The sequence below is a fragment of the Phyllostomus hastatus genome, unplaced genomic scaffold (genome assembly GCF_019186645.2).
Source record: "Phyllostomus hastatus isolate PE091 unplaced genomic scaffold, TTU_PhHast_1.1 phas_contig_159, whole genome shotgun sequence".
Classification (NCBI taxonomy): domain Eukaryota; kingdom Metazoa; phylum Chordata; class Mammalia; order Chiroptera; family Phyllostomidae; genus Phyllostomus; species Phyllostomus hastatus.
Window position 1 is genome coordinate 4,119,282 of NW_025333640.1, and position 67,761 is coordinate 4,187,042.

The 67,761-nt window shown below is 57.2% G+C and overlaps 4 protein-coding genes across 4 annotated transcripts in view; 3 read left to right on the forward strand and 1 right to left on the reverse strand.

Annotated features, from left to right (window-relative positions):
* Positions 1-1,183: 1,183 nt before the first annotated feature.
* KLF16 (Kruppel like factor 16) lies at positions 1,184-11,490 on the forward strand. The gene is made up of 2 exons (XM_045831844.1): positions 1,184-2,120; positions 9,256-11,490. Exons 1-2 carry the CDS (start codon positions 1,664-1,666, stop codon positions 9,555-9,557), a joined length of 759 nt encoding a protein of 252 aa, XP_045687800.1. The 5' UTR covers positions 1,184-1,663; the 3' UTR covers positions 9,558-11,490.
* A 2,607-nt stretch (positions 11,491-14,097) lies between these two features.
* On the forward strand, positions 14,098-35,441 carry REXO1 (RNA exonuclease 1 homolog). The gene is made up of 16 exons (XM_045831408.1): positions 14,098-14,595; positions 24,149-25,902; positions 26,968-27,072; positions 27,850-28,060; positions 29,868-30,022; positions 30,371-30,502; positions 30,619-30,742; positions 31,452-31,565; positions 31,705-31,842; positions 31,987-32,100; positions 32,755-32,828; positions 33,053-33,163; positions 33,703-33,818; positions 33,969-34,107; positions 34,262-34,382; positions 34,480-35,441. The coding sequence occupies exons 1-16, from the start codon at positions 14,211-14,213 to the stop codon at positions 34,566-34,568; spliced, it is 3,882 nt and encodes a 1,293-aa protein (XP_045687364.1). The 5' UTR covers positions 14,098-14,210; the 3' UTR covers positions 34,569-35,441.
* Positions 35,442-36,419: 978 nt separating this feature from the next.
* On the forward strand, positions 36,420-58,827 carry ATP8B3 (ATPase phospholipid transporting 8B3). Its single transcript, XM_045831364.1, has 30 exons — positions 36,420-36,462; positions 37,146-37,268; positions 38,504-38,633; positions 39,352-39,410; positions 39,895-39,986; positions 40,465-40,578; positions 41,665-41,763; positions 42,135-42,196; positions 42,751-42,823; positions 42,979-43,049; positions 43,509-43,591; positions 44,862-45,020; positions 45,359-45,447; positions 46,245-46,435; positions 46,526-46,734; positions 47,795-47,823; positions 47,906-48,062; positions 48,518-48,706; positions 48,784-48,899; positions 50,637-50,801; positions 50,910-51,021; positions 51,893-51,968; positions 52,184-52,295; positions 52,577-52,961; positions 53,046-53,269; positions 55,387-55,470; positions 56,495-56,728; positions 56,923-57,061; positions 57,254-57,381; positions 58,504-58,827. The coding sequence occupies exons 1-30, from the start codon at positions 36,420-36,422 to the stop codon at positions 58,825-58,827; spliced, it is 4,071 nt and encodes a 1,356-aa protein (XP_045687320.1).
* A 5,308-nt stretch (positions 58,828-64,135) lies between these two features.
* Positions 64,136-67,761, reverse strand: part of ONECUT3 (one cut homeobox 3) — a 17,918-nt gene continuing 14,292 nt past the window's right edge. Inside the window, exon 2 of the mRNA XM_045831757.1 lies at positions 64,136-64,425. Within this exon, the coding sequence (XP_045687713.1) occupies positions 64,136-64,425 (290 nt within the window). The remainder of the gene's footprint in view (positions 64,426-67,761) is intronic.

Here is a 67,761-nt window from a genome sequence, read left to right on the forward strand (position 1 = left end):
GTGAACTTGATAGTAGCTGTCCAGAGTGGGCCTCAGAGCCTCTGCTAGGAGAGAGTGGGTTTGCCTGTCACAGGGAGCCCACTGGGCTACCATTTTTATCACAAACTGGCACCAACAAGGAGGTATGGCAGTGGTGGGGGGAGGAGACCCCTGGGGACAGGGGCCCAGCTGAGTCAGGTCAGCCAGAGTTGCAGGTGGAGAGGGTAAGATTAGAGTTCTGGGGTGTGGCTGGGGTCAGGGTCATGGCCCTTGTTCACAGCAAGTCAGGGCCCGCATTAGTGACTGGAACCCCAGGCAGAGAGGCCGAAAAGGCCCCATGGAGGCCACTCAGGTTCCCTAGAGGCCGCTTAGGCTACAGCACGGTCCCTACCACCAGTATAGGAAAGGGAGGGGGCGTGGCCACCCACTTCCGCGGACCTCCCACTTTGGGCCAGCGGACCCCGGCCATTTGCGTCCCTTGCTATTAAAGAACTTGGCCTGAACAAGGATCCCTGCCCAATGGCGGGGAGCGATGTCCTCCACCCGCGTGTACAGGCAGGGCAGGGATGCCCTGCCTCTCCAAAATACTCCGACCCCAGCCCTTTGAGATTCCATGGGCTCCAGTTCCCAATCCTGCTATTCTCGCCCTCCCCTAACGCAGACCGGCCCTCTCCAGCCTTAGCGAGGTGAACATAAGTGACTCCCAAATGCGACGCAAAAAGAGGAACGAACACAGGCTCGTTCGACCTGGCGGTGCGGGACGCCCCCTAACCCCCAGTGCCTAAGTCGGGGAGGCCCCAGAAGCCTCCGGGAACGGCGATGGGGACTACCAAGAAGGAGGGCAAGGGAACGCAGATGCACGCAGTCAAGCAGGGCAGGCCCAGGAGGAGCAGAAGGGAAAGGGTCGCGCACGTGGCCGGGGGGCGGGGCCGGCCGTCTCCGTACCCCCACCCAGCCACGTGGGGCGTGGAGCACTCCTCCATCGCGAACGGGGGCGCGCCGAAGCCCGGGTGGAAGCGTCCGGGGGAAGGGGCGGGCTCCCGCCGGCCGCGCGCCGGGCCGTGGGATGGGCGCGCCCGTGAGGGGGCGGGGAGCGCGCCGAGAAAGGAGGGGAGCGCCGGGAGGAGGTGGGGGCCGTCGGGGGAGGGAGGGGCATGCCAGGAGGGGCGGGACGCGCTCCTGGGGGAGGGTTTTTACAGCGGAGAGGTGCTCTGAGGAGAGGACTCGGGGCAATGTGACAGGGGAAGAGACCCGCCAGAAGGGTCAGGCTCCAGGACTGGCGCCCCGCGTGGGTAACGAGAGCTCAGAGCAGGAAGCCAGGCGTGCTTCGAGGCAGGAGTAGGCGCGCCCGGGAGGCGGCTCCTAGGGCCCGGGCCCCGCCTCCGGCAGTAGCGTGCGGCAGGCAGGGCAGTGGAGGACAGTGGAGGGAGCTCCGGGCCAGAGGCGTGGCCGCGGCGCCCCGAGGGGGCGTCCTCCGGGCGGGGCGGGACGTGGCCGCCTCCGCGGGCTCCGGTGCGTCAGGGCGCGTCAGGCGGGGCGGGGCGGGACGAGCGCGGGCGGCGGCGGCGGCGGCGCGCGCTCGCCTCCTCCTCCTCCTCCTCCCGCACTTGAGCAGCCGCCGCCGGCCGGACGGGCGCTGCTCCTGCCGCCTCCGCTTGGTCTGCGTTGCGCGCCCTTTTCCGGCATGTCGGCAGCGGTAGCGTGCGTGGATTACTTCGCAGCCGACGTGCTCATGGCCATCTCCTCCGGCGCCGTAGTGCACCGAGGGCGGCCGGGCCCCGAGGGCGCGGGCCCCGCCACCGGCCTGGATGTGCGCGCGCCACGCCGCGAGGCCGCCCCGCCCGGGCCCCCGGGGCCGCATCCGCCGCCCCCCCGGGCCACCCCCGGCCCGAGTCCAGGAGCCGCCGCCGCGCCCCACCTGCTAGCTGCCAGCATCCTGGCCGACCTGCGTGGCGGCCCCGCTGCGGCCCCGGGGGTCGCCTCTTCCACCTCCTCCTCCTCGGCCGCCTCGTCCCCGTCCTCCGGCCGCGCCCCCGGTGCCGCGCCTGCCGCCTCCAAGAGCCACCGCTGTCCTTTCCCGGGCTGCGCCAAAGCGTACTACAAATCCTCTCACCTCAAATCGCACCTGCGAACGCACACAGGTGAGTCTGGGCCGCTCGGGGAAGGCCTCTCGCGCCCCCGCCCCTGCCGGGACCCCGAAACTGCGTGGCGCGTCGGGGGCGGGGAGGGGGGCGCGCCCGAGCCGTCGCCGCGCTAGCCGGGGAAGGGCGGGGCCTCGGTGGGTGGGGCGCGTGCAGGGGGCGTGGTGGCCACGCGGTCTGTCGATGTGCGGATGGCGGGCGCAGAGGCAGCGGCTGGGGCTCACTGGGCGTGCGGCCCCGCTGAGTTGGGGAGCCGGCCGGGTCTCCCAGGAAGCCCTTTCCCTGGTGAATTTTTTCTCTTATTTTCTGTTGCGTTCTGTTTTGGGTGGTGTGCACCAGGACTGGAAAACCCAGCTGTGAGATTTTCATTCCTATCCTTCCCATGCCTCAGTTTCTTAGCCGTAGACAGGGAGGAGGAACTGCCTCGGCGTCTTTGGGATGGCCGCGTGGATTCTCCCCAGAGGGCGGTCTGGTACGCAGCCAGGATTGGGGGCGGTTGATAAAGTGGAGAGCGGGGCTGGGAGTGAGGGTTGGGGCGTGAGTCTGAGAAGGAGTGAGAGGGGTACTCCTTGAGGGAATCAGGTGCTCCCCTGTTTCTAGCGTGTTGGTTGTCCCCCGTCCTGCAGAACTTGGAAGGGGAACAGGGTGCAGAAGTAGGGTTTTGGGACAGTGACCTCTCACACACCGGTGGGGTGGGACGGGGCAGCTATTGGAGGCTGGAGGAATGGGGCTACTAGTCAGTCTCACTCTGCTTTTACTCCATCTCCCTCTCCGCCGCTGTGGGTCCCATCTACTGTCCATAGGTTCCCACGCTCTGAATGCTCTCCTTGCTGCGAGTATGGGCTGGGGATGGGGTTGCAGGTCTTGGCTCTGTGGACATGCTCCCATGGCAGGAACACATGGACAGGGTTCAGGAAAGCAGGTTAATCCCAATAGTGTGTCAGCAACACGTAGCGGGCAGCCTCAGGCCAGTGCCCAGACCTCAAATGCCACACAGATGATGGCAGCCACCCTACCCACTCCACACTCCTTCTACCTCTCCTTCAGTCCCTGTCTGTTTTCCTCAAGGGGCGAAGACTCTGCCCACCTGTGTACATGCTGGCCAGGACTTGGGGCAAGGTCTACATTTTCTCACAAGGAGCCACCATCTTTCTCTGTTTGGTCACGGGGTAGTATTTGATCTTCAAGACAGTGGGGCCCTAGTGTCTCAGGTTTGATTCCTAGTCAGGGTACATGCCTGGGTTGCAGGCCATGATCCCCAGCAACTGCACATTGATGTTTCTCTCTCTCTCTTTCCCTCCCTTCCCTCTCTAAAAATAAGTAAATAAAATCTTTAAAAAAAAGACAGTGGGGCCCTTGTGTTGAGAGGGACATTTGAGGGTTCACGAAGATAGACAGGTGCCTCTCTGGGCAGTGAGTTGGTGTCTAGTTCAGCGGCTCATTTGGGGTGAGTCTGCCTGTCTCAACAGAGTGGTGGGGAGGGCTGAGGAGGGAGTCGAGACAGGAGGGACAGAGGGACTTACTGGTCAGTGTGCCCTTCTGCCTGTCCCACCTCCTGCCTGAGGCGTGTGCTCTCTGAGAGGCTTTGGGACACCCTCCCCCAGCCTGCTCCCCGGCAGTACCCTGACACGATTGGGTCTTTCCCCCAGATTCTGTCAGACCTTTGGATGGGGTGAAGCAGGTTGCCAGGCCACCTTCCACCCTGGCTCCCAAGGGACACTTCTTCAGGGTGTCCTGGGAGCCTTCAAAACCTCTGTAGGCCCTTGGACAGTGGCGGCCATCCCAAGTCTGTGGGGGAGGAAGGACTTGCTGGGACCAGTATGTCAGTATTGACTTCCCCATTTTTAATAAAGATTTTATTTCTTTATTTTCAGAGAGAAGGGAAGGGGGGAGGAAGTAAGGGAGAGAAACATCAATGAGTGAGTGAGACATTGTCTGCCTCTCACATGCTCCCAATGGGGACCTGGCCTGCAACCCAGGCATGTGACCAGGTATCAAACTAGCCACCTTTTGGTTTGCAGGCTGGTGCTCAGTACATTTAGCCACATCAGCCAGGGCACTGTCCCCATTTTTAATGAGATGCTGAGGCCCGGTAGGCCGAGTCAGGGTGTCATAGGGATGGGTGCAGATGGTGGGGAGGGCTCGGTGCCATCCGTGCTGCGTCCTGTGCCCTGTGGGAGCTGTGGCTCTGGATGTCCTGTCTTGAAGCTTCCTTTATAACCATAGTGCAAGGCACCTAGTGCGGCGCAGCTCCTGGATGCACTTGGCAGGCAGCACTGGTTCTGTTTCCCAAGGCTTTGGACACTTGCGTGCCTAACGACTGCTTGTTCAGTGTCTCCCTATTCCCAGCACCTCCGAGCCTCCAAACCCTGCCTGGAGTCTGTGTGAGGACCTTTTTTTTTTTTTTTCCCCCTGGAGGAGGGGGCAGCTGCTGTTAAGCTCATTTTGGGGTTGGGGAATCCATGCTCATCTTGGGTGTCCCAAGGCTAGGGACAGAGCATAATTAGAGGTAGTTGTCTGCTGAGCAGTCTGTCCCCCCAAGGGCCCTTGGGAGAGAGTCCTGCCCCCGCCCTCTTCTGTCTGAGGCCTGTTCTCTCAGTAAAGGCGATGCCAGTTGCGGTCTAGCCGTGTTGTACAGATGAGCAGGGTGAGGCACTGGACTGAGCTTGATGTCCCCATTATCCCTGCTGCATTTGCTGCCGGGTGGGGAGGCCAGGAGAGTCCCTGGGGTCTTTTCACAAGGCCACCCAGCCGCACAGGATGTCAGAAGGGCTGTTCTATGGGCTTCTGTGCCCTGCCTGCAGTCCCTGGCCCAGTGCGGAGCTCTCCTGCGTGGGGCGGGCAAGGACTTTGGAAGCTGTGGAGATGTTGACGCCGTTGCCGTGGATACACAGGGAGATGGGGCGGGGGCGGGAGGAGAGGCTGGCTGTCTACTTGCTCTCCCAGCCTCCCTCATCTCCCTTCAGTTCCCCTGCCTGCGCCCCCAGTGCCCAGCAAGCACGCAGTCAGCCATGTGTGCCTTGAGGGGGGGGGTGTTTAGTTCCCCGAGCCCCCACCCACTCTGTGCCGGGACCTCTCCCCAGTTGTGACAGCTGTAGATGTCCTCAGGCGGTCTCCTAGTGTCCCATGGGGTGTTGCAGGATCACTTCCAGTTGAGACCCTGTTTCACTCTAAAACCCTGTCTACTTAAGTCTGAGAAACAGTAGCTGAGCACCTACTGTGAGCAAGGCAGCCTGGGGATCCCAGTCCTGTCCCCTGGGACCACGGAACTGTGGGGGAGTTGATAGAAGAAAGGGGCTTCCTGGAAGAAGAGGGCTCAGTAGAGCTGTGAAGCCCAGGGGTTGGGAGGGGCAGGGAGGGGTGGGTCCCAGGAGAGGGGCAGCACCCTGGCTGCGGGGGGGGGGGGGCAGGGGCCCAGGGCTGTGGGTTTTGAGGAGGTGGTGGTTTGAGGGAGCAGAACAGCCTAAGGGCTCCATTTAATCCCAAGGGCAGAGTAGGGGGAAGGTGGAGAGCCCTGGGCTTTGCAGGGGGAAATCCATTTATGGAGAAGGGATTAGAGGTTGAAGAGGCAAGCCACTGTGTGGGAGGGGAGGGGAGGGGCCAATATAGAAATGGGAGGGGAGGGGAGGCCTGTGGGGGGAGGGCAAGAAGAGGGTAGGGCCTCAGTTTTTTAATACAACAGCCTGAGGAGTACAGGGTGGTCGTGATGATTATAGTTTGCTGAAGAGCCCCCAGGAGAAGAGGCAGATGGGGAAACTGAGGCCCAGAGGGCAGCATGGTCCCCAGACAGAGCTGGGAGCTCCCTTAAGGTTAGGTGGGCCTCAGGATACTGGTGGCTTGTCTGGGAGAGGGGCGGGGGACATTGCTAGTCCTTAAGGGGGCCTGGGTACCCAGGAACTTCCTCCCCACCTAGCTCCTCCTCCATTGGGCAGGGGTGCAGAGAGCAGCTGGAACTGGCTACAGGTGCCTGTGTCCCAGCCAGGGGTCGAGAGGGGGGTGGGCCTCCCGACATTGCAGGGGATGATAACCACCCACCACCCAGGCTCCCTGATAAAGGTGCCCAGATGGCCCAGCAATGGGTGAACGATACGGGGGTGAGGAGCTGGCTTCTGAGGGAGGGAGGGGGCTAGGTGGGCTGCCTTCCCCCAGTGATGTTTCCAGAACAACAGGTCTCTGGAACACATTCTATGGAGGGCCTGTGGGAGAGTGCCCCCTCACCTCAGGCACCGAGAGCCCCCCTCCATGCCAGAGATGCCACTCTGAGTAAGAAATGAGTTGAGGCAGGAGGGTCCTCCAGGAGGGAAGAGGGACAAGGGAGGGACTGCGGAAGGCCATCCTTTAAAATAAATGGGTGGAGTCAAAGCTCCTACCTGGGGGTTTGGGTGAATGAGATGAGGGGCAAACCTGTTAGCCACTGCCCGAGCCGAGCCTAGCCACAAGCTGGAGCTTAAGTTTTCTGGCCTGTAGACTCCTTCCAGAGATGCATTCAGTTTGCCAGGTTGGGGGGGGGGGGTGCGTTATCACACCCGGGAGGTACAGAGCACAAAGATAGAAAAGCCATGAAAGGGATGGGGGAGGGGGGCACCAGGAGGGAGAGACCACTCTGAGGGGTGGTGCAGAGCCTGCATGGCACCATGTTGGCTCCTGGCTTTCCCTCGTTCCTCGGGTCTCAGCCCGTCAGGGTCAAGTCCACCCACCAAATGCTCTCCAGCACCCTTTCCAGCCAGGTGGCCATACCTGGGACCCTCACCGGCCCAGAGCTTCTGAATATTGCACCTTTCTCTGCCAGTGGACTGTGAGAGGGTGGCAGGGCCTGGCATCTTGCAGGTATTTGGCCATCGCTGTGGGGGCTGGAAGCCGCCCCTACCCTGTGGGGGCCAAACCACGTGAGCAGGGCTGGCTGGGGCTGCAGGAGTCCCCACACCAATGAGCTAGCCAATGAGCTACGTGCAGCAGCTGTGTTCCCAGCGACTGTGCCTATCCTGCCCTGGCAAGCACTGTCACAGCTCATGCAACCTGCTCATTGCAAAGTGGAACTGGGGGGCGGAGGGGGGAAGGTGTGGACCGGCCCCACCACCCTGAATGGGGAAGTGAGCCAACTACCGGCTGCAAAGGCAGTGGGATGCTCCCTCCCCCTTCTGCTCTCCCGCCTGTGCCTGGCAAGATGGCGATACAACTGCGTGTCCCTTGGAGGGGTGTCACTGCCCCAGTAACTGGAGTCCCCTTCCCCACATAGCTCTACTGAATAGTCACGGTTGAAGTGAGGTTGGGACCCCTTCTGGGACTCTTTCAAGCCCCCGATTCTGGACAGGATGTCCCCGCTGCAACCCTTCCCCCAGCTGGTGCTAACCCTGCCTTCTGGATTGTTTAGGGGAGGCATGGGGCGTAAAGGGAACAGCTCCAGGGATTTGGGGCTGCCTGTGGTCTTGGGGACAGTTGCTGTCCCCCCAGCAGCACAGTTGTGGCCCGTGACTCCCGAGGGAAGGTGGCATCGTACTCTTCCCTAGACATCTGGGCTCACACCCTTCTAGGGACAGTCTGACAGGTACCCCAAAAGAAACCTTCTGGGGGGGGGTCTGTTTGGTTTCTGATCTTCTGTCCTGCCAGAGGTGTCCATGTGTGGCCAGAAGGAAGGGATGGGGGAGGGGAGGCTTCAGTCCAGCTCTTGTCTGGGCCAGGGTGATGGCTGAGTCCCTGTGGGGTCCACTCGTGCCCCCACCCCAGCCTTTCTTCCCAGGGCAGGCCCGGGCTACCCTGAGAATCCTGGCCCTGCTCTCTCCATGGCTGGAGGTCTGTCTGTGGTCCCTCCTGCTGTCTCCTGGTTACCTCTGTATTGCTCACATGGTTTCTGCTTTGGGGGTCTTACATGACCCCTGGCTGAGGATCCCTTTCTGTCTGTCTCCCCGACCACCTGCCCCCACCAATGGAAGGGCTCCAGAGTGGGCCTTTCAGTGTATTTAACCCATGAGGGAACACTCTGAGGGGGAGCCTGTGGCCCCCTTGACCCAGTCCAGCTGTCTCATGTCCTACTCGGGGCCCCATCCAGTGTCAGGAGGGGTGTCACACACCTGCGTGAGTGCACCGCCTGGTGTCCCCGTTCTATCAGCAAATGCTTCAAAACCTCTGGGCATCTGGCGGAACAACACCCTGGTATTCCGGGGTCCCAGATGCCCGGTGCGGACTACAGGGCGCAAGCTCCAGGTGACCACCCCCTTGGTCTGTGGTGTGGTGGGGGTCCGGGCTGGACAGCGTCAGGGTGGTGGGGCAGAGACCCCAGACAGGGTGGGGGTCGGGGTAGGAAGGCGGCCAGCCAGGGCAGGATGGGTGAGGCCGGCCTGGGCTGTGGGTGTGGTCTGCAGAGGAAGTTGCAGGGTGCCTACCGCTAGCCTCTGCGCCCCGCCCCTTCCCAGTCGGGCTGGCCTACCTGTGGGGATGCCTTGTCTGAATATGCAGGTACAGTTGGTGGCCCAGGCGGCTCTTTCTTATGTCTGTCTGCCTGTGGAGGTGCCATGAGGGTCAGTGGAAAGGTCAAGCATGGGAAACTGCCTAGATTGTGTCCCCCACTCTGCACCCTGGGTGGTCATTTCCAAAAGGAAAGGTTTTAACTGGGAGCCTAACACCTCAGAGACCCAGGAAATGCCCCAAAGGAGGGGTGAAAAGGAGTGGTGGGGGGGAGGGTGAGACCGCTGGACCAGTTTGCATGAGGAGAATCCCCTCCAAAAACCCAGCTTGCATCTGAGCCTGCACATGTGTGACAAATACACAAGGAGACCCTCATCACCATGGTGCCATCCTGGGGGGCACAGGGTGGGGGTGGGGGTGGTAGAACCCAGCCTCTGTAGGTTCTACTTTTAACCAAGGGAAAGTGCTCACAGCTGTGTAATTACTACAAGTTCCCAGGAAATCAAGGGCGAGAATATTCATTAGGGATTTGTGAAATGAGCAGGGGTCCTTTTTTTATTTTCCGTATTTACACGTTTTAAATTCACACCCAGAATTCAGCCTCTAGAACTAGGGGTGGGGGCGAGAGAATTGACCAGGATGCTTTGGGATCTGATGTGAAGGCCCCCTCTCCCTGTCCCCTCACCCCACCCCACTGACCGCTGTCGCTGTGCCCCCTGCCTCCTCCCTCCAGGTGAGCGCCCCTTTGCCTGTGACTGGCCAGGCTGTGACAAGAAGTTCGCACGGTCCGACGAGCTGGCCCGCCACCACCGGACGCACACGGGGGAGAAGCGCTTCCCCTGTCCGCTCTGCTCCAAGCGCTTCACCCGCAGTGACCACCTCACCAAGCACGCGCGCCGCCACCCAGGCTTCCGCCCGGAACTGCTCCGGCGTCCGGGCACCCGCAGCACCTCGCCCAGCGACTCTCTGCCCTGCAGCCTGGCTGGCAGCCCCGCACCCAGCCCAGCACCCAGCCCAGCCCCTGCTGGCCTGTAGGGCCTGTCCAGCCCACCCGGAGCTCACCCCACCCAGAACACCAGCAACATGCCTGTTGTCCAGGCCCCCTTCCAGTGTCCCCTCAAGGGCCCTAAGATGCCTCTACTCCCCTCAAGAAAGCAAGGTGGGGGGCCTGAGACTGGACTGGGGGCAGCTGGACCTTGGAGATGGCTCCCCGGGATGGGTGGCTGGGGCCCATGTCTGTAAATAGCCATGACCTATAACTCTTCCCATCTGCTAAATTGGGACCCTAGGTGGGTGGCTGGCAGGTGCTCTCCTTTCCCCTTCACCACTTCCCTGGTTTGGGGGATGTGTGGGGTGGGCCAGGAAAGGCGCCCCCTGCCCAGTGTTCGGAATCGGCCGCAGGCCCTTCCTCCAGGTTGGGAAGAAGTGTGCAAAGAGCCATAGAGGAACCAGGCGTGACAGAGGGCCCACCTGTCCCTACCCGCCCGCCTGGGGCCCCTCACCCCACAGAAAGCCATTGGAGTTGTTCAGGGAAATAGGGTGCGGCCTGGCCGTCCCCCACTCGGGTATTCGATCTCAGGTGTCCACAGGTTCAGCCCTCCTGCTCACAGGAGGGGCCCCCCCAGCTCCCCAGCCCTGAGAGGCAGGGGATAGGGGGAGGGTCTGGGTTTTGCTTCTGAGATGGGGGAGGGCAGGAGAGGAACAGGGTTCTTCCAAAGAGCAGTTTGCCTCACTTTGGGGGGGCAGGTAAGGGGGATAGAGTGAATGCTGGCTTATTTATTTTCTTGTCTCTGCTGGCTGGGGGCTGTCCTGTGCCCCTGGGTGGGTGTGTGAATGTGTGAGTAAGACAGTTCTTCGGGGAAGCTGCTGTCACAGCTGCGTCCTGCTCCTGCAGGAGCAGGACCCCTGATTTTGGCCTTCCGAAGCATCATGTGACAATCAGTCCCTCCTCTTCCTCTCCTCCCCTGCAGATGGAGGCGGGAGCCCTGGCTCTATTCTGCCTCTGCTGCGTGTCCCCCTGGGCTGCAAGGCCTGTACCAGTCAGTGATCAAGGTCCTGACTGCAAGGACAGGAGGCGGGAGGACTAGCCCCAGACTCCCTAGGAATAGGACTCTCTGGGAATAGCTCATTTTTGTTTGTTTGTTTTTTACTGGGTAGAGTATTTTTTCAGGTGCCCTTCTTCTCGATCTGGCCCGAGGGTGGTCTGCCATCCTCAGGAGATAAGGTGTGAGGGGAGGGTCCTTGTGATCTGAACTTAAGATGGAGAGGGGTGGATGCCATGTCCTCTGGTATAGTTGGCTGGATTTCATCTTGGACAGAGGCACTGAGGACCCCACCCTGCTAGAGTGGGAAGATACCCAGGCGCTCTGCCCCCAGACCCTAAAAGGGCTTGTCCCCCCCACCATTGGCTGCAGGAGGTTTGTGGCATCTGCATTTGTTCCAGAGCCGCCTTGTGTCCCAACTAGGGGCCGGGGGTTTGGATGGCACTGTTGTGAACCCAGACCCAGCCTGGCAGGATCCAGGGACGGGTGCCTGGGGTCCTGGGAGGGAGGGGGGTGGTAAGTCCTTTTGGGGCTGAGTCTATCTTCAGGTCTGGCCTACGGGTAGACCCTTGCAAGGCTGGCCCATCTACCCTTAATCCTTCCTCTCCCAGAGATGGTGAAATGCCTTAGCCTGTGAGAGCAGTGGGGCATGGGCCCTGTTAACCATTGTGTCTGTGTGGATGTCCCCTCAGTTGTCCTCGGCCTGGCAGGTGCCTGTCCACAGGACTGTGGATCCCAGGGGCCTAGAGAGACCCACACCCCCCTCCTTCAAGGGGCCAGTGGTAGCTGTGGCCTTTGAAGGTTGGGGGCAGGGGAGGGAGAATAGCGTCCCTAGGGACTCGTGCTTTCTTGGGTGGCGCCCCTCTCCCCTTCTCTGCCCCACTTCATCCTTGTATTTAATTAAACAAGCCCTTTTTTAAACCCAACTAAGTGCTCGTGTGGTTTTTCCCACTGCCAGCTTCCCACCAGCTGGTGGGCTCTGCCTCACCAGTGTGGTCCCAAGACTACCTGCCTTCTGTAGAAACTGAGGCAGAGGGCTAGTGAAATCAGAGATGTGGTAGGGGTCTCGGCAAGTCCACAGTGGCTGGGACACAACGCCCTGCAGGAGCATATGCTGCCTTCCAGTGTCACCCATGCCTTGCTCAGCTGTGATGATCAGCCCTCCTTCCTGCCCCATTACCAGCTTAACAGGTATGGTGCTGGGGTGGTGCTGGGGGAGCCCAAGCCCCTTGGGCCATTTGTGGGAGTGCCCCCTTTTGTGTCCCAACAGGCTCTTATACGCTACTGTATGTTCCCAATTGGGAAGGCAGCTAGTGGGGGGGAGGGGCCCCTTAAGGAGGGAGGATTAGGGAGTGTTGAGAAGCTGGCTCAAGCTTTGAATTGCCTTTCTAGAAAAATGGCATCTAGATTCCAGTGGTCTCCAAAGCCATGAAAGCTGGTGGGGCTGCTGGTAAGCCAGTGCAGACCCTCTAGGGTCTTTTCCTGCATCCAGGAAGTCCATGGCCCCGCCATCTGGTGGTCGCTTGCTTCCGCCCAACTTCCATCAGGGTCCTGTCCCTGCGGCTGTCAAAAGCCACTCCCATCCTGCGCACGGGCTCTCACCTTTACTTGAAGACGGCCTCCCTCGCACCCTCTCGCTCCTGCTCCACCCATGTTCCCTTTCTGTAGGAGTCTGCTCTGCCGCAAGACCAGAGACATCACTCCTTAGGGCCCTGTTCCCCTCTGGCAGGCTTTCCTGTTGCTTTGCAGCAGAGTTCCTGGAATGTGGGGTCCACGTGCGCAGCCCCTTCCTCAGTCTCTCCTGGACTCACTCCCACCTGCCCCAGAAACAGCTCGAAGATGTCCCCTCCTGCCTCCTGGATGCTCTTTGGCACATGGACCTTTGACTTCCCTCAGCTTAGGTCTCCCTGTGTACAGATGGCATCCTCAATCCCTCGCTAGCCCAGACCTCCCCTTGAGCCCCAGGATCCAGTGTTTCCAGCCCATCAGCAGGCTGCTCTTTGGCACCGCCCCTTTAGTCACTGGCAGCTGTGTCTTTTCCAGGTGTGCAGGCCAGAGTCCTTGGGGTTACCCTTGATCGTGACTCTGTCTCACACATCCAGTCCGTCTGGAAAATTTCCATGAAGCTGTACCTTCAAAACCTGGCCGCAGCCCCCATCATTGTCCACATAGAGCAGCTTAGCCCCCTCCATCCTAGTCCCCAGCTCCCACCCTCACCCCCATAGTTGTCCTCCCCACGGCATCCACCAGAGGACCAATGTGAGCACCTGAATCAGGTCTTGCCCTTGCCCTTCCCCAGACAGTTCACTCAGCAGCCAATATAAGGTGCCTGTGTGCACCTGAGTCAGATCCTGTCCCTCTGCCCACAGCTCTCCAGGGTTCTCACCTCCTCCTGGATAAAAGTCTAAGTTCTTGGGGCCCACAAGGCCTTGCAGGACCTCACTGCCCGCCTCCCCCTGCAATTTCCTCCCTGCCATCCCCTCCCTCTTTTCCCCTTGTTCACTGTGCTTTAGCCACACAGGCCTCCACACTGTTCCTCCAACACACCAGGAACAGATCTGCCCCAGGGCCTTGGCATGGGCTGCGCCTTCCACCTGGAATGCTCGTTCCCTAGATGTCTGCTTGGCTCCTCTTTTCAGAACTCAAATCCCACGTTCCCCATTGGACTGTGTGGATAACTCCTTTTCCCAGTCCTACTTTATTCTACTCCCCCCACCCCAGAACTTTGTTTTATTATGCTATCTCATTTACTTATTTCCTAAATTTCCTATTGTCTGTCTGTCTCTCCATCTGGAACGTCACCTCCATCAAGGTGGTGGTATTGCTTTGTTTACTGAAGTTTCTAGCAGGGAATAGATACTCGATAAATATTTGTGGAAGGAATGGCCAAGGCCAGTGAGCATGAATGAAGCACTTACTAGTGTGAGCTAAGGAATGACCTCATTGCACCTCATTAGTTCTCCCTAAGTTCTGAACATGGGCAACAAATTTACAACATTTTAAAAACTAGTACTGAAACAAAATGGCACTCAGTTAAATATACTTACATATGTGTTCATAGCAGCACAATTCACAATAGACAAAAGGTGGAAACAACCCAAATATCTGTCATCTGATGAATGGATAAACAAAATATGGCTCAGCATAGCATCTAGGCCAGCTGACAGCAGGTGCTCAGTGTTTGGTGGACAAATGAGTAAATGAGAACAGGACTCCTCCTGTGTATCTGGGGATCTGACTGCTGACACGAGTCCAGGTGGGAGAAATTAAGCACTGACTGAGAGCCAACTGTATATCAGGGTGGAGGTTAAGTTTTAGCTTGGGTGGAGTTAACTCAGGCATTGGTGTTGCCGGGTTCAGGTAGAGGGCTCATTTTGTCCAGCAGAGGGCGCTCTAGGGGGAACATGCTAATAAAGGCAAATTAAACGCAAATGAGCTATAGCTGGACCCTGAAGGGCTTTTTTTTTTTTTTTTTTTTGGGTCAGGCGCGCCGTGGACAGCTTAGACGCTGCAGGGGCCTTGGGCTTAAGATGGCGCCACTGCCGCTGCGGAAGGATGGGCGGTGGCGCCGGCGAGTCTCCCGAAGGCCTCAGGCAGGACAGTCTGCACACTCCACTCCATCTCTCTCGGCTGCCTGTCCAGGCCCATGGACTTGCGACTCGCCTCGATCTGGCGAGATCAGGTGTTTCTAGTCGGGCGCGCTGTGGACAGCCGCTCCCCGGGGCCTTGCGGCGGCGTCCCGGGGGCCTCTTGGGGCCTCGGAGCAAGATGGCGGCGTCGGGGTCTGAGAAGCGCGGGCGGCGGCGACCGCGGTGCCCGTGAGGGACCGGGAGCCTGGGCGGCTCCCGGCCGGGGCCTCGCCGCGGGACGGACCATGCTACGCTCCACAGGCTTCTTCCGGGCCATCGATTGCCCCTATTGGTCTGGGGCGCCCGGGGGTCCTTGCCGGCGGCCCTACTGCCACTTCCGGCACCGCGGGGCCCGGGGCCCGGGCGCGCCCGGCGGCGGCGGAGCGGCGTCCCCCGCAGCAGGTAATGCCCGCCCGCTCGCCCGCCCCGGGCTAGGCTCCCCGGCCCAGGCCTGGACTCCACCGCCGGCGCTTCCCCGACTCTCGTTCTCGGCCCAGCCCCTCCCCACACTGTAGCGGGCAACATTCCTCCAGCCGGGACCCGGACTACCCACGGTAGCCCGTGTTTCTTTTCGCTCTACTTTTCTGGCTGCACCTTACTTAGCAGCGCCTACTGAATTTCACGCCGAGTGTCAGTCTCACTTGACAGGAACGGGAGGGGAATAGGCTCCCAAGGAACGCCTTGCTTTGGGTTGAGCAGAGAACGTTAATGGATTTGCTTCTCTATATATCATGATGGTGATTGTCAATGTCACGGCAGTTTGGTGACAGCTGCGAGGGATCTGGCAGGGATTCTTGTAGGAGGTTTGAGATTTGAGCTGAGACGTATCTTTTGGCCGTAGGTTGTTTCTTTCCTTGCTGAGGTCGCTTTACTTTTTCAAGCATCACCTCTGTGTTCCTCCCTGGAAGCTGTGCATCCAGGTGTGGCTCCAGGCCCCCAGGGAGCCCCTATGGAGCCAGGGCCACCAGGCTTCTGGGATTGAAGCTTAAGGCCTCCCAGGAGGGAGCCTTCACTACTGCTGTGGTTGGGTGGTTCTATTGTTTTGATTGTTTTGTAAAGATGGGAGAAAAGGTGTTCTGGGTTTACAAAACAGTCCTCTGTAAATGTCACCAGTGCAGAGTTCACTTCTAGAATTAGGTGTATTACTAGTACAAAGAACCTGGGTTTCTGTTTGTGGTTCAGCCCCACACAAGCCCCTCCATTCAAATGTTTTTTTCAGGACTCAGAGTAATGTTTATTTAAAAAACGTTAGAGAGGACCAAAAAGCCAAAAGAAACATGTTTTATATGAGTCCTTGATCTGCCAGCTTACTGTCCTTCCTTCCAGTCTTAAAAACGACAGGCTTTGTTTTTTCACGAAAGTTGTGATCCTGCCACATTGACTAAGTAGGATTCTGTTTTCTGAGGTCCCGCAGTCCCTAGTGAGGCAAGAGGCCATCCCTGGTCTGTGGTTCCCACACAGGGCGGCCCCTCCAGGTGCCTGGAAACTAAAAACCTGCCCCTCACCCAGATCCAGGCTTGGGTATTTTAGGATCCTTTGCTTAACGTCGATGAGTAGAGCAGTGAGTCTCTTGGTCCAGGCCTTGACAGGTGGCCCATGGCCTGGGCTCAGGCTGGCGGGAAGTGGGTGGTGAGTGGGTGGGATGCATGGAGGGGCTAGGGAAGGTGGTTGCAGTAAGAGAGACATGGATGTGTCCTGCAGAGTGTGCATTTTACTTGTGCTGCAATTTTTCACCTGAATGAGCCTGCTGCCTCCCCAGGAGACACTGGGCAATGTCTGGGCACATCTGTGGTTGTCACCAATGGCAGTGCTGCTGGCATTGAGTGGGTAGAGGCCAGGGATACTGCCCAACACCCTACAGTGCCCAGGATGGCTCCTTTTCCTACACCCACAGATTTACCAGGCCTAAATATCAGTGGTACCAATGTGATCAGTGTCCCAGCAGTGGCCTGTTGTGTATTTGGGGATGGGATGGGTGAGTTCCCCAAGGCCTATGGGGATGACAGACTCCGCAAACACTGCCTCCTTTAGCTCCTCAGGCCCAGAGGCTAGAGGCACAGCAGTCCAAAAACCCTGGGTGGGGACCCTAGCTGGGTCCCTCAGTTGGTTGGAGCATTGTCCCAATATGCCAAGGTTGCGGGTTTGATCTCTAGTCAGGGCACATACAAAAATCAACCAATGAATGCATAAATAAGTGCAATAACAAATCACTGTTTCTCCTTTTCTCCATCTCTTAAAACAAACAAACAAAACCCTAGATGGGGTTCTTTTTTTCCCCAGAGGCTCCAATGGAAGAGGTGGGGTACCCTTTGCATTTTCAGCCCCTGTGATGGAGTGGAGCCCCAAGTTAAGGCATTTTGCATTACCCTTCTATTGTGTAAAGAGCCAGCCCAGGAGGGGGCCAACCTGGCCTCCCACTGGTCAGTGTTATTTGCCTCAGTTATCTCTTCGGCAAACTAGGTCTCAACAAAACAGCAGTGCTGCCTCCGCTCCTCAGTCTGATGCCGCTGAGCTGCAGAAACCCTTCTTCCTGCTTTTTCGTCCTCCTCCACTCCCACCCCCCCACCCTCAGAATCCTCTCTACAAAATAATTTCCAGCACATAGTTTGTAAGCTGAGTAGTGGGTGCCTAGGAGTTGGGTTTGTCATTCTTTGAGCCGCACACGTGCAATAGGTGGAGTCTGGCTGGTGTGGTCTGATTCAGGACAGAGTGGAACACAGAAGGAAATGAAAAGTGCAGAGGAAGGGGCTGGTCTGGGCTAGTCCTGGCAGATTCAGACTGAGATTCACAGAGGTGTCTCCTGGCCACCATCCTCCTTCATGCCAGCCAGGTCCTCATGAGTCCCTGCAGTGGTCAGCCTGTGCTGTTTGAAGGAGTAGGGACATGTGCTGGCAGTTTGGGAGCAGTCAGTTCTGTGGCTTCCTCTGGGCACTGGGTTTTCTGGAGGTGGCTATGTGGAATGCCGGTTGGCAGAGATAAGTGGGTGGCAGGCAGGCTTGAAGGCCGAGAAGCATTCATGGGGGAACTGCCCTCCTGCTTGCTGCTTTAGTTGGCTGGAGGAGAACAGGATGGGAAGCTGATGCGGGGGGGGGGGGGGGCGCGGGGGAGGCCCATAATCTGGATGCCCTGAGGGGTGGGAGTTGACCATTTCATAAACTATGGCCTTGGCCTGGAACTGCACATGCAGGTACACCCAGGCCTTCATGTCATCTGAACAATCAGGAGCTGGCGCTGGGGCCCTCCAAAAGGGCTCTTCCAGTTCTGTGTGAATTCACTGCATATCTGTGGAACAGGCAGGAGGGCTCTGGATTCCTGTCCAGAATCACAGATACGGGCCAGGGTCCAGAGAGAGAGCAGTTGGCACGTGGGGTTGTAGGGAAGTCAGGGGAGTGTCCTCATGCATGTGGTTAATGATCTGGGCTTTGAAGGATGAGTAGGAGTTTTACCTTGTATTGGAAGCAGGTTGGGAGGATTCTGCTTAGGGAGACAGTGCATTGAAAGGCCTGGGATGCTCTCATGCTCTGTGGTTTGGAAAGGCATAGGAGGGGGAAGGGGAGGCTGTCCCCTAGCATCATTGCCACCCCCAGCAGTCCTGGCAGGAGTCCCTGTTGTCACACTGACTTGTAACTTGTCCTTTTCTAGCACAGGCCCTGGGAGAGCCCCTGCAGTATAACCAGTCTGTGCCAAAGATGGGAGATTGGGGGACTCAGCCAGTTAACTTTGCTCTGTGGCTGCTGGGAGCTGTCTGTCCTGAAGGGACTCTCTTCTGATCACCACAAAGGCTTGTGTCCTTGGGAGTGGATGTGCTCCAGGCATTGAGAGGCCTATGGCTCTTGGTCAGTATTTCATTCACTCGCTCATCTTTCACTCATTCATCCCACAGACCTTTGCAGACATTTGTACTGGTCAGCTTGGGTGCAGAGAGGAGCCGGGGGGTCAGTGTGTTGCACTGCTAGACAGAGGAGGCAGGGCCTGGAAGGTCCTGGGAGGGAATGTTCAGAGAGCACTGGAGCACATTTACTCCAGGCACATCCTGGTGATGCTTGTCCCTGAGTGTCCCAGAGGCCAGATCCATCCCCACATACCCGATAGTCACGTATCACAGTCACTTGTATGGAGAGACCAGTATCCCCTCCTCTGGGAGTGTGGCCCAGAGGGCCCTCACAGAGCAGGGGTGTGGGCACTGTTTCAGGAGCCAGCCCTGCATCATCCCCTCCCCAGCACCTGCCTGCAGAGTGAAATAATAAAAGCCAGTGTGCTCACGTGCAACCCCTGTGTGTGGAGTCTTTCTTAGGGGATGTAGCTGGCTTGCCCCCTCACCTTGGTCCCACGTCCTGGGACTGCCTGTAGGAATGCACCCCTTCGTCTCCCCTGGCTGAGGTGCACCTTCACCTGACTTCACTTGGAACATCTGAAGGTGTTTGGAGTTGCTAGGTCTCTGTGCTGGGTGCAGGGTGCTCCTGGGAGACTGTGTGGTGGAATAGGTGACCCCAGAGTCACCCACTAGAAAGAAAACCCACATGTTTGGTGAGTTGGAGATACACTGGGGCCAGGAAGAGTGGGGGCACTCTATTTTGAAGCTTTTTAATTGGGCCCCACTGAAGCAAATCGTTCCCTCGTGGACTGTGAGGACGGACAGGTGCGAAGGAGAGAAGGCTGCCTTTCACCCCATCCCAGGGTGCCTATCCTTACCCTTGCAGCCCTCCCTTCTGGTTCTTCCCCTCAGTTTTTATGCTGTCCTGCATATTTCTGCAGATTTTGAAGCATAGCCTGTTGTGGTTACAATCCAAGCTGCTCAGCCTCAAGCAGTAGGTGTTTCGAGGGCAGACTGCCCCAGGATCAGGATTTGGGAGCAGGGTGGTATGACAGCCCGTGTAATTACTGATGCCAGGGTGGCTCTGGGGGCACAGAGAGAATGGGCTTGATGGTAGCCCCAGGTCTGGCTGGTAACCCTCTTTCCTTCCCCTGGAGCTGGCTGTGTGGTGCCTCCTGCGCTGAGGCCCTGACCTCAAACTATTTTTAAGGTGAGGCTAGAGCTGAGGGAAAGCTCTGGGGGGCACTAGGGGAGGCTGTTGGGATCTGAGCCTCAAACCAGTATCCCAGGTCCTCCAGCATCATCACCAGTCCCAGAGACAGATGTGGACCCTGCCAGGCGGGGAGGAAGACTCCAGACCCTGCTGCTTCTTTAGGTGCAGCCGGCCTTAGCAGGGACATGTCTCAAATGTCCCCCTTGTACACCTGGGAACACATTTCTGGTGGCCTGAATGTTCACTCCCCAAGTGTTTGGGTTGCCCTGGGCAGTGTGGGGCACTCTTTTGGTTCAGAATAAGTGAGTGGCCAGATGCCTTCATTTCTAGGCTTCAGGCTCCTGGCCTGTCCAGTGGGGCATCCCAGTGTCCAGGAGTAGGGGTGGTGGGGGGGCCCAAGAGCAGAGAGGCTGGGCCTGGGGGGAATGAGTGGTGGCCAGACCCAGGGGGTTACTCTGCCTTCCACTGAGGGTGCTGTCTGCCAGATCCTGCTTCCCAGAAAAGTCCCAAGTATGGAGCCCTCTGACCCTGAGCCCTCAGCCTCAACCCCCGCACTTGTTCCACCACTACAGCCTTAAGGAATGTCCTTGGTCTCCTGGCTCCACCTCAAGGCCACTGCCACCCAGAGTGGGTCTAGTCCTTGACTAGTCTTAATCTCCCCGCTTATCTCCTATGCAGCAGGGACTGTGTCTCTTCCTGGTGTCCCAAGTGATCAGCAGGCTGTGACTGCCACCTGCGTTGTAGGAGTCCCTGCTGGGGTCTTACCCTGTGTGAGGACCCCTGTGCAGTCCTGCACTTATCCTCATTCCTTGGGCAGACTCGGGAGAAAAGGGGCAGGGGACGGTCGGGCCTTTAAAAGGCAGAGACTGGGGTCATCTCCGAGTGGGGTCTTTACACTCAGTGTCTTGTCATTGACTCCATGTGCAGCAGTGAGAAAAGTGTGCCTGTGGTTTCTGGAACAGGGTGTGGTGGAGCAGGGGGGTCACGAAGGAGCAGAGGTTGGGAAGGCCAGAATGGGGAACAGTTGTTTTTGTTTGTTTTTAATTTTATTTTAGAGAGAGGGGAAAGGAGGGAGAAAGAGAAGGAGAGAGACATACCGATTGGTTGCATCTCAGTACACGCCCCAACTGGGGATTGAACCCACAACCCAGGCATGTACCCTGACCCGGAATCAAACCAGTGACCTTTCAGTATGCAGGACGACACCCAACCAACTGAGCCACAACAGCCAGGACTGGGGAAGGGTTTTTTTGCAGAGTATAGGTCTGGAGAGGTTAGAGGTGGCTGCCAGGATGGGGAATGCCTGTACCTGTCTTGTTTGTGGGTCAGCCTGTTAGGGTTTGGTGGTGTTCTCCCAGCTCATGCCCTGGCCTGCGTGGGTTTCCCATCCAATGCTCCATGACCCCAGCAGCTGGGGGAAGAGGCCTGGTTTCTGCTGTGCTAGACCTGCCTCAGAAGCTGATGACCAGAGTCTCTGAGCACGGTCGAGGCCACTAGGGAAGCCGCTCTGTCCTTCAGCCAGGCCAGGTCCTGGTGGGTGTGCAGTGCTGGGTACACAGAGCCAAGCACGAATGACCAGGGAAAGGTGAGCTGTGGGGCCTGGAAGAGGCCTTTCCATATCTTTCCCCCTCCCTGATCTGGTGAGGGGCCTTCCCATGGGACATCCCTCAAATGACCACCAGGCAGGCCCTTCACCTCATGGGCGTCCCTGGAGCTGGGCAGCAGCAGACCCCTCCCCCACCCTGGAGTAGGGGGCGAGAACCAGGTCTGGGAGTGTGACTTCCCAGAGTATAACACCCTCATCCAGGCCTTTGAGGGGCTCTACCAGCCATCCCAAGACTACTTCCTTTGCCAAAAAACAGCCCAGATCTTGTTTATTAGAAGTGTGCTTTCTGGTGTGAACCCTCAAAGGAGCACTGTTCCCTTCCATCCAAATTAATCCCCAATAATTGAAGGACCCCTTCCAGGATGCCATTGGTCCTTCCTGACCTCAAGGGTCACCTGTGAAGTTGCCTTCCGACTGCCCCCAGGGTAACCGACAGTTTGCAAACATTTTCTTGGGAGCTTCTCCAGTTCTGACAGGTCCCCTAAAGGACCTGGTCCTTCAAGGCTGGTGGAACAGGGGGCGAGATGTATCTTCTGCATTTGTGTCCCTTCCCCCAACCCTCAGCTAACCTTGGGGTGGCTCAGGGGCTGAGCTTTGGGCCTCAGAGCTACAGCAAAACTCCTGACAGCTGTGTGCTGGAAGCTCCCAGACCTGTCTAGAGTCCCTCAGGCTGATAACATAGCCTTATGGTACCAGTGGGGAAACAGGTCCCAGAGAGGGCAGGGTCAGGACCTTGGCATAGGCCTTCCTTAAGCAGTTTCCTTTGCCCTTTGGTGCAGCAGGTGGGGCAGGAGACAGCTCTCATCTGGGACTGAAAATGCCCTGCCCACCTTGGCAGAGCTCCTGGGTGTTCGATGAAGGACTAGGGCCCAGACAGGAGCTGTGTCCCTTCAGAGTGAATGCCTTGGACCCCCAAGTGCACCGTCCTTCCCACCTGACAAGCTAGTTCATGGGCTGCCTGAAAACTGGAGGTGGTGGAGCAGGTGTAATGGCCCTTAGGAAGGATGCCAGTACAGGCTTTCCTTGAGAAAGCCAGAGCTGCCTCTGGGCCACCAGGGCAGTGAGGCCAGGTGGCCTCAGGAATTTTGCACGGCCCCCACTCTCCTCCCTCCCAGGGCACAGTGCCTCCTCCACCACACTTCTAAAACACAGGGAAAACCATTTTGGTTCAAATCTAAAGTGGCTGAAAATCCTCAAGCTCTGCACTCTGACCTTCTAACCTTGGAGAAGGGCTGAGGCCTTCATGCTGATTTGCCTTTGGCCCTTTGTGGGCATGGTTCCTGACCCCCATCCATTGGTCCCACCAACCTCCCACTAGGTGGGCCCTCGCTCCCATTCCCCACAAGGAGGGTAGGGTGGGGCTGAGCCATCTTAACCCGAAGAAGGGAGTTAGGGAGTGAGGTGGACTGGGCTGGACCGGAGTCTGCCCCCCCACCCCCCCACTGCAGAGATCAACGCAATCTGACAGATCCCTCTGTGGGCATGCCCAGTAAATGACCCCAGCTTGTGGCTGGTGGCCTTGGCCTGGGTTCCTCCATTCTGCTGGCAGCTAGGACTTGGGGGAGTGAGGGAACATTGGTTCCTAATGTTCATGCAGGTGAGTGCTGAGCTGGGGTGGTCTGCCATTGTGCATAGAGACTCATCCTGGGTCAGGGTGGGCTGGGAGGGTGACCTCAACCCCGCTGCTGGGGCCTTTAGCTTTCCTTCAGAATCGTCCCTGCACCTTGTCCCTCACTGGGGGCACAGGGACTGGGAGCCTTGACCCAGGGTCCTCACACCCCCACATCCTCAGCTGTAATGTGGGGGGGGGGGCATGAAGTAGCTGCTCCCACTGTGAACTCCCCAAAAGGAAAGCCCCTGGTGGTAGTTTTGGCGTTGGCACCCAGCCTTGTGTCGTTCTCCCTCCTGTCTCCTGCCCCCAGCCCTGGCGTGTCCTCTGTGGTCTGAGGCATAGATTCATGCTCTTTTCTCCTTTCCAAATACGGTTTCAAAAATAGGATCCAAGTTAAAAGCCTTGTTGCACGTCTGCAATGAACCTCTCCCTCCCTCTTCCCTTTCCTGAAGGCAGCCCAGACCCAGCTGCTGTCCCCTGCAAAGCTTGTCACCTGTGGGCAGCCAGCCAAGCGGGCTTCTCCCTAAATGAGGTTGCATGAGTTTCCTGGGGCTGCTAAGGCAAGTCACCACGCCCTGGGGACCTTCCAGCAGCACAGATTGATTCTCTGACAGTCCTGGAGGCCAGATTTTGACACTCGGCCTCACAGGTTAAGTCCAGGAGCGGGCAGGGCTGGCTCCTGGAGGCTCTGGGAGAGTCAGCTGTCGTTCTCCACCCCAGGGCAGGAACCCCATTGGCCTTTTCTTTAGGGATGTTGCAGAATTACATCCGATAGAAGTTCTAGTGATGGACACTTTAAACTCAGGAATTTTTATGGTAGATCGATATATTTGAATATGTACATTACTCCTTTCTTGAAACGTCATCCTTTATTTGCTCACGTGTCACTGAAGATGTCTGCATCTCTGTCCATAAGTGAGTCCTTGAGGTTTGTGCCAACACTGGTGGCACTGGGGCTGTGCTGACCTCTAGTATGTGCTTTTCCCTTTTTTACACCCATGGGATCACCCCACAGATTGCCTTCTGTCTCTTGTTTTCTGTTAAAAAGTGTCCTTTGCCCACAGTGCTACTTAGTGGTGGACACTTCAGTGGTTTCCATTTTCTTGGTTGTGCAGACACAGCTCGGCAGACTTTCCTGCAGGTGGAGGTGTGGAGCAGAGCCTGCACACCTCAGACCCTGCTGGGTGGGCTGTGTCTACTCCCCTTCCACCCTCAGACCTGAACTGCAGAGCTCTGAACACACTCCCCCTCCACCCTGCTGAGCATCTCTGTGCCCTTTGATCTGCCTCGGTATCAGGCCTCCTGTGGCATCTTCCCAGCTCCCCAAAACAGGATGCAGTGTGGCATGGCCTTGGTGTAGGCATGCCCATCGGGAGTCCCGCCACCATCTCATCCCGGCTTCTGGGTCTTAATGGTTTTATCTGTCACGTCTCTACCCCTTCCAGTTGTCCCAGGGGCCACACCAGTCTCTTGACCTCGTGGCTGTCCCTGGGGCCAGGATTCTAAACCCCTTTCCCCACTTATCAGCCTCTCCAGATCCCTGCATGGAGGGGCCCTTTGGAATCCTGCTGTGCAGGCCAAGCCTGGGCGAGGGTCTGTTCCTGCTAGGTTCTGGAAGGCCAGTTCTCTGGGTAGAGGCAAATTGCTGGCACACATAGCTGCTACTTCACAGGCCTGCTCACCGCTGTTTCCTCCCTCTTACCGTTCCAGGGCTTTGTTATGACCCGTACAACCCTGAGCTGCCCAAGCCCCCGGCACAGAGGGAGAATGGTGTCCTGGGCAGAGGGGACGAGCCCCACTCAGATATCCTGGAGCTGGAGCTGGTCAACCAGGCCATTGAGGCCGTGCGCTCTGAGGTGGAGATAGAACAGCGGCGGTACCAGGAGCTCTTGGAGACAGCCCGTGAACACGTCTCTCCCGAGGTCCCTGCCCTGGCGCCCCACGGCCCTACCACCAGCCTGGATGAGGACACCTTTCCACTGTCCTTTGATTACAACCCTGGTGGCCGAGGCCTGTTAAGCCCCAATGCCAGCTACCAGCCCACTCCCCTTGGCACCTCTGCTGAGCTGGGCAGCAAGTACTTGCTGGCCTCTTTGGACCCAGCTCAGGGCCATGGCAGAGGGGGCAGTGGTGCCCTGGAGTACATCCCCAAGGCCATGAGCCAGCCTCGGCGGTATAGCCGCCCAGTTTCTAGCAGCAAGTACGTGGTAGATGATTCTAAGCCATCCACTGACCTAGAGTATGACCCACTGTCCAATTTCTCTGCTCGGCTGCTCAGCAGGGCCAGCTCCAAGGATGACCGGGCGCCCAAGCGGCCCCGGGGCTCCCGTGGCAGCAGTGAGCCCTACACACCTGCACTAAAGAAGCCCTGTGACCCTTTCAGTGGCTGTGATGCCAGGTTCTCTGACTCAGATGATGATGCTGCCACAGCTCTGGGGGACAGGCCTGCCACTGCCAGCCCTCTGAGGGCCCAGGCAGGAGCTGAGAGCAAGGGCCCCAGCAAGCCAGGCTCCAGGGAGGGCCAGGAGCCTGAGGAGGGTGGCCTTCGGGAGACCAAGGAGATGGCGGTGCAGTATGATGTGGGGGACCTCAGGCAGCCTCCCAAAGGCCTCGATGGGGCATGTCCAGCCAAGTCCAGTTCCCCTCCAGCCACGACCTCAAAAGAGTGCAGTGGCCCTAAGAAGGGAAGACCCAAGAAGAAGAAAAGTGGGGTGCTGCCAGCCCCTGGGCCCACGGACGGTATCCAGAAAACAGACAGGGGTAAGGATGGAGAGCACAGGAGGCCAGCTGTGAAGCCACATGCAAACAAGAAAAGCTCACAGGCCGGCAGTGTCCAGCGCAGGGCAGAGCGGCCCCAAGGGACCAAGAAAAAGTCATCTCTGGCAACCTCAGTGGCCAGCTCAGGAAAAGGTGTGAATGACCCGCTGCGGCCACAGCCAAGCCCCAGCCCCACTCGTGGAGCTGCCCCCCAGCTGCTGGACAAGATGGGTGGGAAGTCTCCACCTGGGAAGCTGGTAGAGCGGAAGGCCCACTCACTGGATGAGGGCACCTCCCAGACTGCCCCCAAGCTGCAGAGGCGAACCCTGAGCCATGCAGACCTCTTCGGGGATGAGAGTGAGGATGAGGACCCTGGGCCCATGGCACCTGGACCGTATCCCCCTGCCCTCCCCAGCCTCAGCTCCAGCTCAGACTCCGACTCGGACTCTAGCCTGGGCCTCTCAGCCACGCGGGGGCCGCACAAGCGCCTCAAGGCCTCCCTGCACCCCTCACCTTGTCAGGCCGCTGCCGCCTCCTCTTCTTCCTCCTCCTCCTCCTCTTCTTCCTCTGGGGCAGGCACAGATGTGGACTACTCTGCCCTGGAGAAGGAGGTTGACTTTGATTCTGACCCCATGGAGGAGTGCTTGCGCATTTTCAATGAATCTACCTGTGTGAAGACGGAGGACAGGGGCCGCTTGGCCCGGCAGGTGAGAGACTGGGCTGGGATCAGGAAGGCTGCTGGGCTCTCCGTCCCCAGTGTCTCCCTGTGACTGGAGTCTCAGTGCCAAGATGGAGATAGCCTCTTATCTCGTTCAAAATTCAGCAATCCTTGGTGGCTGCTTGCCTCCCTCCTGCACCCTATCCAGAAAGAGAATGCTGGCTTATGGCCCATTGGCCGGCTTCTGGCCTACCTGATGGGGCCCCTGCGGCAGCTTCCAAGAGTGTCAGGCAATGGGGTACTGGGTATCCTCAACCCCCACCCCCTCTTCAGAGTTCCTCTCCCTGTTCCCCAACCCCTCTCCTCCTTTCAGTCCTTCTCCATTCCCTCTACCTTCTTCCACTACTTTCTCTCTCCTCCCCTCTACCTCTTGTCTCCCTCTTCCCTGGCCCCTTCTCTCCCCTCTTCTCTCTTCCCTCCCCTCTCCTTCCCCTCTCCTTTCCCCTCCCTCCTCTGGCCTTTCTCCCAAACCTTTACCAGCCCCCGTCTGTCTCCTTGTCCCTTGTCCCCATGTTAGCCACCAGAGGGCGCTTGCTTTAAACAGCAGGACACAACAGTCCCTGCACAGAAACCTCAGGAAACTGTATTCTCTGCGGGGTCTCAGAGTCTGACCCTGGGCTCCTTGTTAGTACCATTCCGTTCACAGCCCTTTCAGGCATTGCCATCTGATTTCATTCCCTTGGTTCCCACATTTCTGAGCCTTGCCCTGGGCAAGGTGGGCAGGCAGATAGGCAGGTGGGTAGATGAGGGAGGGGAGCCGGAGGCAGTTTGCCCATGAAGGGCTGGGCACATCTGCAGCACTCTTCCCCAGTGCAGCGTGGAGAGTGGGTTCAGGACTGGGCCAGTGCCCAGGGTCCTTGGCTGGGGGGCACTGATTCTGTTTCCTTACCTATAAAGTGGGGCCGGGAGAGCCTCTGGGCCTGGAGGTGAGGACCTGCATGTGATATGGAGCCGCCCTTCCCACCCTACTCCCACCCTTGATTTCCAGGCTGTATAGGTGTGGGTGGTGAGGCCAGAGGAGGGAGCCTTACTAAGGGATGATCGTGTGTTCCAGCCCCCCAAAGAAGAGAAGGTGGAGAACAAAGAGCAGTTGGGTCTGACCACTCTGTTCCCTGGGCAAAAGAGGAGGATCTCTCATCTCTCCAAGCAAGGCAAGGAGGTAAGGGTTTGCTTTGGGGTGGAGGCTGGTGGGAGGGAAAGGATCTCCTGTTTGCAGAACAAGGTTGATGGGTTCCTTTGTCAGATGTGGTCCGGCGCACCCTGTGTCCTGGCAGAGAAGTGCCTGGGGCCCCCATCCAGTCTGAGTTGTGTTCCATGCTTGTGGGGGGGAGGGGGGGGTTCCAGAGCAGGGAGAGTGCGATGAAGGTAAGTCCTCCCCCAGGGTCACTGCCCGGCCTCTGCCTTGCTCTGAGCTGCACTATGTGATCTTGGGCAAGTGGCCAGATGTCTCTGAGCCTTGGATTCCTCCTCTGTGGCCAGAGGATGTGCCCCACGCTCTGAACTTGGAGCGTCCTCCTGTTGATTCAGTTCTGAGGGAGGCCTGGGACTCTGGAAGCCAGTCCAGAGAAGATTAGATCAAATGGGGTTGGGTCAGCATGCCAGTCGAATCAGGGCCAGGGATTTCTGCCCGCCCCATGCCTATATCAGGGCTGAAGGCACAGCTCGGGCTCTTAGATGCCAGAGGCCAGGGGAGCAGGGCCATGCTGGCACCTGGGACGACTGGGACAATGTGAGCTTGAGGGCCATAGTGCTGAGCTGGTTCCCACCAGGGTATCTGCAGGCTCTGCAGGTGGAGCTGGGTACATCCTGCCCTGCCTCAACCCTGGAGCCCCTGCCTCCCTACCAGTGGCTCTACCATCAGCCTGTGGCCCCTGGCGGCCTGCTCTGTGTGCTGCACCCCCCATATAGCTGGGTCCTGGAATTTCTCATCATTCAGCCAGAGCCCGTGAGGAGAGGCCCACTGCCCCCCACCCGGCTTCCCACTGCCCAGGAAGTGTGCTACCGGCGAGCTCAGCTGGCACAGAGGGAGTCAGCCAGCTGGCTCCAGGCTGCTCAGCGGCCGCCCGAGAAGCCGTCCTCCATTCACATTGCAGTTCCTGGAGAGAAGAGGAGGATTGCCCACGTCCCCAACCCCTGCCTGGCTACAGGTGAGTCCTGGGGAGGTCTTGGGAGGTGAGGCACCCAGTGTACCTGCATTGGTAACCTTGAGCAAGGCCTGGCCTTAGTGTGCTTGTCTGTAAAATGGCAGTGTCTCCCCGACTGTCAGTAGGAGGCTAAGGCAGGACTGGCATGGTGCTCTGGGCCTCTCCTGGCCTTGGTGTTGGCAGTGGGGGCTGGCTATGGAGAGTCTGAGGGTGTCTGTCTGCCAGACCCAAGGCTCTTCAGCTCTGGCCTCCCGCCTCCCTCCAAGGCCCTGACCTAGAGGTCACCTTGTGGCCCTCCCGTTCTTTCCCTGCCTAGTCTTTGTGTCCCTGCCTCCCCCGGGTTCCCAGAGTATTGGAGGCCAGTGGCCTGGCAGGGATTGGTCTCTGTGTAGGCACTGGGCTCCAGATGGTGATGCTGGGAAGAGGGGCCAGCCTGGAGCTGTAACCCAGGGTCCCAGGCCATAATTGAACTGGACCAGCTGATCTGGCAAAGGGCTGGGGCATGTATTTGCTGCTCATCTGACTCTCAGGGCCACTTTTCCCAACTGGGCCTTGTCTGAAAGTGGAGCTGCACACTCAGTGGGAGTGTCTCTACTTGGTGGTAGCTGGAGCTGAGGAAACGTGCCAGGCCAGACCCCTGGAGTCACCTGGGAACCTCTTCAGATGCAGGCTCGGCCTCCCCAGCCCAAAGGTCTGCCCACTCTGGGACGTCCTTGCTGCTAGTTTAAAGAACCCCTTGAGTAGCCAGCTGAGTGGGTGGTCAGGTTCCACCTGGTGGTCCCACAGGCACAGGTGTCCACAGCCGTCCCCTGATTTTCCTTAGTGTGTCCAGACCCTGATCCCTCTCTCCCCAGGGTGCTAGGGTTAGAATGATGACAGGCATGGTTGTGGGTTTAGCTCAAAGAAGGGAGATTGCACCCTGAGACATGTAGAGTTTCATAAATCTGCGCCTTTTGCATTCAGCCGTCCACAGTCCCTGCTGCAACAGCCGGCATTCCTGGCTCTCCTGAGCCTAGACGGCTCTCCTGGAGTTTCGGGAGACCCCCCCAGTGCTGCGCGCTTGTACTGCTTCTGCCCGAGTCTGAAATCTGAAAAGTGCATAGACCTCCCTTCCTTCCTGTGGGGCCTGCACCGCCAACCCTGGCATGGGATTCCCAGGAGCCAGGGACCTGGGCCCAGCACTCCATGCCTTAGTCTCCTCATCTGCTCCTGTCCCTCCATCAGGGCTGAGCCCAGGCTCAGAGATGGTCAGAGGGCCCCTGTGCACACACACTGGGAGATGCACCTTCCCTGACCCCACTGCCCCACCTGGAGCCCTTGGAAACGGCCCTAACTCTAACCCTCCTTCCTGGGGGTGGGAGACTGGTTTGTGACCTCACCAAAGAGGGTGGAGAACACAGAAGCAGTGCGGGCAGGCCAGCTGGGTCACAATGACCAGGCCGGGCATCCCAGACCCTCTGGTCCTCAGTCCAGGAACCAGGACCTTTCCTCCCTCAGATGTCAATGCTTCGGAGTCAGGGGCTGGAACATGTGGCAGAGGCTTCCCATGCCCCCAGCCACTCGCTGGACCACCCTGCTGGCTTTCGCAGCTCCATTTTTGTGTCCCTTCTCTCAATGGACTTGCCCAAAAGCAGATAGAGCCTAATGTCCTTCCATAGCCTGTGTTCCCACCCCTCGCCCTCCGCCCTGTGCTCTGAGATGCACATCCTGCTGATGCTGAACGACCGCAGCTGCCTAGTGCTCTGCAGCTCAGTGATGGGTGTGCTGTCTTCCTGCACTCACATCCCCTGTCCCCCGCCGACCTCCACAGGTGCCAAGAGGACCCTTGCAGCCAGCAGCAGCCAACCTCCCAATGGCCTTGAGCTGGGCAGCCAGCCCCTGAAGACGCGCACGCTGTCAGGCATGGCTTCCAAGACCACCAGCACCATCACCCCCAAGCGCGTGGCGCACAGCCCATCTTTACAGGTATTGCCCCTTCCCGTGGGAGACAGGGCATCCCACTCGTGATGCGCCCAGCATCACAGGCTTGCTTTTCCCTCTTCCTGTTCCTTTGTTTTCTCTTAGGTTCATTGCCTTTCACTTTTTAGCCTAGTTTTGATTCACAGAAACATTGAGCAGAGAGAGAGGGCAGAGTACCATGAGCCCTCCCCTCTTGTCAGCACTGGGATAGTCATCTCTTGGCACCAGCCAGCCTCTGATGACCCTAAGACCCAGTTTCCAGCAGGCTTCACCCTGTGTAGATGGGATTCCAAGAAGTGTGTCAGAAGACCAGGCAGGGCATACCACCCTCCGCTGTTTCTGTGTCCCCTCCAGAGTTTAAAGAAGCCTGTTATTCCAAAAGAGTTTGGGGGCAAAGTCCCCACCGTCATCCGTCAACGATATCTCAACTTGTTTATTGAGGAATGTCTCAAGTTCTGCTCCTCCAACCAGGAAGCCATAGAGAAGGTGGGTGACCCTGGGAAGTGGTGGCCAGTGTCCGGGAGCTGCAGGGCCAAGACCTGGGCAGAGGGGCTAGGACCACCCATCGGGATGTCCAGGAATGAGTGGCATCTCATCCTTAGGCACTAAACGAGGAGAAGGTGGCCTACGACCGCAGCCCCAGCAAGAACATCTACCTGAATGTAGCTGTGAACACCCTCAAGAAGCTGCGGGGCCTGGTCCCCAGCACTGTGCCTGGTCTCAGCAGTAAGTCGGGCAGGGTGGGGGCAGCCTGGGTGTTGCATCTAGAGGACTCAGCCCCACACCTCCTGCAGAGAGTGGCTGGGACCCTTCTGGCAGCCTTTCTGCCGCTCTGAGTGGTAAGATTCTCAGACAAAAGGCCCCTGGCTGTCAGGCTCTGTCTAAGCTGGCATTGGCCTCATGCCCTCAGAACTGCCTCTTCTTGCTTTTAACCACCCTCCTCCTCTGAGAACCTCCTCCTCTGAGAGCGGGGTCTCTCCAGCAAGGGGCCGCCAGCCTGCTAATGGGGCTGCCTCTTCAAAGCGCGCCCTGCCTGCTCTATGCATTAACCTGGGGAGACGTTTGTGGTGCCTCTCGAGGGCGCATTAAGCCATCAGCAGGTGCTTCCCTGTTCTGTTCGCGGCTGGGCCCCCTCCATCCACTTCTCCTGGCTGAGATGGCCATTATATCTCATGTTAAATTCTTTCCCTACAAGGGTGAAAATCCCACCCATGGGGAGATGAGGGGGAACAGGGGCTTCCAGGCAGCCCGAGGCCTGCTGGTCCTGAGTTAATGTGGGGGGGGGGCAACTGGCTGAGGGTCACATGAGGTCGGGCCTCCCCTGACTCTGGGTGGTGACCAGGCTGTCCTGGAAACAGGGCACTGAGGAAGTGAGGGAGCACTTGGAGGGATGGGGGATGCTCAGCCTTGTTTCACCTTCTCCTCCCGCTTCCAGAAACCAGTAGCCGGAGGGTGGTGTCCCATGAGGTGGTGCTGGGGGGCAAGTTGGCCGCCAAGACCAGCTTCTCACTCAGCCGGCCAAACAGTCCCCGTGTGGAGGATCTGAAAGGTGAGCCTGACTCCTCCAGGGCCCAGGGCACAGTGCCTGTCCCCCACCCCTGCCCCACCCTTCCAACCACTGCCTGCCTCTCAGGTTGGCCATCCTTAACCTCACCGTGGGGCTGATGGCCTGTCCTGGTCATCTGCAGGGGCTGCCCTCTATGACCGCCTCAAGGAGTACCTGCTCACTGAGGACCAGCTCAAGGAGAACGGCTACCCTTTCCCACACCCCAAGAGGCCAGGGGGTGCTGTCATCTTCACTGCCGAGGAGAAGCCACCCAAAGACTGTGAGTTGCCTCTTGCCCCTGCGCTCCTTTTAGGGTGCATGGGGGAGGCCGTCCGGGTGCAGGAACCAGCAGGTGCAGACACAGAGAGGCTCAGGCGCGGGGGCCTGCCTGACTCCTCACCTGTCCTCCTGTCTGCACCCCCAGCCTCCTGCCGGGTCTGCTGCCGCTGTGGCACCGAGTACCTCGTGTCCCCCTCTGGCCGGTGTGTGCGCGAGGAAGAATGTTACTACCACTGGGGGCGGCTCCGCCGAAACCGAGGTGAGACCCAGGCCTGTCCCCCGCCTCTCTGATCCTCCGCAACCCCTTTTTAATTTTCTTTACCTTAGTTGGTACTTTTTGACAAAAGTAATGTGAAAATCTTCTGTTACAACATTTAGACAGATAAAGGAAGGCCTCCTCACAACCCCATCGCCCCCGCTTGCCCTTCTTCAGTACATAAGCGCTTGTGAGAAATACGTGGGTGTTTGAGAACAATGGGTTTGTCCTGTCCTGCAGCTGTTAGTTTCGCTTAGTGGCTCATGTGGCCGGGTTCTCACCCACGGGAACGCACTGGTCTCCTGGAGCGCTGGTGGCTGCCCTGGGGGCACCCCTGGGGGCACACAGAAGGTCCCCTGGGGTGCTGTGTTTCCTTGGGCAGGCCCCAAGGAGACCCGTGCCTGCATGTGTCCTTGCTGATGGTGTGGGGGAGGGGCCGTGCAGGGTCAGCCCCCTGTCCCAAGTCCTCTCTCCCCTGTAGGTCCTGGTGTCCCCCAGGAATAGGGCTAGAATCCCCAGCCTCACAGGGGCCACCCTTCAACCCAGGGCCGGGGTCCCATATCCTGGGAAGCCCCTGCCGGCCCAGGCAAAGTGGATGTCAGCAACTGCCTGCAAGAGATGTGAGAACACTGCCACTGACCCCTGTCTCCCTTGCAGCGGCAGGTGGCTGGGAGACTCAGTACATGTGCTGCTCAGCTGCCATTGGCTCCACTGGCTGCCAGGTCGCCAAGGTAGGTCTCCTGGGCCTTGTCGATGCCTCCTCATCCTGGGAATATCCTACTCTGTCCTGATAGGAGCAGGTTAGCCTGCTGGCCTCTCCTGTCCTTTGGTTTATCTGCTTTGGAAAGGGGAGTTTAGTCTGGTCCTGTGAACTTGGCCTGTTGGCTTTTCCTGAGGTCCCCTCCCCACCCTCTGAGCCTCCCACACTCACCTTCCTTCCCCTCCCCCCTCTCAGCAACATGTGCAGGATGGCCGCAAGGAAAACCTGGAAGGGTTCATGAAGACCTTTGATAAAGAGCTTCCAGAAGATGCTCACCCTGGAATCTATGCCCTTGACTGTGAAATGGTGAGTCACCTGGCTGACACTTGCTGAGGACTCATGGCCCTCGTGAGCTGCAGGGGTCTTCCTGCCCCATGGGGCTGTCCCGGCTCCTCCTCCGGAAGCTTTGGGCCAGTGCAGGACTTAGGATAACAGGAGCGGGTCAAGAGCCATGAACAGCAGATGGACCCACCTCCCTGTGGGTCACGCCGTGTCTGTAGCTCTGAGGCTCATTGCCAACCTCTGCTCAGAAAGGGCTTTTCTAGTCACCAGTAGACACTCTCACCTCATCCCCAGCACACACCATACACCCTGGGCACAGCCATGCATACTCATGTCCCCTCTGCACTCGGATGCTGTGTGGGCTTCACGTGCACAGTGTAGGCTCTGGGGGAGAGTGCCTGGTGCGTGCCTGCTCTGACCCCTGGGCTCCTAGGCCTCTGCCGCGGAGCTCTGGAATCGGGGCAGCCTTCTCGTGAGCACTGGGCTGGGGGGTGTGGTCAGTGGCACCCAGGGAGGGAGGCAGGCTGTGGGGTGTGTCTGAGCTGCATCCTTCTGGCCTGCAGTCCTACACCACATATGGCCTGGAGTTGACACGCGTCACGGTGGTGGACACTGACATGCAGGTTGTTTACGACACCTTCGTCAAGCCGGACAACGAGATTGTTGACTACAACACAAGGTGCGGCCTGACCCTGAAGGACCTGGGATTCCGGGGTGGGAACCCCATGGTCCACCGGTGTCCAGTCCCCATGACCCTGATGCAGCTCATGGTTTGGGGACCTCTGGTGTCCTCCCAGCTACCCTAAGTTCCCTGCCCTGCCTGCACTAGGTTTTCTGGGGTGACTGAGGCTGACCTTGCCGACACAAACATCTCACTCCGGGATGTCCAGGCCGTCCTCCTGAGCATGTTCAATGCCAATACCATCCTTATTGGACACAGCCTAGAGAGCGACCTGCTGGCCTTGAAGGTATCCTGGCCTCCCAGACTTCATCCTCAGAGGGCGAGTGGGGCTGTGGGTCAGTGACCAGGCACACTGCTCTGGAATCCTTCCAAGCCCTGCCCGCCTTTGAGGGCCTCCCGGGGTCCTGGACCCTACCCGGACTGGCCGGCTGTTCCCACAGGTCATCCACAGCACTGTGGTGGACACATCTGTGCTCTTCCCACACCGCCTGGGCCTCCCCTACAAACGCTCCCTGCGGAATCTCATGGCTGACTACCTCAGACAGATCATCCAGGACAACGGTGAATGATGGGGCGAGCGGGGGCCAGGGTTGGGGCTTGGCAGGGGCAGGGTGGGGCCCCAGGGCTGGCTCGCCCTGACCCTCTGCCCACTCCACAGTGGATGGGCACAGCTCCAGTGAGGACGCCAGTGCCTGCATGCACCTGGTGATCTGGAAGATTCGAGAAGACGCCAAGACCAAGCGGTGACCGCCGCCTGCCCACCTGCCCTCCTGCTTCCTGCCTCCCGCTGCCCTGGCCCATCCTCTAGCCCCAGGCTTCTTCCAAAACAGTGCAATAAATCTTGAGAGCTAACCCTGTCCATGTCACCAAGACATGGGAATGGAGAGCACGGGAGGAGCCAAATGGCACTCAAGACCCAGCTCAAGACATACATGGAGGCCCAGCCCATGTGGCCCCTTGTGCCCTCCCTGCCTCTGCCCCAGGCTGCTGTCATTTGGAAACTGCTGCTGCCGACCAAGGAGGCTGGGACCACCTGCCTGGCACACCAGCCAGGCCCTGCTTTTGTCCCCAGCAGTGACCTTTGTAGGCTGACCACCTGCTCCTTCCCTCTCACCTGCCAGTATCCAGTGGGTTGGGTGGGCTTGTCACAGGTTTGTTTGGACAGGGGTTATCTTTTTTTATTTTGTATTGTTATTTTTAATTTAAACCTGATGACTTGCATAGTTCCCCACCCCCACACACACCTGGAGGAGCAAGACCCCGGTGCTGCCTTCCCTCCTGGGGGGGATGGGGGTTGGGGGGGCGGGAGCAGTCAGCTGGTGCCTCCACAGCCACCAGGACCCAAGAATCCAGCCTGGCCTGGGCCCGGTTGGGTGAGAACTGGCCTCCCCCAGCCGTCCCCGCAAGTCCTTGACCTCTAGGAACCAGGCCAGCCCCTCCTCCAGCCCCCAGGGCCTGGCCCTCCAGATGTCCCCAGAGCCCCGGTGTGTGGACACTCCCATTGGAGCCCTGCCCTGGGAGCAGGGAGCTGTCAAGGCCCACAGCCCCTCCCAGTGCCCCAGCCCCCTTTCCCTCACCCCCAGGCAGGGACAGAATAAATGTTTGTATGGATTTTAGATGTAATGGGGTCCAGTAGTGTTCTTGGTGCCAGGTGTGGCTCCACATACTCTGTGAAGGAGGACTTGCCCCAGTGGCGGGGGCAGGAAAGCCACCCAGGCTGTCTCCCGGGCCCTGCACCCCCCTCCCTGTTCTGGGCATGCAGTGTTCCCCTGCAGGCCAAGGGCCCTGGGCAGTGCGGATGGTCAGGGCCTGTTACTCCTCCAGTCCCTTGGTGGGGGCCGGCAGCCACGTTCTGTGAGAGGCTGAATGTCTGGGAAGCCACCACGGAAAGGGCAGGGCGGCCACGGTCTGCTGTGTGCCGTTTGCCGATCCAATCCCTAGACATGTGCATGCCCGGCTCCCTGCGTTCACCCTGTTTATGTGTTGCTTTGGTTCTTGGGGTGTGGGAGGGCCAGGGCTGTTCAGAATTTTTTTTTTTAACATATTTTCCCTGACTGAGGGTTGAACCTTCAATCTAGGTATGTGCCCTGAGCGGGAATCAGACCCCCAACCTTTTGGAGTGTGGGACGACACTATAGCTGAGCCACACTGGCCAGGGCAAGATTCCACTTTTAAGTTGTTCAGAGTGAAAAGTGAGGCTGAGGATATGGGAATGAAGATGCTGGGGTACTCGGGTCCTGATGTGGGAGCACAAAGGTGCTGGGGGGAAGGCTGCCGTGAGGAAGCCTGCCCCCCGGTCACTCTCGCTTTTGCTAAAGGCCAAGAGGGCAGGATCCCGGGTTGAGGACATGGCAGCCCCTCACCTAGGGGTTTCCTGGACCGTGGCTGCTTTGGATTTCTCCTCCAGGACCTGAGGGCTCTGGAGGGGGACAGCGTTTGGTCCAGTCAGGCCTCTGCCACTGTCACACCCCTCTGGGACCAATCTTGTAACCAGCAGACGTTGACCTTCCTCTTCTGTAAATAAGAGTTTTCTAAGTAGGTGGTGCTAGTGGCTTCACAGAAGCCTGTTTCCATGTGGTATCTGTACCCCTCCTCAGCATGAGTGAGGGGAAGCTGGGAGAGGAGCTCCCCAATTCAGGAGGTATGCAGGCTTACAGCTTGCGGAACCTGTTGGCTCTTGGAGGCCAAAACCCATTTCTCACTGGTCTGGAAGCTCCGCTGCCCGCTGTTGCTATCTCAGGGAGAAAGGTCCCCTGACCCCTCGTCACACCTGCACCCAGCAAGATCTCTCCTAAAGCCTTTTCCCCGGGGTCTTTCTCATTAATCGCTGGGTAGGGCTGGATTAACATTCGCGGAGTGGATGAATGAATGAATGAATGAACGAGAAGTTTACTTGGCGCTCCCAGAGGCCAAGCAGGATGTGCAGACCCACCTTTCAAAGAAAAGTGATTGGGAAGTTGCTGTTCACCCATCATTCACTCACCCATTTGCTCATGGGCGATGCTGGTACTTCAGGGGCACTCAGCCCAGGTAGGAAGAAGACACTAGGGCACAGTCAGACACAGGCACCCCTGTATGTTGGGTCAGGACTGGGCCAGAGTGAAGGACCCCAGGGCTGGGGGGAAGTGCCCAGAGCCCACTGCTTTCCTGATCTCCGCGCTTCAGGGGCCTCCAAAAAGTGAAAATGTGAAACACAGAGCTAATCATCTCCTGTGCCCCCCAGTTTGCCCCACCCCCGTAAGCCCCAACTCTCAAGGCGACCCTAATTTTAGTAGCGCCTTCCACACACCCTTCTGCCCTGACTCAGTTCCCCATCTCCAGCAGGAGGCGGCTTCAGCCTCACCACTGTCTCCCACCCCATCGCCTCCTTCAGGAAGATCCCCCGAAAGCCCATGCTGCTCACTCAGTGGGCACAAACCAGCGCAGAGCCTTATGGGTTTCCTCCAGGTATGGGGATAGTCTCAGTGGCTCTAACGGCCTGCCCTAGCCCGGCGCCCAACACTGCGCCTGCGCATAGAACGTGTGAAAACCCAGGCCCTCAGACTTGCAGTTATCTAAGGGTGCGTCCTTCCTCCGCCCCTAGTCCCATACCTGCCCCGCCCAACCTCAGCAGGCTCCAATCCCCCTCACCCAGGCCCAGCTTTACAAGATCCTGCCCCTAAAGGACTGGCCCCTTAACACCCTGTAGCTATTAAGACATGCCCCCTCATCGCCTGTCCTGTTGCTTAAGACCCCGCCCGCTGACCACCGCAGTCCCCGACCCACAGCAGCGGGCTCACCCCTGAGCTGGCACCACTCCAGAGAACCCTCCCAGGCTCCGCCTCTGCCCTCGCTCCGCCCACAGGGCTGCCCTACCTTTCCCCTACCCAGGTCCTCTCTGCAAGGCCCCTCCTGGACTCCTCGACTTCTTGGCCCCTCCCTCAGCGCCCCCCAAGGTCATCCTCAGCCTAGGCTCGCCCTTCGACCCTGCTTGGCCCCGCGCCCGCACTTCCCTTTTCAGGCCGTTGGCACCAGGCAAACTGCACCAGTACATTCCCCACTCCCCACTCACGCCCCCACACCCCAACCCTGGACGCCCGCGGAGTGCCCTAGGCAGGACTGCGCCTTGGCCCGTGCCTGTGGGCGGCGGCGCTCAGGCTGCTGTGCATTCCCGCGCAACCTGTCAGGACTCCATCCGTCAGAGGATGGGCGGGAGGTCCCTGCAACTGCGGAGCTGGCGCCCTGTAGAGGTTCGCGCAGGACAGAATCCGGAGGGGTGCCGACTGTGTACACCGATCTCCCCGACCAGGAAGGACCCGGGGGAGGGGACCGGTTGGGCCTTGAAATCCACGCCTTGAGACCTCGGGAAGGACAGCTAAAGGGGAGCTTGGGTGAGCTGCATAGGAGTGAGGAGGAGGCAAGCGCTGGGGCGTCTTCCTATCCTAGCTACACTACTTTGGGTGAATTCTGGCGGTCCCATCACCTCTCCAACCCCACCTGCCCTGTGCGGGGTCTCCCTGGGCTCTAGGTCACTGGCCGAGCCTCACTTCTTTTCCTTTGGGGAAGGGGTATGGCACGACTCAGGCTCCCAGGAGCAGGAGAGCGGTCCCTGAGCAGGTCCTACCCCATGGCTCCAGGGACACACGTGACTCAGACACCAGCCCTCCTGCCCTGGGAGGTTTCCAGTGCACGCGGCCTCCCAGACAGGGGAAGAAGCAGAGGAGAGAAGGTGGTGAGACCTGGAATGGGGGACATCCCAGGCAGAGGGAGAGCCCAGAGGAGGTGCCTGAACAAGCCGGGACCATCTGAGAACTATAAGCTGAGACCAGAAGGGTGAGGAGGCTGTGGCCAAGCATGCGGGAAGGTTGCTTCTTGGGCAGAGGGAACTGCCCCGGCAAGGACTTAGAGAGCTGCTGAGGGCCCCCTGGTGAGACAAGTTCCTGGCACTGAAGGAGTGACCATGAACTAAGCGGTGAGAAGGTTCGGGCTCTGTGGAAGGTCTGGTGTCTGCCTCCATCACAGTTAACTGCCCTGAGACCTCTCGGAGCAGCTTGGCTCCGAGCAGCTAGTATACACATTTACCGACATGATGTATAGCCCTGGGGCCGATGTAGTCAATCAGTGAACACTGATGGGCCCCTCAGTGGGATGGGCATTGTGTCCCATGTGGGAACTGGGGCAGGAGAGGGGCAGCAGGGAAACTGGAGGAGGTGGGTATGGCCATCCCAGGAGGAATGATGGTAGCCTGGACTGAGGGCAGCCCTGAGGGTCGGCAGCGCTGACCAGAATCCATCCTGGGGTACTGGCTGTAATGGAAGTTGAGGCAACCTCAGCTTGGTAGCTGGGAGGACTGGTGAATGTGAGGCTGTTGCAAGATTGGGGATCAGTAGATATCCAGGGTAGAACACAGAGCCAGTGGCTGGACCTTCAGAGCCTGGGGAGGGGGCAGCCGATGGAAGTGGGAGGTGATGTTTTGAAGGGGGTGGAGTAATAGACAGTGTCTAGCAAGGGCTGGGCCACTGGTGTAACCTTGAACCCTCTCCCCCTACAGCCCAACCAGCAGGGGCAGTCTGGCCTACAGCAAGGACCTTGAGGAAGAAAAGAACTCAGGTGCATGTTTTGGGGCCAAGTGGGTGACATGGGGTCTGTGGAGGAAACCAAGGGGCCTTATAGGGTGGTGGCTGGAGTGTGGAGACAGGGAGACCACCCAAACCCATTCGACAGACCCAGCATGGGGTTGTCCGCAGCTTACAAATAGTCCCAGATCCCAGAACTGAATGCCAGGCTAAGGAACTGGGGGCTGCAGACCTGAACTAGCTGGGCTGCCCAGGTTGGGCGAGCAGCCTCGCACACCTCGGAGCTGGGCACCAGGCCTCAGTTTTACCCCCTCTGTGAAAGGAATGGGTGTGAATGGGTCTCCCAGGGCATGTCCTCTGTGCCTAGGGCCTGGCCCAGAGTGGTGTTTGTTTACCAGCTCCCACACCCATGGCAGAGAGTGTCTGGGTTCCCCCGGAGGCCCATTAGACCTCCCCTGGGGATCATTAGGTAGCGTTTGTATGCGCCCCACACCACGCCCCATTCTCTCTGGCTTCAGCGTTCACCTGGGAAGTGAAGGCCAACGACCGGACTTACAATGACCAGTTCAGGGAGAAGGCCTTCCTGTGTTGGCAGAGGAAGAAGTACAAGGTGGGTAGCCCCAGCCTTACTGCCCTCCCCGACCTCCTCCCACCCAGCCTACCCCTTCCCCCCAGTTTTAATCAGCGAATTACCAGTTTGGCGCTGGAATTTCTTGTGTGTCCTTGGCCCCACCCCAGTTCACCTTAAAATCAGTTAATTAATACTAAACATTCAAAGTACAATGTGTTCATCAGGCTCTTTTTAAAATCACCTTGCATGTGTCTCACTTTGGAAAATACTGGAGTCAGGGCCCTGCTCGAAAGGTCTTTGCATGTAGCAGGGGCTCAGCTGATGCTGGCTCGAGGCTCTCACTCAGCTGGTACTCGGTAGAGCTGGCTTGAGGCCTTGGGTTTGGTAGATAGTTAATGCGTGTTGCAGGCTTTGCACATTTTGGGTGCTCAATTGTTGCTGATTGTGAGCAAAGGGTGGGGCAAGACCAGAGTGGAGCCCTGGCCAGAGCAGCGCCCCATGCTGGCTGTCATTGCAGGACAACACCATCCACACGGCCAAGTACAACTTCTTCTCCTTCCTGCCCTTAAATCTGTATGAGCAGTTCCACCGAATGTCCAACGTCTACTTCCTTTTTATCATCATCCTCCAGGTAGGGTAGAGTGAGGGTGGCACCTGCGCACACACCATTCCTTCCACCTGCTCAAATTGCCTCCTCCAGGAAGCCCTCCTTGACTAGTTTTGACACATGGGTCTGTAGATACACGGAGGTTCAAGTGTGTAGTCTGACTGTGCAGTTGTAAGGGGTCAGTATCTGGCTCCTCACACACTGGGAGCGCCCTCATGGCTGCATTCCCACTGCCTGGCCCAGGGCCTGGCTCACAGGAGGCGCTCAGTATACATGTTCAGTGATGAAGGTGCATGAGTGGCTCCTCTGAGTTTGAGGAGGGCACAGAGCCTCCCCAGGATGGATGGCCTTGGCCACATGACCCCCTTGGCCCCAACCCATTGACCTGACCTCAAAGGGTGAAGAGGAAAGAAGAGTTGAGAACAGATTCTCAGGACCCTCCGGGCCACTTGCTAGCACCTGGGTGGCCCTGCCAGAGGGGCAGAGTCCTGCCTGAGAAGCTTCCTCTTTCAGCGGGTGGGCAGTTTACAGAGCACCCTGCCCCTCACCTAGCAGTCCATTCACCTAACATTCATTCCATTCCGACCCTCTGCTTTTATCCATCGATCCAATAAACATATAGTGTGTGGGTCCTATGCTGGACACTGGAGGCCTGGCAGTGGCCCTGATAGCCACTGTCATCAAGCCGTATAGCGGGAACCAGTGATGGCAAGGGGACCCACATGCCACCCAGGCCCATCTGGGGTTCACTTGGAGCTCAGGCCTGAAGGGTGACTGGGAAGAGCGGGCTTACAGACAGTAAAGCCAAGGCCCCGAGCGGGGAGCAAGCTTGGGGTCAGCAGGGCTTCCTGGGGAGCGCGACATGGGAGCTGGTCAGGGAGGGGAGATGAGTCTGCTGGGGAGAAGTTCCGGGAAGGGAGAGGAAGTGGAGAGGCAGCCGTCCCAAGGTTTGTGTGGGGAGGTGGCCGGCCCCGGGCCCAGGTAGTTGGCAGGTGGGACACAGAATGCCAGGCTGAGGGGCTGGGTGGGCGGACGGGGGCAGCGGTTGCAGGGAGTGTTAGGGATGCAGGGTCAGCACTGCCCACCCAGCATGACCCACCTGTGTGTCAGGGCGTCCCCGAGATCTCCACACTGCCGTGGTTCACCCTCTTCACTCCCTTCGTCTCTCTGCTCGTCATCCGGGCCACTCGAGACCTGGTGGATGACATTGTAAGTGGGGTCGAAGTAAAGTTGGGGAGGGGACTGGGGACAAGGTGGGGTCCTTGTCTTGCTGCCACAAGGGGTAGTGCCCTGTGGCCTTTGGCCCTTGCTGCCACTCTGGGTGGCAGGTGGACTATGCCTTCCCTCTGCTGCCAATAGCGGTTGTCTCCACAGTCCCCTCCCCAACCAGGGGCCCCAGACAGATGTGGATGGTGTGGGCTCACTATCGGGACCACATGTGCGAGCTGGAACTGTGCTCTGCACCTGGGCCCTCACCAGGGCAGTGTGGGGGCAGGATGGGGGCATGGCTGGGGGTGGGATCACCCTGGGGGAGCAGGGCTGGGGTGGAGCCCCCCCTCTGATCCACGCTGTTGGCTCAGGGTCGACACAGGAGTGACCGGACCGTCAACAACAGGCTGTGCCAGGTGCTGGTCGGGAAGAGGTGAGGCCTCTGGTGCTGTGTTGGGGGAAGTTCGTCCTAAGGAAGAAGACTCCAGCACAGTGGAGGGGGGTGTGGAAGGGTGAGGACACATCAGGGAGGGGTGCCCATTGGAGTGCCTGGAACCTTTCATGTCCCCTGGGCATCCCGGTTGAGTCTGATGTCTGACAGAGACCCAGCCAGCATTTATTAGATGCCTGCTGTCTACCAGGCCTGGGTGTGGGCCCTGTGGTGGGACAGAGGATGAGGACCTGACTGCTAACCCTCGCAGGGCTGCAAGTGCAGCTGCAGAGAGAGGCAGAGAAGGTCTGAAGGGACCTGGATACAGAACGAGCAGGAGGGGAAAAGTTGGGGAAGGTTGGACTTCCTAGGTGGGCCGAGCCCACCGCACCCCCCAAAGACCTGCAGGTGGGCACGCAGGGAAGTAAAGCACCCCAGGGGCATCTGCAGCCGGTTCCCCAAGGTGTTCTTCCAGCTTGGGGGTGGCATGGGGCCTGGGGTTCCAAAGGTGGGCCTGATTGGGGTCCCCTCTCACATTTGCCACCTGCCCCCCACAGCTTTCTGTGGAAAAAATGGAAGGACCTGTGTGTGGGGGACCTCGTTCGTCTGCACAAAGACAACATTGTCCCGGTGAGCTACTATCAGCCGGCCCAGAACTCCCTGCTGCTGGGGGAGGGCTGCCTTCCTGCTTGTCTTCCTCTGGTCCCCACCCCCCAGCCCTCTCCACAATGCTGTTTCCACTCCACCCACTCCACCTCCACCTCCCACTCCACCTCCCCACTCAGGCCGACGTGCTCTTGCTGGCCAGCACGGAGCCCAGCAGCCTGTGCTATGTGGAGACAGCCGACATTGATGGGTGAGGCGCTGGTCATCGCTGGGGGCTTGGGAACCTGGGAACCAGCGAGACCTTCCCCAGTGGCCACAAAATGTGGCTCCCCAAGCCCACTGGGGTATTTAGGTCATTCATCCTGGGAGCACGTGTGGGGCACCTGCAAACGGGCAGGGGGCAATAATATTAAATCAGAAGAAGGGGCCCACCTTCTTTGCAGCAACATTGCTGGGGCCCTATTGTGCTTCAGGTGCAGGTGCCTGAAAATGAGAAGACCTTAGAGTTTTGCCTCAGCCATTTTGCTCATGTCCTGTGTGACCTTGGGCAAGGCCCTCTCCCTCTCTGGGCCTTGGCCTCCTGATTGGCAGCTGGTGCACAGTAGGGGCTCAGTGAAAATGTTTCAGTGGCTCTGGAAGGGGGCTGGCGTGGCCTTGCCCAGAGTGCTACTTGTTCCCACCTCTCACTTTCCTCCCTTCTCATCACCAGGGAGACCAACTTGAAGTTCAGACAGGCCCTGACGGTCACACACCATGAGCTAACCAGCATCAGGAACATGACTTCCTTTCAAGGTGAGCAGTGGTGATTCATGCACTCCACCCGGGCCTTTGTCAGTCCCTCCGTGCAGTGGACGTGAAAGTTCCCCCTCTCACTGGGTCTGGGGATGGCGGTGGGGCCTGCTGGGAGGTGCTGGGGGGTTGGGATGGCTTTGAAAGGGCCAGCTTATCCCGGGCCTGTTTCATGTTCTTTCTTTCTTTCTTTTTTTTTTTTTTAAGATTTTATTTATTTATTTTTAGAGAGGAAAGAGGGGGAGAGAGAGAGAGAGAGAGAGAAACATCAATGTGCGGTTGCTGGGGGCCGTGCCCTGCAACCCAGGCATGTGCCCTGACTGGGAATTGAACCTGCGATGCTTTGGTTCGCAGCCCACGCTCAATCCACTGAGCTACGCCAGCCAGGGCTGTTTCATGTTCTTTCCATCCACTCAACAGTCGAGGTGTTTTCTGTTATTGTTATGAAACATGCTGCACCATTTTATCAGGCATTGCATTTTATTTTTGAAATGTGATCACATTAAAGAAAATGTTTTTGGTTTTTTAATGATGAAGGCAGCCTGTGCAGACAGACAGGGAACCGACCTATCCATCACAGCTTCTTATTTTCCACCTGAAAAGTGAGACATTTCACACCTGTGGGTACGACTACAGTTTGCCAGAGCCTAGCAAGGGGATGCATGACTTTTTCCCTGCCTTGTCGCAAAGACAGGACACTCTAATTGGCTCTAGAGCAGACTCATTCTCTCAAACCACGGCCCCTTTGCTCTCGACACTCATGCACTGGTTGTTTCCATGATATCTGAGGAAAGCCGTGTTTGCGGGGAGGGCCGGGCACGGTGGGCCAGGGCGGGGCTGCAGGGTCCCAGCATGACGGAGACGAGGCTGGCACCTCCTCTCCGAGAACTCATAGGTATTCACGACAGCAGTGGCAGGAGTAAATGTCTATTGACCCCCCAGGATATAACCAGGAGGAAGGGGTTTTGGCAGGGAAACTGATCTGGCTGGAGGGTCAGAGAGGGTTTCCCTAAGGAGCTGTGAGTCCTGGCACAAGGAGGAGCATGTACGGAAGCCTTGAGGCTTAACAGGGCCAGCTCTGGAGAATCCAGGAGAGGCTACGTGGCAGCGGGGTGGCGATGCCAGAGGGGCAAGTTCTGGACAGACAGTACAGGGCCCATGATGGGGGCCGGAACCAGAGGGTGATGGAATATTCCCCACAACCTGCCCCACCCTGCACTGGGGAGGGGTGGCCCAACCCCAGCCATGTCCTCGGCTCCATGGTTGCCCATAGGCAAGGTGGTGTGTGAAGAACCCAACAGTCGAATGCACCACTTAATGGGACACTTGAAGTGGGAGGGCAAGAAATACTCCCTGGACAGTGGCAACATCCTTCTACGAGGCTGCAAGATCCGGAACACAGACACCTGCTACGGAATGGTCATCTATGCCGGTACAGCCGCTCTAGGGCCTCTGCAGTGCGAGCTGTCCTGGGGCGGGTGGGCAAGAGCCCTGTGGTCATTGGGAAAAAGTCACGAGGCCAGGCCTGGCTGCCGTGTGTCTGCAGCATAAGACGTGGGGCTCCCAGCGTGGCTTCTATGGGGCCTGGGTTCTAGAACTTTGGAAATGGACGTATTGAGCCAGCACCCTTGTTGTCTGGCTGGAAAAAGCAGCGTACTTGTCTGTAGATGGGTGGGTGACTGGGCAGGTGGGTGCATGGGTAGAGGGGTGGGGTGACACAGGGGCGGAGGATTTGATGGATGGATGGATGGATGGATGCAAACCCTACAGGTTTTGACACAAAGATCATGAGGAACTGTGGCAAGATCCATCTGAAGAGAACCAAGATAGATCGTCTGATGAACAGGCTGGTGATGCTGGTGAGCTGCCTAGAGCCCTGCCCTGAAGTGGGAAGGAACACCGAAGGGGAAAGGGAGAGGGCCCTCCCCACAGAAGCCCCAGCTGTCACTTTTCAGGGCTCGGTCTCCTCCTCTGCAAAACATGCGTCCTGATCATACAGATAGGTCTGTGGGCCAGAGAATCTTCTTATAATCATGATATTAAAAAATGTCTTTCTAAATAAATTTTTATAAAGATTTTATTTATTTTTAAAGAGAAAGGAAGGGAGGGATAAAGAGAGGGAGAGGAACAGCAATGTGTGAGAGAAACATCGATTGGTTGCTTCTCACATGTGACCGGCCTACAGCCCAGGCACGTGCCCTGACTGGGAACTGAACCGGAGATCTTTTGCTCTGTGGTACAAAGTCCAAGCATCTGAGCCACATCACTCAGGGCTACAAAATAAATTTTGGTCCTGACATTTTCCCAAACCCACAAAAGATAATAAAATGTTCACCTTATCTCCATGCACACTTATTTAACAATTCTTAAGTTTTTGCCTAATCAACTTTATCTTTTTAAAAATCATTGTCATAACTTTTAAAATAGCAGCCACAAAACCCAGCAAAACCCCTGCAAGTTCCCCTCCCCCTGGGACTGCCAGCCACCTCCCAGCTCCTCTTCCTGATCCTGAGGGCGGATCTTGGTTGGGGGGGGAGGGGCTTCCCATCTTCTGTTTGTCTTTTACACTGACTCTGTCCCTGTCAGCGAGTCCCTGAGGCATCTAGGTGCTGCTCCGGGTCTCTCCACACGCTCCACCCTCTCATTTGCTGAGCAGATCTTTGTGTTCCTGGTGCTGATCTCTATGGCTTTGACCTTGGGCTTCCGGGACATGGTGACAGAATTCAAGGCCAAGCACCACTACGTGGCTGAGAAGCACGTGCACAGTGTGACCACCGAGTCTTTCCTCAACTCCTGCAGCTTCCTCATCCTGCTCAGCGTCATGGTGCCCATGTCCACGTTCTTCACGTGAGCGTCCTCCCCACCCGCTGCTCAGAGGGAGACGTGTGGGAGCCGGGGCGGGTACGGGCCAGGGCGTGACCCAGCTTGCGTTTGCAGAGCTGAATTCATCCACTTGGGGAACAGCATTTTCATCAACTGGGATGTGCAGATGTATTACGAGCCCCAGGACATGCCTGCCAAAGCCCGCAACACCAGCCTCAGCGACCAGCTGGGCCAGGTGGAGTACGTCTTCTCCGACAAGACAGGCACGCTCACACAGAACATCATGACCTTCAGGAAGTGCTGCATCGACGGCATTGTCTACGGTGGGCCCTGGCCCTGGCACGTCCCTTACCTACGCTTACCTGTGGGGCTGCCTGGCAAGGACGAGCCTTGGGGTGTGGCAGGGCTCCCGGGGGGAACTGCGAGGGCCAGGAGAGCTGTGTGGGTCTCAGGGATGGCTGACCTCCCCCCCCCTCAGCCTCATCCCCAGCACTCCCATCCAGAGCTGCAGCCTAAGGCATCCTCTCTTTGGGGGCCAGCAGGTCAATATTCTCAGCTCTGCCTGCTGCGCCGTCTCTGTGGAGACTCAGCGCAGCCCTTGTCCCCAGAAAGCAGCTGCTGCGTGTGGACACCACGCTTCGAATTTCATAGTGCCTCACATGTCACGAGACAGAATATTCCGCTTCTGATTGTCACCAACCTTTACTGAGGACACTAATTTTGAATTCTATGGCATTTTCATGTTTCACAAGACAATATTCTTTTTCTGATTTTCCTCAACCAACTAAAAATATGAAAACCCTTCTTAACTCATAGCCCACACTTAAAAGCTGGCAGTAGCGTAGTGCATAGGTCCCCAGCCCCTGGTCTAGTCTATAGCTAGAGGACAGGATGTAGAGCAGGAGCTGACAGAGGACCCAGCTGGGAAATGGTTAGGTGTAGCAGGCAGTCACCAGTATGAGAAACGGAAATGCCGTCTACCCCTCAGCCAGAGTCTAGGAGGTGGGCGATAGGGAACAGTGGTGCCTGTGGTGAGTGGCATTGACCTGGGTTTCTATAAGCCCTCTGGGCCCAGGCTCTTATTTGCAATCACCCAATTTCTCCAAGTCGGCAACCAGGTTTTAAGAATCACCACTAATCGTTCACAAAAGATGTGTTCACTGGGGCCTCATTCTTCTCTGGGTGGCTCTTCTAAGATCCCCAGGTAATGGGGCTCCATCTTTTCCTCCTTTGTGCATATGGCAAAGCTAAGGCTGAGAGTCCTTTGTTGTTCTGGGTGTCTAGTTTGGAGTTCAGGCCCTAGGGAGCCTGGCACTGAGGGTGGGGGCTGCGGGACCCCGAGCAGTCCGGGGAGCTGAGGCCTGAAACGAGGTCTTTCCCCAGGCCCCGACGAGGAGGAGGCCCTGCGTAAGGTGAGTGCTGGCCCAGTAGCACTGGATGTATAGGGAGGGGTGAGCAGTGTCCCACCCATAACCAGCTTGTCCCCCACCCCAGGAGAGCCCCTACCTCTGGAACAAATTTGCCGATGGGAAGCTGCTCTTCCAAAATGCGAGGCTCCTGGGTACTGTGCGGAGCAACGAGGACAGGATGGTGCGGGAGTTCTGGCGCCTGCTGGCCATCTGCCACACAGTGATGGTGCAGAAGAAAGACAGTGAGTGCGTTGCAGGCTGCCCAACCTGAGAGGGCATTCTGGCCCTGGACCTTCTGAGGTGGTCTTCCTGCCTTAGAAGTTGTCCAGCTGACCCCAGGGCTCCTGCCATCCAGCTTGGAGGGTGATCAGGCCTGGGTACCAAGCCCAACCTCTTCTGGACCTAGAGGGTATCCAGGCCTGGAGCTCACGGTCTGTTACTGAGCTGGGAGGGAAAGTCATCTAGACTGGGATCCAAGTGCCCACTTTCTTTTGTTTGGCTTAGAGGTTGTGCTCGCCCCAGAGCCATTGTCTTGTCAATATCTGGTGAGCACGTACTGTGTCTGTTTCCTCCCTGGGGCTACACGGGTGGAAGTGGGACCTCCCGCAGATGGGTGGTGGGTCCCCAAAAGACAGTCCGCTCTCAGCAAATGCTCACCTCCCCCTACCCCCACTCCCACGGTCCCCGCCCCCACCAGACCAGCTGTTGTACCAGGCAGCTTCCCCTGATGAGGAGGCGCTGGTCACAGCAGCCAGGAATTTCGGCTACGTGTTCCTGGCGCGCACGCAGGACAGCATCACGGTGGTGGAGCTGGGGGAAGAGCGGGTGTATCAGGTCCTGGCCATGATGGACTTCAATAGCGTCCGAAAGCGAATGTCCGTGCTGGGTGAGCTCCCTCGGCACGGGGATGGAGGTGGGAAGGAATGGGTGTGCTTATGGGCAGCCAGGCCTCTCCCTCCACAGTCCGAAACCCCGAGGGCTCCATCTACCTCTACACCAAAGGCGCAGATATTGTCCTCTTTGATCGCTTGTGTAAGAAAGGCTTGGAAGAGTGGACCACCACGGAAGAGGCCTTAATGGTGAGGCCCCGTGGGAAGGGAGGGAATACGGAGGGGAAGGGGGAGGGAGGGGGAGGAGGAGGGCGTGTGGAGAGATGGCCTCAGGTGTGCAGGGTGGTCATGCACAGTCGGCCAGGCTGCGCTCTTCCCCCAGCACACGTGGGCAGGGAGGACCTGAACTCCAAGATGCACCTGCACAGAGAGGCATTTTTTTCTGTCACACAAGGACCCTCTGTGGCTAGTCTTTGGCCCTGGATGCCTCACCCACCAAGCCAGGCCTGGCTCTGGGACACACTCAGCCTCCCTGCCCACAAATCTTTTGTCTCCATGGTGAACTCAAAACTCCTCAGTCAGGCTTTCAAGGCTGTGTCTTTGTGTCTCCTGCCAGCTTCTCTAGACTGGCTCTTGGTGCCCTCCAAGAGGTTCCCCAGGACCCCAGTTTCTGGCTTGCAGTTTCCCCCATGCTCAGGCGATCCCCCAGGGCCTCTGCACACACTGTTCCCTCTGCTTGGATGCCTTCCTCTACTCTGTCACTCAGGACCTTTGTGTTCTCAGGGCTCTGCCACTCCTGGTCCCCACCTCCAGAAAGACTTTCCGCCTGACCCTGACATGGGGCTGACATGTCATACCAAGTTACCGCTCTCAGCCCACTCCCAACCCTTTGGGGTTCCTCAAGCCCTTTGCTGCATCTCCAGATCATCCAGCACAGGCACCATGGGGGTGCCTTTGTGCAAAGAATGCCCTGGGGCCCTCACTCAGGTCTTTTCAGAGTCCCTGCTCTGCCGGGATGGGGAGCCTGGGGCAGGCGGCTGGTCTCTGACTAAGAACTGGGGAAGTGCAGTCAGAACAACGACCCGAGTCCAGGAGCTTGGCAAGATGGCTTGGCTCAACTGCCCCATGGAATGGATAGGTAAACTGAGGCACAAGAGGAGCAAAACCCCTGTGTGGAGCTCCTGATAGCCAGGGAGCCCCTGCCATGTCCAAGCCCAACCTGTGAGGTCCACCTCCAGTCAAGAACAAAAGCAAACCCTGGCTGGTGTGGTTCAGTGGATTGAGCGCCGGCCTGCGAACTGAAAGGCTGCTAGTTCGATTCTCAGTCAGGGCACGTGCCTGAGTTGCAGGCCAGGCCCGGTTGGAGGCCTGCGAGAGGCCATGGATAGATGTATCTCTTGCACGTTGATGTTTCTCTCCCTCCCTTCCCCTCTCTCTAAAAGCAAATAAAATATTAAAAAAAGAAGAGCCAAAGCAAGACCTGGGGCCACCTACTAGGGCACAAAACCTGGGGGCAAGGGAGTGGGAGGCAAGTAAGGAGCTGGACAGGTACCTGCCCTGGGGCCACCCAGCCCCCAGGGCATCTCTGGAGCTCTACGTTCTCCCAGTGGGAGTGGGAGTGCGGGTGGGGCTGGACACCCACAGGATTTTTTCTTTTAGTTCCCTCTCTAAGTGGTAGATGGGGTCCGGCAGGGCTGCACTGAGGGTCTTCAGGGATAGTTAGAAATTGCTACGCAGAGTGTAGGGAGGGAGGTCCTGGTGGGGGGTTGGAAAGGTCTGGAGGCAGAACAGACCTGGGCCTCTTGGGAGGCTGAGTAAGTGGGGAGCAGGGCGGCACATGATCCCGGCTCCCTTTGGGGAGAACAGACTGTGGGTGGGGGTCAAGGTTCAGGAAGCCTAGGCGGAGGGAGAGGGCCTGAGAGAGGCAGTGTCTGGAGAAGTGCCAGGGAGGCAGGGCGGTGACACGATGGCCCGGCCGGTCCCCAGTCCTTTGCCAAGCAGACCCTGCGCACGCTGTGCCTGGCCTACAAAAAGGTGGATGAGGACACCTATGTGGAGTGGCGCCAACGGCACCAGGAGGCCAGCGCCCTTCATCAGAACCGGGCCCGAGCCCTGCACCAGGTGTATGAGGAGATGGAGCAGAACCTCCAGGTGGGCGTGGCACCAGAGGCAAGGGGGTTCCAGCCCTGTGGGCTCCCAGATCTCCCACCCCTGCTAGGGTAGCTGGGTCACTGCGCAATCTGTTCCCTGCCCACCTAGCTGCTGGGAGCCACAGCCATTGAGGACAGGCTCCAGGATGGCGTCCTGGAAACCATCCAGTGTCTCAAGCAAGGGAACGTCAAAGTGTGGGTACTCACGGGAGACAAGCCAGGTAGGTCTCTGGACAGCCGGCCCCAGCAGGGAGAGAAGGGGGACAGGTGGGAGAGAATGCTTATGTGCCCCCAGCGCCACCATCAGCCCATCCCGCTTGTCTGGGTTCAACCCTGCCCCCTACCTTCTCTTGGGAAAGGAGGAAGTGGGGTGATTAGAACTGCTGGGGTCCCCCAGGCACCTCCCTTTGGGGGGCACACTGTGCTGAGCGCTTCTGGAGTGTCTGGCCTTCACAGCAACACCACGAGTTGAGACTCTTGTCACCCTTGCATGTTAGGTGGGCCCAGCTGAGTTCAGAGACCTCGGGGCGCCTGCTGGAAGCTGCCTGGCCACTTAGAGACAAAGCTGGCATGGAACCTCAGAGCTTGTGTCCCCGGAGCCCTGGCTCTCCCCTACCCACTGGGGATCTCCGAGACCCCACCGGACATGGGTGCCAGCAGGCCCACCGTTAGCACTTCTGTGGACGGGGGCACAGGCGCACAGAACATTTAAAATGACAGTTTACAACTGTGTTGGTATAAGGACAAATGTCCAGGCTGGAATACATTTACTTTTTTTTCTTCTTCTGATTTGGAAAGGAATTAAGTCATTTTGGGGGGTTCCTAAAAGTGCCACGGGCCCTAGGCATGATATGTCTAATAATCTCTTGGCTCCGGTCCCAGACTTGCCTCCCTCTAGCTGCTCAGCCCCAGACAGCCAGAGTGCAGGCCCCTTTGCTCAGAGCTGTAGCCAAAGTCTCAGGGCTGGCTCTCATTGGCTGCCTGGATCACATGCCCTTCACTGAACCAATTGCCATAGCTAGTGGGTGGGGCAGGGTGGACATGGCCCCTGGGCAGGAGGCTGCCCAGAGGCTGAGCTGGGCTGATTTGCAGAGACAGTGGTGAATATCGGCTTTGCCTGCCAGCTCCTGTCCGAGGACATGCTCATTCTGGAGGAGCAGGAGATAGCGTAAGGAGGGCAGGTGGGGGCGAGAGACTGGTGGGGGCAGGGTGAGGGTGGGTATTAGGGGGCACCCATAGCTCAGGTGTGGCCCTGGGGACCTGCAGAATGTCCTCAACCTCCACCTGGCTGGACTTCCAAAGGGGAAACTGAGGCACGGCTGGGGAGGGGATGGAAGAAAGTTTGTACGCAAGCATGGCTGAGCCCCAGCTGGGTCCTTGCAGTCAGGTCCTGGAGGCCTACTGGGAGAGCAACAACAACCTGCTGAGCGGCAAGGGCTCCCTGAAGAACCAGCTCCAGGTCAAGATGGCCATGGTCATTAGTGGAGAGTTCCTGGTCAGTGTCAGCTCAGAGCCGACTATGGGGCCCCTGACACATGGGAGGGGCCTGGGAGCAGTAGCAGATGGCGGGGTGGGGGGAGGGTTGGGGTGGGCTGTTGAAAAAACCAAAGTGAATGCTATGTCGAGATGGTTTTCAGAGTCTGGAGCCCTGTAGTCAAGTCCAGCCTGGGGCTGGGGCTGGGGCAGGAGGAGCAGCCAGCACGGAAGGTTCACGAAGGGGAGGGGTGCAGGCAGAGTGATGTGCTCCCTTGCCCCCCACCCTCCCTTGCTGGCCAGGACCGGCTGCTGCTCTCTCTGAGCAAGGAGCCCCGGGTGCTGGTCCAAAATGTGAACATGGACGCGGAGGAGTCCTGGCAGGAGCCAGGCGAGCGGAGGACAGACTTCCTGCAGGCCAGGCACACCTCTCTGAGGGGGCAGACCCTCAGGACCTGGCTGGGAAGCGTAGGGCTGGTGCCACAGAACAAAGAGTCCAACACACACGAGAGCCCCCAGGTGCGACGGGAGCGGGCCTTCGTTGAACTGGCCTCGAGGTGCCGAGCGGTCATCTGCTGCCGGATGACACCCAAGCAGAAGGCCTTGATCGTGGAACTGGTCAAGAAATACCAGAATGTGGTGACCCTGGCCATCGGGGATGGTGCCAACGACGTCAACATGATCAAGAGTGAGTGGTGGGCACCAGGCCTGGGGGAGGTCTGCGGCGGGCCAGGGGTGGCCCAGGGCCAACGGACTGTGTGTGTCCCTGCAGCCGCGGACATCGGCGTAGGGCTGGCAGGCAAGGAGGGCACGCAGGCGGTGCAGAACAGCGACTACATGCTGGCCCAGTTCTGCTTCCTGAGGCGGCTGCTGCTGGTGCATGGCCGCTGGTCCTACATGCGAGTCTGCAAGTTCCTGCGCTACTTCATCTATAAGACGCTGGCCAGCATGATGGTTCAGATCTGGTTCGCTTTCTACAGCGGCTTCACTGCCCAGGTGCGCTGGAGGGACAGCCCCTTGGGGATGCTCTGTGGGTGCTGAGCCCTTCCTGTGACTTCCAGGAGGGCAGCGGGCACGCTCACACTCCGGGGTCCTCACGCGGCAGGGCTTGCCTGAGGTCGCAGGACCACGAAACATTTTCTGGGGCTGCTTTCAGAGGTCTAGAGTCCAGGTAAAGGGAGGGGAGGTTTCCTGCACAGCACTGGGCCCAAACTTTTCAGGGATATTTGGCAGATTTGAACACTGAAGCCAGGGCAGGGCAGGGCAGGTGCTCCAAAGGTAGCCCTTTCCAGGGGAAAGAGGGAAAGCTTGAGCTCCAGCAAAGAGAAGACTGTGGGGGCTGGGTCTAGACTTCAAGACTCTCGACAGTATCATAGTGAAGAGCAGATGTGCCTCCCGGAGCCTCAGAAGAGCCATAGGGTGACGAGTCCCTGTGTGTAAGGACATCACCTGAAAACAGACAGCTGTGACAGGGATGAGCTCTCTGCCACCGACACCCAGGCATTTGAGAGGGGACTGTACAGAGGCGCCCTTGATAAGTATGTATTATTTGTTTTACTTTTTTATTTATAGATATTTTATTCTTTTCAGTGCTGCTATACGTGGAATTTGTTTTCTTAATTTCCTTTTGGGATTGCTTGCTGCTGTTGTCTCGAAACACAGATGGTTTCTCTCTCTCTCTCCCTTCCTTCCTTCCTTCCTTTCTTTTTCTTGAAAATTAGCTTATATGTTACTTAAACTGATCATGACCACTAACCCAGAAAGATGGTTTCTTGTGTGTTGATCTGTGTCCTGCAAATCTGTGGAATTCCTTTATTGGCTCTATGGGATTTCTGGCGGATCCTTTGGGATTTTCTGCATGTTATCTGCAAATAGAGATAATTTTCCTTCTTTCTCTCCAGCTTGAATGCCTTTTATATCGTTTCTTTACGGGCTTTGGCTGGAATGCCCCGTAGGATGGTGAGGGCTGCCGCCCTCGTCTTGTTCCTGCCCTTGGAGAGGACAGCACGCCATCTTCCCACGTTTGTTAACTGGCATTCTTCTGTAGGAAGAGCCAGCCCCTTCTTCAACCTCGTTCATTTGTGAAATGACTTCTTTTTATCATTATCGACTCATGGATATTTATTTGATTGTGTATTTTATTGCTCCAATTGTCCCCGATCTGTCCTTTTGACATGGGCCTGCTTTTCCCTGAGCACACCTTCAGTTTCTGGCTCGGAGAGAGGTTCCAGGCTCGTTTTGTTTTTTCTTTGCCCCAACCCTGGAATCAGCCACTCCCGTGAGGGCCCTGGTTCCGTCATTAGAGAATTGTAGTTCGACACCAAGAGCCAAGTGCGCTGGGCTCGGTGTGCTTGCTGCTGCTAGAGCGCTGTCGCCCTCTCGGGAGGCAGAGCTAGGAAATGCACACATCCGGCCCCACGGATAGACGCTTGTCTCTGTGTCTCTGTCCACTTCCGTGTCTATCGTCTACCTACCTTGTGTGTATTAAAAAACAATGAGTCCACACTGATACCTCTGATTCCAGTCCCACAGAACACGTGGGACAAAGTGTCAGCTTAGTCTTTTCCGGGTACTCATTTATGACTCTTCTCCTGCAGGGAGAAACTTGATTCTTGTGAAGTTCTTGATCATGACTTATTTGCTCACTCGCAAAATGCACATACAATGGCTCTTGGAACCGAAACTCATATCCTTTAACTGGACTGGACTTGTGCATCGGGAAGGGAGCTGGGCTCATTGTCTGTGGGGCCTTTTCCAACTCTTTTACCCATCCGTGACTCCCTAAGTTAAAACAACCAAAAACCACATTCTGTAGCCATTTTTCCTCCTATAGGTCTTCACTGAAGCCCTCCAGTCAAACACTCAATGGCGCTGTTTTAGAAGAATCAGACCCCGCTTCTTCTCTCTGCCTTTTAACTCCCAGCCTCATTTAACCCAACCTTTGATTATAACGAACATTTCTAACTCACCTGAAATCCTCCCCAGGTGCCAAGCTGGCTTGGGTGGGTCTCCTCACGTAGAGAGCATTTCTGTTTCTGGCCATTTGGCATCTGAAGGCTGACCACCAACCACTCTCCCCACCCTCCCCGCCCTCCCCACCCTCCCCGCCCTAGCCGCTGTATGAAAGCTGGTTCTTGGTGCTCTTCAACCTGCTGTACACCTCTCTCCCGGTTCTGTACATCGGGCTCTTCGAGCAGGTGAGCAGGCTGAGGATTTGTCTCCTCCTTCCCTGTAGATGCTCTGGTCTCTGCCCTACCTGCCCCCCTGTGGGGCTGGGGCAGGTTGGGGGGGGGGCTGGGAAACCACTACCATGTAACTGTTCCCACCAGAGTCCCACAGTGGGTGAAGCCCTCTTGCCCAGCCACCCCCACCCTTTGTGGGACTAGCTCGGAATCTTGGTCCCACTGCCTGCCCCTCTGAACAGTGGTAGGGAGGGCATCCGCAGAGATGGTTTTCCTGTTTACCCTGCCTCCCTCCCGAGAAGGTCTGGCCAAGCAACCCAGACTAGGGCCGTCCAGTAGAATGTTTAGGATGATGGAAGTGTCTCATGCCCACGCTGTCCAGATGGAAGCCACCAGCCACAGGTGGCTAATGATGAGCACTTCAGGTATGCTTCGGTGGGACCTAGGAATGGGACTTTGAACTTCATTTTTATTTATTTATTTTAAAAAGATTTTATTTATTTTTTAGAGAGAGGGGAAGAGAGGGTGAGAAACATCTGTCAGTTGCCTCTTGCATGCCCCCAACTGGGGAGCTGGCCCCAACCAGGAACTGAACCAGCAACCTTTCAGTTTGCAGGCTGGCACTCAATCCCGTGAGCCACTGCAGTCAGGGTTGAACTCCGTTTTTAAAAACTTTTTAGCCCTGGCTGCTATGGCTCAATGGATTGAGCACAGCCTTCAAACCAGAGGGTCACTGGTTCAGTTCCTGGCCGGGCACATGCCTGGGTTGTGGGACGGGCCCCAGTTGGAGGCATGAAGGAGGAAACCAGTAGATGTTTCTCTCCCACTCTTTCTCCCTCTCTTCCCTTCTCTCTGAAAATATAGAAATAAAATCTTAAAAACATAGTTTTTAAACTGTGCTAAAACACCAGTAACGAAATTCACCAACTCACCACTCTCGTGAGCGTGGTTCAGGCATGCCAAGAACAGTCCAGCGTGTGCGTATTGCTGTGCTGCCAACCTCCAGGATCTCCCCACCCCATCCCCACCCTCACCCCAGGACGTGAGCGCCGAGCAGAGCCTGGAGCTGCCCCAGCTGTACAGCGCTGGTCAGAAGGATGAGCTCTTCAACTACTGGGTCTTCCTCCAAGCCTTCACCCACGGCACGGCCACCTCCCTAGTCAACTTCTTCATGACCCTGTGGATCAGCCAGGGCATGTCTGAGCCCTTCAGTGACTATCAGTCTTTTGCCGTGGTTGTGGCCCTCTCGGGCCTGCTGTCCATCACCATGGAGGTAGGCAGGGCTGCTGCCCACCCCACCCCTGGTAGGACCTTGGACACAGGCTGTGGAGGTCTTATCATCTGGTGACCCCACCTGAGAGGCCTTAGCAGGTGCCCTTTGACCCCGGGGGCCTGGCCCCCACTCTCCTCTACATAGCCTTGCCTGGGGTTCCAGCCCCCGTGGCTTAACCTTCCTTTCCCGTTCAGGTCATCCTCATCACCAAGCACTGGACAGTCTTGTTTGTGCTGGCCATTGTCTTCAGCCTCTGCTTCTACATGGTCATAACTTGGGCTAGCCAAAGCTTCTGGCTCTTCAATATTGCCCCCAAGAGCTTCCCTTTTCTGTGTAAGCCCCCCAGCAGGAAATGGGGAGGCCAGCCCCAGAGATGGGTGGGAACTGGGTCTTTAGGGAATTTGCACAAAGGCCTCCGGGGTGTGAAGGGTGAGGAGGGAGGCAGAGTGTCAGAAGGAGGGGGCACTGAGTAGATTCTTAGGAGGCTCTGCCCTAGGCCAGGATGTGACAACTCCCTGTTGCCAGATGCTGACCGAAACGTGCTGTCCCACCCCTCCATCCTGCTGGTGGTCCTGCTGAATGTGTCTTTAAACACCCTGCCTGTCCTGGCCTTGCGTGTCAGTTACCAAGCTTTTAAGAAGAAACACCCCAAGGTGAGGGTGGCTGGGGTCCCCCTTGCACATTCCCAGAGCCCATGCTGGGAGCAGGGACCCAAGGGCCTATGGGGCTGGGGGAGAACATGGGACACCTGTACGCATGCCCAGTGCCCTCAAGGTGAGCCCAGTAACAGACCCCAGGACCCTAGGGTAGAAACCATACTTCCTGGGACGGAGGCGGCCGCCTGGTCCCAGTGCTGGCGCCGGCAGACTCCCACTGTGAATTATTTAGGATCTGGGGGTCAAGATGACAGAAATGACCTGAAAATGCTTAGGCAAAAGGGGGAGCTTAGAAACAACCCAAATATCCATCAATAGATGAATGGATAAAGACAGTGTGGTTCGCCCACATAGTGGAATATTATTCGGGCTTGAAAAGAAGGAAATTCTGACTCTGGTTACAGCTTGGCTGGACCTTGACGACATTAGTACACTCAGTGCAATAAGCCAGAAGTAAGAGGACAAATCCTGTGTGACTCCACTCAGTGGAGGTCCCCAGAGGAGTCAGATCCACAGACAGGAAGTAGATGGTGGGGGGCAGGAGCTGGGGGAGGGGACGGGGGTTAGTGTGTGTTGGGGACAGAGTTTCGGTTTGGGAAGACGAAGTTCTGAAGGCAGATGGAAGTGATGATTGTATAATAATGTGGATGTGCTTAATGCCACTGAGATGTACACTTAAGAATGGTTTAAATGATACATTTTATGTCTATTTTACCACAAACGAAAAAAGTGGGAGGAGGGAACTTATTGGCTTCAGTTAAAAAAATATCCTAGAAGGACCAGTTGCAGCTGGGATGGGCTGCAGAGTTGACTGCAGTAGCGGAGCAAGACACGGCCACAAACTCACAGTGTTCTGCCGCACGGCCGGGAGAGCTGGCTGCCTCGCAGTTCACCTCTCCTGGCTTTGATTCAAGAGGGCACTTAAGTCAAGTCCCAGGGAAGGACTGTGATTGGCTGGTCCAAAATCGGATCCCAGGGAGGACTCAGCTTGGGTAGGGAAGAGCCTGGCCAGTGATGGCCAAGGGTTGTGAATGGCCCCCACTGGCAGCAGGTGACCTTAGAGCAATCAGCACAGTGTGGGGGCCTGATTAGCCTTGCTTGCCCTTTGCTCTGCAGGAGGAGGAGAAGGAGGCTCCGGCTGAGGCGATCGCTGCGGAGTCCCTGCCCTACTTACGCCGGGAGTCACGTGCCCGGCGCTCCAGCTATGCCTTCTCGCACCGGGAAGGCTATGCAGACCTCATCACACAGGGTACCATTCTGCAGAGGTCACCAGGGGTCAACAGTGACACACTGGCTGATCACTCTGTCCCATGTGATGCAGAACTGGCCCCAAGCACCAACGAGTCACCCTGGTACCAGAGGAGCCTGTCGTTCCTGGGGAAGAAGAGGCACCAGCACCAGGGGAAGGCATCCTCCGAGAGTGTGCAGCCCCCTCCGCAATGAGTTCCTCCTTGACTATGGAGGGGCAGTTCTCTTTCACTAAAAATGAGGCTCCCTCTATGAACCGGCAATCTGTGTCTTTCCACAAGGAATTGCCAGTTAAGCAGGCAAGGCCATATTCTTCTGTGAATCTGCCACCAATCCAGGGGAGTCGTCATCTCTCAGAGGAAGCCAGCCACTGCCCTCTGGCCAGTCATCTTTAAAGAACCAGCCAGCATCCCTGGAGAAAATGTCCTTTTGGAAGATGTCACCGCTGTCCCAGAGGAGCTGGCCGTGCATCTGGCAAAAGGAGTCCCATCCCCATAAGAAGGGGAAGGCACCACTTCCTGAGTCCCACCCTACTCAGGTGGAAACTGCCACCAAGTAGGGAAGAACTGTCCACAAATGAAGGGCCCACGGAGGTGGAGGCCCCACCCCCGGAGAGGCAGCCATCACCTATGGAACGGCTGCCAGTGCCCAGAGCAAACCAAATCCCACCTGTCCCGGTGGGGCAGCCACCCCTGCTTGGGGAGGCACAGCGATGGCCCAGGCTCGGGAAGCGTCAGCCGGTGAGCACGAGGCGCTCCCTGACTCCAGGAGCTTCACGTCCTTTTCTTCTCCTGATAAAGCAGGATCCATCTGACCCCAGAGATCCCTGAGGTGCACGCTTTTCCTGTGCTTCTTCCTGTGATGCATCCTGCAATAGTCTCTCCTGGTTTTAAAAATTGAAACACGCTAGTGGCCAGATGAGGGATTTTCAAGGAAAGCCGGTTTTATTTGTTTGTTTATTTTTTCCTTTTTTCACCCTGGGGCAGACAGTGTGAAGAGAACTTTATTGCTCTCAGAAAGAAAAAATGTGCCAAGCAGATTCTGCCTACCGGTCCTGGCTCCCTGGCTGCCACCTGCCAGCCTCTCCCAGGGCGACTGCTACGGTCCAGCCCTGGCACCACCCAGCCTACTCCCTCTCCGGCTGCCCTGGTTTCTTCCCCTCAAATAAACCACTGTACATTCAGGCCCCAGGAAGCAATGGGCAAGTGACTGCTCAGACGCAGGTCCCAACAAGATGTTTGTCGTGAGGCTTGGTTGGCTCAAAACTGTCAAGCTTTTCTCTGATTCTTAATGGTTCCCATGGAAGGTGGGAACCCCTGTGGGGCTGCGGGCTCAGGGACCACCCTGGCCATGGAGGAGGGCGGGGTTTGGAGTGCAGAGGACTGGGCTGGGGGAGACAGACTTCCTCCTCCCTATCCCCTCTCTCCCTCCCCGTTTTCGTGGTGGGTGAGCCCCATTCCTTGCCCTCCTGTGCCCCCTCACTGTCAGCCAACACACACGCCCAGGTGAGTGATTAGAAAATAATTTATTGGAGAAAAACAAAACAACAAATCCAGCACAGCAGTGGTTAACAATGATGATGATTCTTTTTTTTTTTTTTTAACTTTTAAGCCTGTCGCCTGAGGGTGGGGTGAAGAGGGCTTCTGTTCCCTCCAGCATTGGGAGGGGCTTCGAATGACCCCAGGAGTGTGTCCCCTGAAGACAGCCCTGGCGTTCAGTCTTGATTAAACACTCAGGGCTCTCCCTTACCCCCAGATGTGGGGGTCCACCCGAAGACCAGCCCATGGGATGGGTGGGGGGTGGTCTGCCAGGGCTACAAGGAGGACCCTGGGGATCTGACGGGCTGGCGTGGCTTACACTGCTTTGAGCAGAGTGTGAAATGGCCCAAGTTCCACTGATGCAGGGGCTGGGTGGCAGGGTCCCTGGGGCATGAGCCACCCCACCCTCATTTCGGGTGGGTTGATCCTCCAAACTGAGGCTTTCTGTCCTTCAGGGGATAAGGGCCTGAGGCCTGTCCTGGAAGGTGAGCTCTCCTGATGGAAACGGGGGGGCCTCATGCCAGAGTTGGAGTCACAGGCCTGGAGACTCTCCTAGAGTCCCCTTTCACGATTCCGGGAGACCCCTCTGTTGTCTAGGGCCCCAATGTGGGCTGGAAGCAGGAATGCATCGCCCACTTCCCAGGCCGGACAGAAAGGTGAACTCAGGTCCAGCCCAGAGCCGAGGAGGAGGCTGGGGGTGCCGGGGGAGCCTGGCCAGGTGCCTGTCCTGGGTCCAGAGAGGGGCTTTCAGGAGGGTCCTTAGGGTCTCAGGAAGTTGGGCTACACCCTAGCCTCACATCACCCTGGGCGACAAGACTCAATTGATTGTCTCTCTCCTCTGAACAAGACACTTGGGAATTCATGCTAATGTGAAACCAACCGGGGTCCAAGATGGCAGTGACAGCCACCTGCGCCCGAGAGCCAGGAACAGGGAACTCAGCAGGCACAGGTGGGCGGTGTGTGGGCACTGGGAGGTGGGAAGCCAGTTTGGGTGCTTAAGCCTTGCCGTCTGCCTTCTCCTTCCCTCCCCACCTCCCGCCGGCTGGACACAGATCCTCAGAAAGGGGGAAATCAACAGAGAGCAGCGCACAGGGGCCCGGACAGCGGGGGTCGGGCACGAAACACAAGGATGCACATGGACTCTGGGGCTCCAGCCCCGCGCCCCGTTCCCACCCCCCACCCCGTCCACTTAGTACATTATCAAGAAAGAGTACATTAGTCATGCATCAAATCAAATTCCATTGCGTCTTTTTTTCCATTTTCTTTTTTTCTTAAATTACATTTGAACACAGACCACATAGAATAATAAATACTCTTATAAGACTTGACTCCAAAAACAAGAAACAGAACACGCCAGAGAACACAAAGGTATCCCTCTCTCTCTCTTTTTCTCTCTCTCTCTCTCTCTTCCTCTCTTTCCTAAAGGACTCGTTTGAGTAAGAAATCTGTAAACGCCCAGTCCTTCGGTCCTCCCAGCCCAGGCTCTCGCTCGCGCTCCCTCTGCCTTCCGCCTCTGACTGCCCAGCTTCCGCTGCCTCGACATTCAATATGTCTCCCACAGAACTCGTCAAAGAAATGACATACCATCGTCTGCAAAATTATAATTTAACGGTATAAAGCTTCAAGTCACGTATTCCAAAAACTAGCTAAGGATTTTTTTAAATCACATAAACTATACATTAAATATTTTGAGGTATTTCAGAGAAAATTGTCAAAGGCTCAAAGGAGCTGTGCTGGAGGTGTTGTTCCCTGCGTGGAGGGTGGTCTTTGGTTTGGGATGGCCAACTGGGTGTCGGTGACAGGCAGGTAGGACCCAAGGGAGCTCAGATGGGGTGGGGCGAGGGCCTGCTGGAGGAGGAAGGGGGTACAGGAGCTGGTGTGTGTGAGATGGTGTTACGAAGGGACCCAGGAATGGGGGGATGCTTCTGTGACCTGCGTCAGTGGGGCTTGACCTGATCTGACCACAGTTTACCATAACTAGAATGCTCTGCAACCAGAAGGATCACAAGACAATGTCTAAATTTCCAGCAGGGGACAAGACAGGAGGTTTCTGGCCTCTGACCCTTGAGCTTTGAATGCCCGGAAGAGCAAGTAACTTGCCCAGCAGAGGGTGTCCAAGGAGCTGTGTCCCTTGAAAATAGGTGCTCCGGCCAGTGGGGCCCAGGTGTTTGTGGGTGTGGGGGGTGTGGAGGTGGTGCGGGTAAAAGGGGCCGCATCCACCTACGTTTGGGGGAAGGGAGTGGTTGCTGAGCCAGAATGGGGACTCTTAGGGGAATGCCCCAACACCCAAAGGTTTTAGAAGCATCACTCAGGTCCAGCTGCTTAAAAAGCCCGGACAATAGCGAGTCGATAAGGACGAGAGAACATTTCACACACATCTTTGGTTCAAGAAAAAGGCACTCATCGACCTCACTATCCTCTCTCCCTCTCTCTCTCATTCTCTTTCTGGTGGGGGTGGCGGCACCTAGAGGGCAGGGCCCAGGGCAGGCCCGCGAGCACACAGTCGGAGGCAAACGCGAGGGAATTCTAGCAACCAGCACAAGTCCTTGGGGGGAAATCTTTGGTATCAGGCGTGATTTTTCCAATCACAGACATGAACGTTTGAGTGAGGTAGCCTTTACCTGGGGGAGGGGGAAGGGCATTTCACTAGAAATGTCTCTTGCATTCTCAAGGGGGGCAGTGGCCACCTCCCTGGGAGGCAGCGAAGAGGATCAGGTTTTGGGGAGGTTCCTTCTAGCCTCCAGATCATGAAACCCGAGGAGGAGGAGACGAGATGGGCTCTTGGGACCCAGCTGCCGGCCAGTCTCGGAGGTCGCGTGGACCAGATGAGCAAGGGAGGTGGAGGGTGTAGCTCATCTTCATTTCTGACCCTTCCTACCCTCTTGTCAATTTTTTTTTTTTTTTTTTGGCAAAAAAACGAGCAAGCAGATTCCACCTTCTTCTCTGTGGAGACAGACGTGGCAAGCACAGGTTCACCCCTGTCACCCCTTCAGGCCGGCCCAGTGCAGCACCCCAAGTGCTAGGAGGTGGTGAGTGACTTCCAGAGGGTTCCGGGCAGATAGCAACACCATGGCCGCGGCAGGCAGGGGCTCCAGAGGTCTCCTGTGCTCTGTGTCCGTGGACGTAGCTGTGGAATCTGGATGTCTTCTTCCGCGTCCTGGGGTCTGTCTCTCCCCGTGTGTCATTCATCAAGGTGCCTAAAGCTGAAGTGAAATGACAGAGGGTGCGGGGGATGGGGATGGGGTGGGAGAGGGTGCTTGCCTGTGGGTGCTGGGGGGCGGCCACTTCAGGCCCCTCCCCAGACGTTAAGGCAGGCAATTCTTGGCACAAGGAATCCTGGCTGCCTCGGGGAGGGGCGGCTGGGCTCTTGGCTGTGGGGGCAGTTCTGCGGGCGGATGGGGTTGGTTTGGTGTGGGTGGAGGGACCGGAGGGATCCCACTGGATGTGGCAACTTTAGAAGGGACTGAGTTCCCCGGGAAAGGTCCGCGGGAGGGTGGGGAGGTAGGCTCTTCCTGCCTCCTTTTATGGGGGTTGGGGGCAGCTGGCGAAGAAGGGGTTATTCTTAAAATTCCTTTTTTTTTTTTAAATACCCGGTTTATATTTCTAGTATGTGCTTCTTGACCCGCTTTTGGGGAGGACACGGCAAGCCCTGGTTTTTCCCAAGGCCCCTGCGCATCCTAAATTGAGAGGGAGGTGGGGAGCCCCTTTTTCTCAACCCATCCTCTGAGGGGGGGATGGTGGAGGGCTTCCTTTGGCCTGAAGGGGTGGGATGGAGAGGAGGGGGGCCCTTTTGTGCACTTGGGCTGAGGGGTGTGCTGCGTCCCTTCCCTAGGAGTCGGGGACCCGGACCGCATCCCTTCCAGGTGCCCCCTAGGGCGAGTCTCCGGGCTGGTAGGGTGGGGTGGGAGATTCGGGAGGCCAGCGCCCAGGCCGTGGAGGCAGGGAGGGCGCGGGGCGGGGGCGCCTCAGGCTTTGGAGAAAGTGGCGGCGCCGGCGGGGCCCCCGGGGGCCGCACCGGGCTCCTCGGCCCAGCGGTTCATGCAACGGCGCCGCGCGTTCATGAAGAAATTGCTGACGGTGTTGAGCTCCAGGCCGAGCTGCTGCGAGATGGTGACCTGCATTTCCTTGGACGGCCGCTTGTTCTCCTTGAAGATGGCGATCAGCGTGCGACGCTGCAGGTCAGTGAACACCAAGCGCTGCTTCTTTGGCTGCAGTGCACGCTCCTTCTGCTGCTCCTGCTCCTTCCGCTTGCAGGCTGCGGTCCAGTGGCACGCAGGAGGGCGAGCGGAGACAGCGCCACCACGCGGCCGGGTAGAAGGAAACAGCACCGGAAAGAGCACCAGAGAGGCAGAAATAGGAGAAGCACAGAGGGATGGAGAGACAACAGCGGACAGGGCCGAAAGAGGCAGAGAGACACGGAAATGTCAATAGGACGGCATGAAAGAGACCATGGGGCAGCAAGAAGGTGGGAGAGATAGAAATGGAAGAAGGGGGGCAGACAGTCATGGGTGAAGAGACAGATGGGGCAGGTAGATAGGGTGGGGGGACAAAGAAGGGGAGACAATGTGAGTACATCTCTAAAGGCAAGGGCCGTCACCCTCCAACACCTCTTCTGCAGGCTAGCCCTCTCCCCAGCTCATATCCCCAAACCTCTTGCCCCAACCCCACCAAAGGCTCCCCACCCCAGAGTACAATTGGTGTTGGTGGCTTTCCTCCTCCCCACTGAAACCCGTGCTTGGGGGGATGTTCCAGGAAATGGCTTGGAAACTCTGAATTATTTGGATCCCTGTAGATGGGCAAATAGGCCCTTGGTGTGCATTGCATATCCCATAAGTTTCCCCTTGGATGACGAGGCAACCCGGTTCTCAGAAGGATGGTGATGGTTCATGCCTTCTTCCCTGGGCTGTCCTCTGAGGCCTGACCACCTTACGGACCCTGTATAAGGTCAACATTGGCCTCCACAACCTGATTCCAATATCTGAGCCTCCACTCCTGCCTGCCCCCACCCTGATCCCAATCAGCAGGCTGAGACCCAGATGAATTGGCCTTACTCAAGTGCCCAAGGGAGCTGGGAGGATCTGAGGGGGGGGGGGTTGCAGGACCACCCCTCCCTCTCCTAGGGCCACCCAGCAAAGAGCAGGGAGGGGCTGCAGGAGGCAACCCCTGGCCAGCAGATGTTTGCAAAAGGAAAACAGCAGCAGCTTGGAGAGTGGGGTAGGGCTTGTGCCTGTGGTCCTCCTCTTCCTTCCCCCAGCTCCAAAGTTGACTCTCTCCTCAAATGCAATAGGGGCCAGTGGGTGGAAAAATTGGGCTCTGTCAGCTAGGGTGGGCTACCTCCCCTCAGGGGTTGGGGGATGCTTGTGACTTCAGTGCAAACTCTTTCAGAGTCCTAATTTCTCTGCCACATACCAGTCTGGGGCTGCGGGTGGTGAAGAACCTGCCCCATCCTGCCTCCCCATGAACTCTAGACACTTCCTAGCAGTGACCAATGGTGCAGGCTGTCCTAGCAAATCCCCACTGCCAGCGTCGGTGATGGCCTGCTGGGACCACACACTGAGCTCACTGTTTTTGGATACAGAACAGTCTGAACCAGATGACACACCAGATCAATGTCTGCACACATCCACAAAGGGAGAGGAACATTCACTGCGCTGTGGCTCATTTCTCGGGGACAACAGGTTCTCCCAAGTAACCTGACACACCACTGCACTCCTGTCTCCCTCCGACCTGGAACTTTTGGCACTTCTTATCAGCTGTTTTGGGGTTTATGATTAAATACGGGTGATGGCTGGAGGTTACTGGACATTTTACAAAAGCCTCTGATGTGAGAGAGAGACAGAGAGAGAGAGAGAACAAACAAAAATGGCAGGAGGTTGAGGGGGATAATGATCTCAGAAGAAACAGACAAATTGGGCAAAACTATAATTAATATTCTTGAAGGGGTATGAGAAAAATACTGTATCTGTCAAATGGGAACAGGATGCTGTTCGACAAAAAGGACAATGGAAGGGTCAGACAATGCGTTAGAATTTAAGTATATAATATAATAGCTGGAATCAAATCAATGTAAGGATTGGAAACAGAGCAAAGCAGACAGAGATAGAAAATGAGAGAAAGATAATAAAGTTAGAGGATGAATTGAGCAGGTCTGTCACCTGGTGAAGAGGCAACCCCAAAACAGAGGAGATTATCAAATAAATAATGAAAGAAAGAATGTGGGATTGAAGGACATAAGAGTCCAGCTTAAAAGAGCCCATGAAGTGCTCAGCTCAAGGAATGAAAGAGGACACTCTCTAAGGCCCATCCTTGTGAAATTTTAGAGACTCGGAAAAAAGAGAACATATAAAAGCCCCCAGAGAGGAAAAGCAGATGTCATACGAAGGACTAAGAATCAAAGTGGCTTTGGGCTTCTCAAAAACTAGGAGACAGTGGAGTGATACCTTTAAAATTCTGAGGGACAATTATGTTCAGCTAAAATTGTATGCCCTGACAAACATCAAACATGAAGGTGGAATAAAAATATAGCCAGACATGCCATGTCTTTCTGAGAAAGCCACTGCAGGATGTGTTCTATCAAAATGAGGGGGTAAATTAAAAAGGGAAGGTGTGGGATTCAGGAAATGTGGGTCAGTCTAGGAAAAAGGGAGAAAAGATTCCCCAAATTAGGAGAGGACAGCCTAGAAGACAGCAAGATAAAGGCACAAAGAGCAAGAGGGAAGCCCCACCCAGATCAGAGCAGGAACATCAAGGTAAGTGCAAGGGGGAGATGCCCTAATCTGTGTGAAAAATTCTGCTGAGTTGGTTTTACATTTTGTTAGGAAATGTGGGAAGAATATGGGACTGGCAACTATTAAGTGCTGGAAAAACAGACAGTTGTACAGGAAAGGAAATGCAATCCCAGTACCCTATGTGTCTCGGCTGTCTATGATATTCACTGAAATCATAATAATGTTAGTACTGAATATTGATTTAGTCAAAATAATGTATTTGTGACTATGCTGAGAAGCCAATAGAGGGAGAGGGTGTGGTGTGAATGTGGAAAGATGGTAAGACCTAGGGGGTGAATAGGGTACTAGGTAGCCTGTTGCATACAAAACAAGGGAGCAAGAACACATGTTTATTTTTTATCTGCATGAAGAAATGTTGGAGAAAATGTAAAGAACTGCTTGATCTCCCATCTCCTTGGAGGGTGGGTCATGGGGGAGGGCCAGGTTCCCCGTTCTTTTGGAAAGCTGGGTTTCAGCAGCAAGGCCAGGGAGTGGGAAGAGCCAAAACACAACCCCAGGTCTTTAAATTCCCTTTCTTGACTGACTGCTATAATCTTCAATTCATCCATTCACTCACTCAATCACATACCAATTTGCTCACAGATTCATCATACATTTACAGTAGGGACAGAACTGTCAATGCTCCTGAGAAAGCTCACAGGAGCTCTACTTGTATTCGATCTTCTAAGCCTGTAATAATTCCGTAGGGCAGGGATTTTTCTCCTCGAGTATTCAGAGAAGTTGAGCCACTTGCCCAGAGTTGCCCAGTGAGCCCAGCAGGGCAGAACAGGACAGGAATCAGGGTTGACTAGCTCAGACAGGGA

Coding starts and splice junctions, on each gene's coding strand:
- ATP8B3 (XM_045831364.1), top strand. CDS start 36,420: ATGAGTGAGGGGAAGCTGGGAGAGGAGCTCCCCAATTCAGGAG. Junction 53,270..55,386: donor ACAGCGGCTTCACTGCCCAG/GTGCGCTGGAGG, acceptor TCCCCGCCCTAG/CCGCTGTATGAAAGCTGGTT. Junction 56,729..56,922: donor TGCTGTCCATCACCATGGAG/GTAGGCAGGGCT, acceptor TTTCCCGTTCAG/GTCATCCTCATCACCAAGCA.
- KLF16 (XM_045831844.1), top strand. CDS start 1,664: ATGTCGGCAGCGGTAGCGTGCGTGGATTACTTCGCAGCCGACGTGCTC. Junction 2,121..9,255: donor GCACCTGCGAACGCACACAG/GTGAGTCTGGGC, acceptor TCCTCCCTCCAG/GTGAGCGCCCCTTTGCCTGT.
- REXO1 (XM_045831408.1), top strand. CDS start 14,211: ATGGACTTGCGACTCGCCTCGATCTGGCGAGATCAGGTGTTTCTAGTC. Junction 32,101..32,754: donor GCGGCTCCGCCGAAACCGAG/GTGAGACCCAGG, acceptor TCTCCCTTGCAG/CGGCAGGTGGCTGGGAGACT. Junction 34,383..34,479: donor ACAGATCATCCAGGACAACG/GTGAATGATGGG, acceptor CCCACTCCACAG/TGGATGGGCACAGCTCCAGT.